The 72089-nt window shown below is 38.0% G+C and overlaps 4 protein-coding genes across 7 annotated transcripts; all 4 read right to left on the bottom strand.

Annotated features, from left to right (window-relative positions):
* Window positions 1–22723: 22723 nt before the first annotated feature.
* On the bottom strand, window positions 22724–26604 carry LOC102779740 (ependymin-like). The gene is made up of 6 exons (XM_087842580.1): window positions 26460–26604; window positions 26122–26156; window positions 24739–24873; window positions 24268–24451; window positions 23759–23846; window positions 22724–23219 (listed from the first exon to the last, which is right to left on the bottom strand). Exons 1-6 carry the CDS (start codon window positions 26602–26604, stop codon window positions 23069–23071), a joined length of 738 nt encoding a protein of 245 aa, XP_087698706.1. The 3' UTR covers window positions 22724–23068.
* A 3117-nt stretch (window positions 26605–29721) lies between these two features.
* On the bottom strand, window positions 29722–61856 carry pnpla6 (patatin-like phospholipase domain containing 6). Of its 4 annotated transcripts, XM_035907775.2 has the most exons (37): window positions 61783–61856; window positions 56821–56909; window positions 54280–54333; window positions 53793–53880; window positions 53600–53682; window positions 53374–53465; window positions 53112–53252; window positions 52569–52728; window positions 52061–52141; window positions 50172–50300; window positions 49911–49991; window positions 49347–49482; window positions 48019–48087; window positions 47442–47542; window positions 46910–47089; window positions 46352–46429; window positions 45965–46170; window positions 44764–44895; window positions 44486–44609; window positions 44137–44250; window positions 43896–43971; window positions 43221–43370; window positions 43000–43063; window positions 42537–42705; window positions 42273–42455; window positions 41441–41559; window positions 41016–41172; window positions 40776–40892; window positions 40598–40667; window positions 37565–37681; window positions 35728–35844; window positions 33852–34000; window positions 33363–33515; window positions 32734–32850; window positions 32502–32589; window positions 32112–32257; window positions 29722–31442 (listed from the first exon to the last, which is right to left on the bottom strand). In XM_035907775.2, exons 2-37 carry the CDS (start codon window positions 56866–56868, stop codon window positions 31368–31370), a joined length of 4164 nt encoding a protein of 1387 aa, XP_035763668.2. In that variant the 5' UTR covers window positions 56869–56909; window positions 61783–61856; the 3' UTR covers window positions 29722–31367. The 4 variants fall into 4 exon arrangements, with proteins under 4 accessions (XP_035763668.2, XP_087698032.1, XP_006790869.2 ...); XM_087841906.1 differs by lacking the exon at window positions 35728–35844; XM_006790806.2 differs by lacking the exon at window positions 37565–37681.
* A 569-nt stretch (window positions 61857–62425) lies between these two features.
* Window positions 62426–67880, bottom strand: LOC102777549 (ATP synthase peripheral stalk subunit d, mitochondrial-like). The gene is made up of 6 exons (XM_006790807.3): window positions 67785–67880; window positions 66404–66534; window positions 64873–64969; window positions 63033–63104; window positions 62699–62761; window positions 62426–62610 (listed from the first exon to the last, which is right to left on the bottom strand). Exons 2-6 carry the CDS (start codon window positions 66523–66525, stop codon window positions 62479–62481), a joined length of 486 nt encoding a protein of 161 aa, XP_006790870.1. The 5' UTR covers window positions 66526–66534; window positions 67785–67880; the 3' UTR covers window positions 62426–62478.
* Window positions 67881–68972: 1092 nt separating this feature from the next.
* On the bottom strand, window positions 68973–71428 carry LOC102777830 (homeobox protein MSH-C-like). Its single transcript, XM_006790808.3, has 2 exons — window positions 70777–71428; window positions 68973–70207 (listed from the first exon to the last, which is right to left on the bottom strand). The coding sequence occupies exons 1-2, from the start codon at window positions 71426–71428 to the stop codon at window positions 69795–69797; spliced, it is 1065 nt and encodes a 354-aa protein (XP_006790871.3). The 3' UTR covers window positions 68973–69794.
* Window positions 71429–72089: the final 661 nt, after the last annotated feature.

Genomic DNA, 72089 nt, shown 5'->3' with positions numbered 1-72089 from the left:
AGCTGCTGCACTTTTGGGAGAAGAAGTGTTGTCAGATATAGGAGTCTAGCTGCTTAATATTCCTGGGCCTTCTTTATTGCATTTTCCATTTAATTATGTGCCAAATGTTTTCAGCTAGTGAAAGATTTGAACTGCAGGCAGACTAGTTCAGTTCCCAGTCTCTTCTACTATGAATCTATTCTGTCTTAATAGACGCAGTATGCATTTATCAGTGTCTTCAGGAAGACACTGATAAACTAAAAGACCTTCCCTGAAAGCTATATGGAGCAAATGTTGCTTTAAAAAATGTTTTCTCAGATGTACCATTGCCATAAAATTCAAAGTGAGCCAATATTTTTCATAGAACAGTAAAATATCTGAATTTAAGCATTTCAACAATTTAAACATTTTAAATATTTAAACCTATTTTCTGTGTTTTATTATGAATAAAGTATTGGTTTATGAGATTTTTTACATCATTGTATTGTGTTTTTTATTTACATTTTACTCAGCATCCCGGCTTTTTTGGGACTGGGGATTGTTTGTTTTTGTTATAGGTATATTGTGCATAGTGTGACATACTTTTTAGGGATATAGTGATGGTTCATGCAAACTAAAGCACACATGAAATGAACAAAAGTAGACAAACAACACCATTGTTGATGTCACAAGCAAAAGGTTAAAGATGACCTTTGAAACCTTTTTAGGGGAAGGTGGAGAAAGGCAGTAAATGCACAACTTCCGCGAATCAGTGTCACTGCTCACCTCCTTCACACACATCACATAATGGCCATAAACAATGTGTCAGATCAGTGCAGAACATCTGAACAAAGCTGGTTGAGAGCAGAAACAATGCATGTAATGGAGGCCAGCCATTCTTAACCTCAGCTACCCATTACACTCACTGAGCTATTTCTGTAGCTGTAGGTATGGGGACAAACACATACACACAAAAACAGAACTTAAAACAGATATGACTGGATTAACGGGGGGATAATGGCAGGTGTTGATGGGCTGGTTCCATTATTTCTTCCATCAACGGCTGCTTGGTGTTTGTATAACAGTCACAGTAATAGCAGGTGTTTTTACTTAAACCAGAGGCCTTTGGGGTACAGTTTAGTCGGCTGAGATAAAATCCTGATGTGTTTGTGATACTCATTAAAATAACAACAAAAAGCAAAAAACAATTGTGGTCATTAGGTGCAGAATATCACTTTACAAGCCTTGAAAAACAAACAGCGTTTGTTAAAAAATTCTACAAATGGCAGATGCTTCATATTTCAGTTTTCCGACACAGTTTTCCTCAAACTTTTGCAAAACATGCTGCAGTGATTGATTCTTGAATAAATTCTAATGAGCATAATTGATGAGATTAAAAAAAATATTACATACATAATATCATGAAAATAGTATTTCCCCCCTCAATGATTTCTTTTCTGGGTTATTTGTCACATTTAATGTTTAAAATCATCAAAAAAAAAAATTATATTATTTGGATAACCTAAATAAATACAAATTGCAGATTTTAAATGATGATTTCATTTATTAAGAAATTAGAAAGGGGGCAAACAATTTCTCTGGCACCGTTCAACACAAAGAATCATTTTTTTACATTATCTACATTTCTCATCTCCACATTATTTCAACTATTGTGTAAGACTGAAAAAAATTACATTAGAGGAGCTGGAAAATATTTTGTTTTCAGATTTATGCCTGAAGATGTTCGAAGCTAATGGCATCAAGTGATGATTAGAGAATCTTAAACTTCACAGAAATACCCCCCCCCCCCCAAACCCCCCCAAAAAACAAAAAACCAGACAAAAAAAACAAAGACTGCAACAACAGCTTTACTTTACTAGGATATTAGTGGTGCAACATTAAAACTGAAACCATAGTCATTCTTTACTTCATTTTCGTCTTATTGATCATACTTTGATGGGAATAACCAAATTATTTCTCAAAGAATTTTGATTCAAAAGATCTTGGTGAGCATTTTGCTTAGAAATACAACCTTTTTTGTGAACCCACATCTATTCAGTGATAGACACACAGTAAAAAGCTCTGATAATGAAGTAAATAATAATGAAATTGTTTGACTTTGATAGAAAATGTTTTGTTCTGTTACGGTAAGAAGCTGATTCCAACTAACGGCTGAAGGCATGTGCAAACGTTTTATTCTTCACAGTTTCTTTTCTCGCCAGACACAAGAAATGTTATTTTCTTCACGTAGGCAGAAAACTGCATTCAGAAAGTCTCTTTGTGAGACATTTAGCAATCTTGTACAATCTTACATGATCAATTCACATGTAAGTATTTGAATTTAAAACATAATCTCACTTCATTCTCCGTGAGGCTAAATTTGGTTTACCAAGGTAATTACACAGAGGTTCAAAGATACCACACATGCATAAAATGCTTGATGTAACTATCTAGCAAAACAGTTGAAATTTTATTAAATCTGAACATGTATCTTAACAATGTCACTTTCAGGCCTGACATAAATGTAATACAGCACTAACGCAGTACTTCTTCTTCATAGCCACATGTTGAGGGCAGACTGGAATATCATCAGAATGATTGACACATGAATCAACATAACTGCCTAATCAAATGAATTCATTAATTAATGGTTGAAAAAATATTCCCAGACTACTTTCAAAATTGAGCCACATAGTGTGAGGGGTGGGCTTAACATTTCTTTAACTGTGCTGGTTATTCCAAACAGGATGTTACCTATAATCTGTGTGATCAAGGCCACCAGGGTTGGCTGGAAGACTGTTTATTTAGCCTGGCAGGGCGAAGGACACTGTCTCAGCTGAACTATGGACACGCACACACATACATATACTGATACTGATAAGTAGGGATGGGTACCGGTATCCGGTGCCATCATGGCACCGGTTCTGATATAAACGGTAGTAACCAGACCGAAAAGCAGCGCACATTTCGGTGCTTTATTTTGGTGCTTTTTTTTCCTGAGCTGTGATACACTTTCTTCTTCCTTACATTTGTATTGGCGGTTGGCAAACAACTGAAAGGTGCATTACCGCCACCAACTGGTATGGAATGATACACTTTAGATTCTAGCCAATCATTTTACGTTTCTGAGGATAGTAGGCGGGCCCAGGTACATACGTTCTTTTAGAGCAGAGCTACAGATTAAAAATGCCCAAGGCAAAGCGGTCAAAAGTCTGGCTGTATTTCACAGCAAAAGATGCAAACTCAGCAGCCTGCAACAACTGCTTTAAGGTGATACTGTGATACTGTCAAAGGAGGTCACACTTTAAATCTGATGAAACACCTGGCGATGCATAGCGTTTTTTTAAAGCCGAGAAATGCGCCGTATTTGATAGCTTGCTGCCAGACCTCAAACTGTGCACATCTGCTGCGGGTGTGGTGCCTGTTATCGGACCCGGAGTTAGCAACATCCCCCAAAAACCTGAAGAGTACAGTCCTGGCCCCTAGCCCTGCCAGTATAGCAGAAATGATGACGGATGGTGATGGCAGCAGCAGCCGTTCTTCTCTGCGTGAGTAGCTTAATGTTGTTCGTGTGTAATTTACATTGAGTAGGCTAACCACGTTATTACATTAATGCACGTAAGGTGAACTAGCAAACACCCTCGTTGTTACATGCAGCTCTCTTCTTGTTTGATGGCAGATGCTCCCTTCACCCTGGCCAAAAAGGCTAAAATAACCAAAGAAAAAGTGGAAAACAGCTAAACATGAGAGGTTTTTGGACAAAGTTTGTGTTTTTTCCATTGTTTAAGCACTGCCTCCAGCCAAGAGTGATACCATATATGCCCTATAGCTGCAGAAAAGGCTAACATTGTTATCTTTTTACAAAAAAAACAGCAGAACATGAGAGGTTTTTGGACCAATTTTGTGTTTTCCATTCTTTAAGCACCGGTTTGGGCACCGTTTAAGCACCGGCACCTTTCAAAAGTACTGGTTTGGCACCGGTATCGGATAAAACCTAAACGATACCCATCCCTACTGATAAGCACTCACCGACGCATCACCCTCCCTACCCCGGATCCAACGCCACCTCCAACGCTTACCTCCCCTCTGATGTGGACATCGGGTCAGTTGGAGGCGCAGTCGAAAGATTGCAGCGGTCCCAGATCAGATGTACACACTGGAACTCTTTTCCCATGTTGCTTGTCTGTGTGTATTGTGCTATGGTGTGTTGATATCTGTGCATTCCTGTATTATCCTTTTGTGTACACATTTCGATGTTTTTTTCCTCGCTACCTAGCCTGACCTGTCTCCCTAATGTGATGTTTGTGTATTGTATGTACGGTCGGCAAGGTCTGTCATCTTGGTTGTGGGCAAAAGACCTGCAACTGACAAATAAAGGCTATCTCTCTCATCATCTGTCTGAGTGGGAAGACTTAAATATTAAATATAGGTCATTCAAATACCTGGCTGATCATTTCTACCTTTCAGTATTTTGGACTTGAAAAAAACCCAATACTTATTACCTGGTATAAAATGTTTTGTGAATCTTTTAGTTATTCACAAACCTGGTAATTTGATCTTGCATGGCATTTAACTAATCTTCTCGCCTGCATGCGAAACTACTGCAGAGACCGTTTTATATTATTATTATTACTATTATTAAAATCTTAAAAATTGCACTTTTAAAGTTACTGTTAATCTTTCACCAGCAGACTAACTTTGTACATGGTGTAACAGGTTTAAACAGATGCTATCATGAGGATGTTTGTATTGTTAAAATATAAACCTCCCACATGAACAAACAAGAACAATCATGCTCAAGTACACTCTTTCAATGCAAATATAAAGAGAAACCCAGTTCTGAACATACATGCACGCTTAATGAAGGTTGTTATGCAGCACTGACGCAGTGATGGAACTTGGATGACGGATGTTGAAGCGGATCTTCCACCTCCAGTTTGCGATACTACTGTTCATAGAGTGAATGTACATAGAGCAACAGAAGCTCCGCACCATGTGAACTGCAGTGACCGCACAGGTTAAAGACAAGCTGCAGAGAAAAGCATGCAGGATCACAATGTCTGCACACTGTTTAACTAACAGGACCATGTGAGGGACAGTGGAAAGTGAGTACCACAACAAATGCTGAGCTGAGCTTCCTTTAAAACTGCTTTGAAATTGAGTTTAAAGTGAGCTCCCTTTATATGATTTTTGGCAGACCAGATTAGAAATTGAAACCCTTCGGGGTTTTGGGAAAAATACTCACTTTCAGCAGGTTGAAGTGAGTGAGTTGACCTTTTAAATAAACCAGGACTAAAGGTACCAAGGTATTAGCTATTTTTGTGGGGGGAAAAATTTGCTTTTGTGATGACTGAAGTTTAAAAATAATAACCCAAAAGAATTAATAATTAATAGCTCAAGTTTATTTCTGTCTATGTGTTATGATAATGCAGTTTGTTTAATTTAAATCAATTATATATATATAGCTATATATACAGTTATATACAGCTCCAAGTTGCAGTAGCGGTTACCTCAATGTGTTTTACATTGTAAGGTAAAGATCCTGCAATAATAGAGTAATCCCCTTTGATTAAACACTTCGGGAGTTTAGGAAGAAACCCCGGCAGAACCAGGCTCAGGCAGGGGCAGCCATCTCCCACGACCAGTTGAGATGATAAAGATGCACAAATTACTTTGCAATTGGTACTAGAATACCTGTTGCTATATTTTGCTAAAAATGTATTTTTGTGAGAACTCACCCAACTAAGCCCTGCTTATCTGTCTGTTACTTTTGTTTTATATGCATAAATTTTGTTAGTCACATTTTGTGGATAAGCCTTCCGATCCCACAATTGTGGGTATCTGTATGAAGTTCTATGGATGAAAAATCCTACAAACACTGGTAAAAACACAACTTAAGCTACTATAGAAGTTTCTCAAATGTAGATTAAATCCATTAATCTCACTAATAAAACTTTACAAGCAGGGCTCTCTTCACTGGTGTAATCGCAGGAGTGGAGGGGTGCAATGTAATTCATCTTATTACTTCAAAGAAGAATTACTATCATCTATTGCTCATAATGGTCTAATGATAAAGTTTTAGTACTGTTTACTCTTAAATATAAATAATTAATCATTGTAATTCTAATGATTGATTATTATTTCAGTGTTTTTGTGCACCTTCTGGCACTTAGTGCCCTGAAGACGGTGCATAATGTGTATGTAGTGCTGGGTATGTTGTTGAATGTGAGTACGCTTTTACAATTAGTGCCAAAAAAGGACTGAAAAAGAAGGTACACCCTATTTGATTTCAAGGTTTTAGATGAGAGCAGCTTCAAACTGGTCTCGTGTATCTTGCCGGCTTCTAAAGTTTTTTCTGGATTCACTAAATCTTGAGTAGTTTTGAAATTGTAATTTCTGCCTGGCACTCTTTTCAACTATAACAGTGTAATCGTTGCTGACCAACACACCCTGAAGCTTCCTTCCTTGGTTGATTTCCTTACAAGGCTAGCCTGGCTAGCCTTGTTTTTTAGCCTGTCTGTTTGCAGCCCTCAGTCCATGGCTGTCTGTGCTCAACCAGCATACTCACAGTTACAAGAGGATATCCAGTGACTAAAGCTCTACCTTAGGAAGAAGAATGACCTTATAATACAGTTTGCATCTCTGACCACCACACAAGTGTAGCACCTGGCTTCTTTACACGTTACCTGCTGTGGCAACATTGGCAGCTGCTCCACCACCCAGTGCTCGGTCCCAGCAGCTTGCTGTGATTCCCCACTCCCCTGGTCTGGTTCAATAACCTCTGGAGGAGAGCTCGTCATCTCAGCCGATCTCCTGGGTCTGGCTGATGAGATGTGGCCCATCCTCATGGTGAAGCCAAAGTCCAAAGTCTGCTCCATGTCCTGTACCTCAGAGCCGTAGACCCTGGAAAGGGCAGCAAGGGTCGTACTAGACACCCACTCCGTCTACACCCAGAGGCTAAACAGCTGATGAACACATTTTTAAAATTGAAAAATGTGAACACACCATGATCTCCTGTGCAGGACCACCTGAGTGGCCACTTTAGTTCTAATGGACTATCTGCTCCAGAGCGGGATGATGCTTCTGCCTCCATGGCTGCTGGAGAGATGCCCCTTGCTTACCCCGGCGACACTGGTGACCATTTAAGCACTGAAGATGGGATTGCTGCCCAATCTGTAGCTTGCCTCCACCAGTGTGTGAATGTGAGAGTGAATGAATAGTGGAATTGCGCTTTGAGGGTCTCGAAAAACGCTATATAAATGCAATCTATTATTATTATTATTATAACAGGGATGCTGCTCCGTTTTCATTCCTCAAACTGACCCTTCTTGTGATACCCCAGTCACTGTACCTATCCAGGGACCTGTGTGAAGGATATTACTATTCAGCTGTTGAAAATCCACCATAAACCCTTGCCAATAGTTATCCATGTTGGCACTAATGACTAATGGTCAGTCAGAGACCCTCAAACAAGACTATTTACCTTGTGGACAGTCTGCTGGACACCGGAAAGCAATACCTCTGGTTCAGCCTTGCAGAACTTCTTAAACAAGACTTTCAGTTTTAAAGTCGACCACCTCATCTTTACCAATTTCAGTGATTATAAGGCATAAGCAGAAAAAATCTTATATTGTCCATATTTGTACACCCAGACTCAGTGATCTAATTACTGTGCGACAAAGCCTCTTCCTCTTGAGCCCGTCTCTCCTTCAATTATTGTGCTTTTTAACAATATAGCTTTATCTAATAAACCATTCATACTTAACAATTTTGTCACAGCTCAAAATTTTGATATTTTCTTTGTCATTCAGACTTGGCTCAAACCAGACGACTGTCGTCCTCGTCATAGAACTTTGCCCAAGTTTTTGAATTCCCCGAGGGGCTCAGGCCATGGTGGGGGAATAGCAGTGATTTATAAGGCTTATCTAAGTTGTGTCGCATTTGATGCTTGTTCTTTTGACTCCTTTGACTTAGTATCTTTCAATTATAGCATCACTGATCATATCCACCACCAAAGAGAAGGCAGAAAAGCTAAATGTAGATGGAAAAAGATTAATTTATCTCCATGTTCACTCCAATATCCATATGAAGGAGTTACTAGTCATACTCAACCAACTCATAAAAGATGTGAGAGCATTTTTTTTTTTAAAGTTTGATTAACAATAACAAACATAGTCCGAAGTTTTTATTTGACACCATCAGCAAACTTCTTAATTCTCCTTAGTCTGCTATCACTCCCATGCCTTCCAATGAGTTTGAAATTTTTTTTAGATTTCTTTACTGGAAAGATCAACAGTATCAGGTCACAGCTCAAGTCTGTACCTCTTCCATCAGTATCAAACAGATATTTCAAAATTCATATTAATCAAACTGTGTCCTCATCTGCACCGTTCATATATGGAGTGCCCTGGGTTAAATCCTTGGACCAGTTATGTTTTCCTTATGTATGTTACCCCTGGGCCAAAGAATTAATATCTTTTAATGGAATCTCCTATCCCTGTTATGCAGATGACAGAGTTCTATTTTCCTGTTAGGTCCAACAACCTGAACAACCTCTCCTGCTTCAATGTTTTTCTGCCATTACAAATTGGATGTATTCTAATTTCCTCCATCTCAATTCCGAGAAAATCGAGGTTCTAGTGTTCAGCCCATTCAGTTTCTCTAAGGAAGTATAGCCATACATGTTGTGGCGTTTGTGTCACATACTAACTAGCCTCAGATGAACAAGCAAAAGTTGTGACATTTGCTTGATGACATATGATGCCACACCAGCTTTTACTCAACAGAAAAATACCTAAAATGCAGATGCAGTGTTTAAGCATACCCTTACTTGCTTCAGTACAAAGGATGAGTCGCAGCTAGGTGTAGTTATTAAAATGCATATGATTATTTTATAAGGAGCAAATGTGGCCATCAATATAACAGGAGATGTTTTGGCAGTTTGTTGGGGTGGAGCATTCAGGTGTGTGCTCACACAATGCCAAGGAGCAAAGTCATCAGCAATGATCTTAGAGAAGCCATTTCAAAACAAAATTGAATGATGTTTATCATTCTACAATGTAAAAGATTATACACGAGTGGAAAAAAATTCAAAAACATTCTGGTGGAAAAGTTGATGTTAAATGTCAAATTTCATGACTCTACAGTTAGAATAAGACTTAAACATGGCTTGTTTGCAATGGTTGCCATGAAAAAGCCGTGTCTTCCTTAAAAGGAATGTAATTGATTACTTCAAACTATTTCTGCTAAAGCTGCTTCTTGATTTTCAGGCTCTTCTTCTTTTTGCTTTAGTTTTGTCAAATAGATAATGACAAAGTGTGATTTGTCATGTTCTGTAGTTCATCCAAGGTGGTATTTACCTAGAACCGGGTAAGGACCAGATTATTTTACTACATTCTGATATGTTTAACTGCAGATTGAAACAGGGTTTATTTTTTTCCCATGTGACTTTATTTGATGGTTAAATATCAGTGCGTGCATCAAACAAATGTCACAAACTTCAAAAATTCTAATGTTTAGGTCAGCAAAGGTAAAAAAAACTTTGAAGCATACATCATGTGTTGTTTTGTGTTCATGTAAGTATTGATTTTTTTTTCATTCCCATGGTTACTACACTTACACAATCACAACTTGTGTGAGTGTCAGTAACTACACATATATATCATTCTTTTTGTACCTATAGATGATGAAAACACTGCTCAAACTTAAAAACCACACAAATCAAGTCTCTATCCTTGCTTGTGACTACTGAAGGTGGAGACATGTCCATCTGAGACAAGGTCGTACCAGCAGCCCATAAACAGGTTTAATCAAATTCCGGTTGTGAAGGAGTGTTTAGCCTCACAAACTCCACATGATCTGTTCTCACACTGTGGCTTTCAAATGGTATGGAATTCTTTATGCGAGGGAAATCTCATTGAATGGTTTTATAGTCAGTGGCAGATTAGACTGAAATGAAATGCTTTAAGTCTCATCTGAAAGGCCCTTAATTAGAGAATTTGTACTAAATATTATGCTTATTCACAAAATAACAAACTTAGCCTTTAAGAAAAGAGCTAGTTTCATGATGTCATAAAAACAGAATAGAGTAGCTGTAAGGCGGTTCAGGTTTTTTTTGTTTATTTGAGTGGAAGAGAGCCAGAGATTAATGATATCTCAGTGTGTAAACATATAGTGAGTGAAAAAGGGGACTGAAGAAAAAACACTCAATGCATCATGGACATGGACAAGAATTAGTAAGAGTTTAGCAACTGTCCTGGATGCGGTTTTCCACTTTACCATTTATCTGGTCCATTTGTGCAATAAAAATAAAAGTCCATATCCATGTTCAAGACTGTGTCACTATTTTCCTCCTCGGACATGCGAACTGAAATCAGCTAAGAGTAGAGAGGGTGTCTGCCTCCCAAAACCTGAACTGGAAGCTGGTTCCACAGAAGAAGGACCTGAAAGCTGAATGCTCTGGCTCCCTTGCTACTTTAAAATATTCTAGCAACCACAATAAAGCCTGCGGTCTGAGACCAAAGTGCTCTAACGGGGGATGCAGTACTATAAGGTCATTAATATAAGATGGAGCCTGAATATTCAAGACCTTGAGTGTGAGAGGCAGGATTTTAAATTCGATTCTTACACTTACACATATTTCTTATTACTTGACTTTCATTGCCAAAGTAAAAAAACAGTTTATAATAAAGAAACCATCATCAACCAACCAGTTTAACTTTTGCTTACCTGACTAAAGACTCCATTCCTCCACATAAAGCCTCTCCATTTCAAGTTTGAATGTACTTATTGGTTTGGGTTCACACCGTTACAGAATTACAGATATTTTTAAGTGGGTGGAAGCAAAAGTACCTAAAGAGAAAATATAAACTCCACACAGAAAGATCCCAGAATGGATTTGAATCCGGGACCATCTTTCTGTGAGCCAACAGTGCTAGCAACCACACCCACTGTAGAGCCCATATAGGCAGACAGGTAGGTGCAGGAACCAGATCAAACTAGTTCAGAAAACAGTGAGAAGATGCAGCACATAAATGAAAGAACAGTTTATTCCCCTTATTTACTGATTTTTTTGTTAGGCAAGATAAATTCATCTTAGCTGTGAGTAATTATAAATGGCTAATTACAAATGAGTTCATTGGATTGTGGCCTTATTGTCCCAATAAACAATAATAGTATACAATGTTTTTGAATGCATCTGAAAGTTTAAAAAAAGGGTTATGTAGGGTCATCAGTTTAAACTCATGCAATAACATCTAATTAATAAAAATGTGCATGATGCTAATTATCATAACATTAATTAATCAAGAATTGTGAATAAAAATAAAACATAAATTAAAAAAGGTAAATACACTATATATTAAAATACCCATAAATCACAAACATGATGGAATTCTATGACCCTTTCAAACAAATAAGTGAGTGCATGCAGTGAACAATCCAATATTTCTACTAATATAATCTGGAAGACAGATACCCATGAAATGGGAATCCCAGTATTGTATTGTGTAGTGTATAAACACAGAACAGAACTCTGTCACCACCCCATAGGAGGAAGTGCCATTGCCAAACTTTGAAGCTCAAGGGAACAGATAATGGCCAATGGACAAATGAACTGGAATAGCCATCACTATTTATATTCCTTTCAGAAAACCTGGCTGGATATGTCAGCAAATAGACAATATTTTTGGTCCCACAAGAAGCTCTTGCTGTAGGCATGACATGCAAAGGAATTCAAAAAGTCTATATATCTTCACAAGTTCATGCCTAATACAAGCATGAAAGGAAAAAAAATGTTTTTAAAATAAAAGAAAGGTTTATCAAAAATAATGTGGCATTTTGTGGTGCATTTTTTTAAAAAAAAAAATCATTTGTTTTAAAATTGAAAGACAGCACCGGAGATGTAAAAGTAGATGTGTTCTGATGACTGCTGATACAAAATCAAGGGGGAGATTGTCATATTTTTTTCACACACACCTTTTGTAATAGGTGAAAGCTATTTATTTAAAGTTAATAAGCAATAAAACAACAGACATATCAACAACATGCCAAACATGCAACCCTTAGACAACCCTTAGAAGAGTAAAGCAATGCTAAGCTGTGCTGCTGCAGTGACATAATTTGTATTACTACAATATAGTTTCTTATTAGTATGCAGAGCTGGCATACTGTAGTTTCTTTAGACCGAATACCTCCTCTCAGTTTACATGTTCACTTTGGAAGAGAGACCTCAAAACAGATATGTACTAAGATTAACACCCTCTCTTAACATTCTTTGCCAGTGGCTGAATTTAATTCTACACTCTGGGAAAAGCTTTTTTAATCCTGTTTAACTTTGTGCTAAAAGTCACCCTCTGTGAGCTCAGATGGGGTACACATGTGGGGAGATTTTCCTGGATAATGGTAAAAAAGGAGAACAATATGTTTACTCCTGGGGACTCTTTGGACAATTCTGTGTCAGCCAGTGAGATCAATTCTATTTACTGCAGCAAATCTCAAACAGATTTACAGCATGGTTTCCTCTATTTGTGCCCTCTTCAGCTATGGCTTTCATCCCTTACATCGAATTACTCGTTCTGCAAATAACTTACACATTAAATATCTGTTTCACAGGAACCTGTCAAAGGCTTTATGTCATGCAAACTGAATAACACGACTTTTTTTTCTTTATGATGCCAGATTATTGTATTTGGAAAGGTTGTAGCATATGCCTGGAATCTTGTTTGTGTATATATATATATATATATATATATATATGTAAGCATATTCATGGCCATATGTTTTGCCTTTATTGTTGAGCCTGTTTAAACAAGCTTGTGTCACAGACCCGCTCAGCAAAGTCATAAAATGCGTTATCACAAATTAACTTCTGCTTTTTCTCTCACTTTGAAAAACAGTTTCATAACATTTAGTGGACTAGCACTCGAGGGCACTTACTCACAATTATAGTGTTTTTTTTTTTTTTAAATATTATAGCGTGTCCTTACCTTCTCATTATATTAAGTTAAGCTGACATAAAGAAAACCCCACTGCATGCATGGATGAGGCAGATAGACTCCTGTTTATGGGCAACCACAAACTCACTGAGGAACACTGGGTTTGTTATTTCAGTGTAAAAGAACAGACTAAACAAGTGAATTTGTTGTTGTTGTTAACACGTCTGCATATTTTACACTGCAAATTTTAAATGGTTTCTCTAATATGAACTTAAAAATTTTTTGGATTGAAAACAACAAATAAAGGAATTTAATAGAACTGTAAAATCCTTATATCATATCTATCCAATTATGATGAAATGAAACCCCGATTTACAATAATTTAAAGTTATAGTTAAACAACTGCGGAGAATGTGTGTATTTGCTTTCTTGGAGAGTGTTAAGTGATTTTTACAATGCAGCCCTGAGCTTGTCTTACTCGTCTCAGCTATGTGAGAATGTTAGCGTCTCACTTAGCTGGGATCAGACATTAAAACGTCTTTACTCAGCCAGGTCCCTATTATCAAGTCAGGGTAATGTGTCATGTGAGAATTGCCATCCCTTGCCTATCCAAATGTAGTATTTCCAATAGTGAGGACACATCTGAAGCAGACATGTCAGAAAAGGCAACTGGAGAATGTCCTGACATGATTGTCCAACACTGTCCTAAGCTTTACTTGTTTCCAACACACAGCAGATGATTTAGCTTAAAAACAGTAGTTTGATTATTCAAAAAAAAAAAAAGAAAGAAAGAAAGAAAGAAAGAAAAAGAAAGATGCTGAAAATTTGACTTTGCTTGACATGGAGGCAGTATTGAGACTTAATTCAAAAAGCAAAATAAAAGACATGTATAAAGAAAAACCCCTTTACTTTTGGTTCGAAACAGTAGGCATCTCCCTCTTCAGTACCTCTGCAATTGCCTTAGACTGTCAAGATCCTGGGTCTCCTGACCCAGTGTGTTTAGTTCTTTGTGATTCTTGTATTTTGTACTCGTGTAATTTATTCTATGGTTTCTAGTTTTGACCCTCTGCCCTCCATGTTTCTCTGTGCCCCCTCTGTTCTGTGTACGTCTGTGTCTTTGCATGTTTGAGCTTCTTGTTTTCTGTCAGTCTGTATTGTGAATCATGTTCTCATGGCCGGTCTTTTGTTACTCCCTCGAGTCTAGTTTCTTGTGTTCCAAGCTTAGTATTTCCCTCTGTGTGTTTTGGTTCTTAGAGTCCTCTGAGAATCAAAATACACAGAGGTTTATGACATCTAAGAAACACAGACATGGTTTATGTCTGTGTTTCTTATTTGCTGTCTCCACCGTGTCAAGTCCACGTCTCTGTGTTATACTTCCTGTTTTACTTTGAAGGTCCGTGTCTTATGTGAATGTGTCCTGCTTTGCTTCCTTGTCTCGTCAGTTCTGATTTCTCCCAGCTGTGCCCTCCTTCTGTGTCTCATTCCCCTCGTTACTTCCCAGTGTATTTAAACCCTGTGTTTCTCTGAGTTAGTGTCGTCGTCCCTCATTCTGTGTGGATCTCCCTGTGTCTCACTGTGAGTTTAGTTTGCTTTTTGTATAACTTTTCCCTGCCAGCAAATAAAGCTGAGTTCTTTGTGTTTAAACCTCGTGCCTAAGTGCCTGCATTTTGGGTCCAACTCCTGCCTGCCGCACAGCAATTCATGACATAGACAACCACCAGATTCAAACCCAGAGCCTTCTTGCTGTGAGGCAACATTGCTAATCACAGCACCACCATGCCTTTCCAGCATCAGGGAACAATACGTTTTGATTGTTCAAGTAAGTAAGCTCAAAATGCAACACACAATGGAGCATAATCATGTGAGAAATGTAATTTGCATGTAGATATATGCAGTATGCAAGGGCGTAGATTTGGTTTTGGCATTGGTGGGGACCGAACCCTGCCCTGTTTCTTTTTCTTTTCCTTTTTGTCTTTGCTTCTTGATAACAAAAGGAGAAATATACTTGCCTACATATGCTATTCTACATGCTTTTAAACCATTTAAAATTACAATTCATAGTTTTATATGTGAATTATGTAATGTTAAATTACTATTAAACAAATGACTAAGTATTTTAGGCTTTAGTTTACTTCAGCCATAATCCATATAAATCAGGTATCATACAAAAATAAAAATAGCTTCAAATACAGTCATGACAATAAAATAATATGACTTTAAGTACTTAACAACATTACTTCAGTTGTACTACACCAACATCTCTTATATGCATATGTCCATATGTCCATAAAACTACTCGTCTAAGATTACCACAAAGTAAAAGATCTCTCAGCAAAATTATGCAACATTTCAGGCACTATTGCCCCGATCAAGTCAGTGAGCTGGGATCTTTTTATTCTAAACATGAACTACTGTTACAGCAACAGACATGGACACAACAACTCAATGTCCACTATGTGAGGGAGACAAACACATGCCTTCTCCTCTCGTTAACTGAGATAAACTGCTGGCATATTTGTTTTACATCTATACTGTCCAGTCTCTCCTGGTGGACCTTAGCCATGTTTTTAGTCTTCTGAGAGCACTGAAGCTTCTTTCAGCCTCAGTACATGTATTTTATCCTCAGATTAAAATTATTATTGTGTGCTTGATGTGCCTCACCTTTGGCCCTGGCTCTTCCCCTCTGACTGCACTAGGACATATTGCCACCTGATAAAATAACACACTGATTCGTGCCATATAAAAAGTGAGACATGTCAATTCAGATTCTTTGTCAAATATACACTAATGAAACAATTTACATCAGCAGCCTAACAATTGTCATGATAATAAATACTTGTTAATCTATAGCACCAAATCATCAGTCAGTCACCTGTGACCTCGCCTCTTCACCTCTGTCTGAGCTACAACATGGCAGAGCTGCCTCTGTCACCTGATAAATAACAGTGAGACATTCCAAATACATGCAGTCACACATGTGCTTCAAATACAGTCATGAACCACCAAGTCATCATCCAATTTCACCTGTGATCTTGTATCACCATTACTCTCTGAACTTTGTGTTGGTTCTTCTGTCACCTGACAAATAGGACATAGATGACAATAATAATAAAATGTGTAGCTGCTTCAGTGTTTCTGTCAATTTGTGCAGATCTTGACTCATCAGTAATGTTTGTAGGGTGAGTGCATTTTTAAAACAATTTGTGCAAACTGCACTACAAGGTGGAATATTTGCAAAATCAGGACTATTCATGACTATGACCTATGAATACGTCAGTACCATTAGGATGTAATTATTGTGTCACCAACATTTTGATGTTAGACATATAATTTTAACAGCCTCTGTAAACTAATATCCTGGCTTGGTCGAGGCTGCCGTTTTCTCTGACAGTTTCAATCAAAATAAGAAATGCTACTGAGATAAGACTGAGATAACTAATAGTGCTGACTGTTGTGCAGTTAGTTTCCAAAACACATTATTCATGGTTACATACAATTTTAGACTGATGTGGGCCAAAGCCTAGCATAGCCTGTAACGTTATTGTGACGGACACATTTTATGAGTTAATTTGGCTTTAAGTGACTTACAGGTTTCTTTGAAAAATACTTTTTTATATCCAGGTTCTTCCTCTTTGCTGCCATCCTCCTCTCCTCCTCGCAGCGCAGGCTTACCGCTGCTAAAACTAAACAGAGCTCCCTGAAAGGCTCAGCCAATCACATTGGCCATATTTGTCACATGAGGTAGGACTCTAGTAGAGAACGTAATTTAACTCTTTCTGCACCGCTGGGTGAATGAGACGTTGACAGATCGTTTTTTTTTTCTTTCTATCGGGTTTGTTTTCCTTTACTCGAAGAGATCAAATTATTAGTGGGGACAATTCAATAATCGCTGGATATTGGTGGGGACACGTCCCTTCCATCCATGCCAAATCTACGCCCTTGACAGTATGGCATAAACATGTTTTTAAATTTGAAGGAATTCCTGTCCAGTAATACTTATCTGGGTACTTGTCTTTGTAGCTGAGATGGACAAGTGTCGCTGTAAAATATCAATGACACTTTGAATTAAAATACAACAACTTATGTTTGTATTTTTGAAAGAGTAGCTAGGTTGACGTAGATATCTACTTTAAACTAAATTTTAGGGTGTATACCATTTTAGTTACAATGCCCATTCAATTTCATAGTAACCTGCAAAGATGGCTTTTCACCTTCCACTTTTCAAATAAATGTAGATGTAAAGATGAGTGGTAATCAGAAATTACCCACAAAGGTTGAATGAATGCCTTGTGCTTTTTGGGAGAAAAAATAAATTGTGTATGTCAGTAAAATCTCCTTCACTATTAAATAAAATGTATATTGCTGCTCGTACAGTTAGCAAATAAACACATGAGGAGGCAGCTAGAAGATTAATGACAAAGAAAGAGAAAGAAAGAGGAGCAGAGCTAGAGAAGTATGTAGAGGAGGAATTGCCTCTCTCATTTGTGTAAAGAGGATAATTGGTGGCTGACCCTCTGATGTCCATCAACCTCTACTGAATAGTGAGGTGAGAATGACTAACAATGTTCTGCTGCATCACAAGCTATAAAGCACACTGCAGTTTACACTCACACACCCACAAATTCTCATAGACACACATTAAAACCTATAACCTCGCACACAGTCTTATTTGTATGTGTAGTACCCACTCACTGGAGTCATCACTCACTAATGCCTGTAATTAGGGCTCTTTGATCAGGCTGGATGAGTATTCAATAAGTACACTGAGTAGTAATAAAAGAGGTTTTGTAGCCATTTGTCGTGTGTGGGGGTGAACAAGGGTTCATACATTTATTTACTGATCTATTTTCTTTCTTTTTGGTACATGCTGTGAAAAAAAAGTTAACCTGTAAGAACTTGTAAATTAATGTGCTTCTCTGCAATCAATTTTAATATGCAGTGACTTGATCATCTGGGAGTGTTTGGTAATGTGAGGTGATTATCTGAAGGCATGGAAAGTTTACTGCCATATAATTAAATACTATGTGTTTGCATATGAGTCAGAGGGAAAACGTGGCACATTTTGAGTTTAAAAACAAAAACAGCCATCATAGTGCAGCATGCTCGTTCTCCCGGATAACTCATCCAACAGGAAGCAATATTATACCAAGGACATGTTTGTATGTGCACTGTGGGTGTTGGCATCAAACAGCAAGAGCTTCTCTGTACACATCATACAGATGACATATAGGCCTGATCAAATATTCTCCAGTGGAAGAAAATGATGCTATAAGGATGCTGTAATTCCAAAGTAAACCAAAAGCTAAACCCAGTGGTTGGCTCTTGGCTACCCTATAAGTCAGCACCAGATCACCAATTTGTATCTGGACATTTGTGATGAAGTATCAGTTGCAGATGGGATAGCCTATAATCACTGGAACTGCTTAACGACACATAACGACATCCTGATTTGAAAGACAAGGTAATAAGACAATTAGTCTAAAAGTCTCGTGTTAGACGTGTTTGAATAAAATGTATGTGTTTTTTTCCACAAATATAATCATTTATCATAATGTTAAAATTTTCCAGTTTTACTTGATATGCTTGAAAAAGATTCCAATCAGCCTCAGCTGTGCTTTGAATTTAGTGCTGATCAGCAATTATTAGCAGGGTAACACAGCTACAATAGTGGCAAAGGTAAACATAACCTTCTGTGCCAAATGTCATTATGCTACCAGTCGGGCTGGGAACCGGTTCACTGATGCTAGACTGGCTACTGCTGGAGGGTAGAAGGTAGAGCGAACAGCATGAAGCACAGGCAGACACAGCTGCAAATGATTGTCAGAAGTATTACATGTGCTCCTATAGTGCCTCAGTGCATTTTCACAGCTTGGTCAGTTCCTGTCGACATCTTTATTTGGTTTGGTCATATTTTTTGACAGCCAGCCCATGTGACTGTCACTGCAGGATGAATAGTAGAGTTAAACACGTTGAACATCAAATATTTACCGTTAATGTATTTGTGATTTCAATGTGTTTAGCTTTTTTATTTTTCCATTTCATTTGGGTGTTTTTATTTGCCACTGCTGAGAGTTTTAAGGCAGCAGGGTTTGAAATTGCCTCTACTTTCCAGTGACTTTGTGACTGATGGTCAATCAGGCACAAAATTAACAAATCTGCATACAGCACCTCCTACGTTAACATTTAGGCTCAAGTGAATCTGGCCAATTAATTAATTAATTAAACAAAATAAATGTAATTTCTTATCACAACAGGTACTTTACAGTGAGCCTCCTGCACATTTCTCAGCCGAGGTCGCAGCATGCTTAGAGAATCATTAGACTGATAATTGGGCAGACTTGCAGGGCATTTTTGCTGCTAATGCTTCCATAGCAGGTTGTCAACTCTTAAATCACAAAGGACAGATGGCTAATTTTTCACACTGGGGTTAGGTAGCTACCTCTGAACAACATAGTGTTGATTATTAGACGATGACTCACAATTCCCTGAGGTGAAATAAGTGTGATGGCCCTATAACAATAAAAATAAATTCTGTTATTATTGATGTTCATTGTGTAGACAGGTATGACTAAGAGAGGACATGGAGGACTTATACTGTAACTCAAGAAAAGTAGAAAAGATATCTTTTAAAAAGATGCACTCCTTTTATGTGCGAGATACAAACTCATCAGCGCTGGATAGTGTGTTTGCGTCACTTTACCTATTTATCTTGAGTACCAGTCATATATTATGCGTCACAGATAACCTTGACAAAAGGACTAAAGAGTTTATTCATGTACTTGTCAACAAATGCAACTTCTCATGTGAAGCACTGGTAGCATATATAAAACTGTATGACTGATAATACACCACAGGTGTCGTATACAATGATACTACACCACACAACTGAAAAAATGTGTGACATGACCCTCTAATGAACTTTTTCACAGCACCTTTAGAAAAACAAATTTCTCAAAAACTGCCAGCATTTCAGGCCACATCTAGAGTTCAATTCAATTCAATTCAATTTTATTTATATAGCGCCAAATCACAACAAATGTCGCCTCAAGGCGCTTCATGATACAGAGAAAAGCCCAACAATCATATGACCCCCTATGAGCAAGCACTTTGGCGACAGTGGGAAGGAAAAACTCCCTTTTAACAGGAAGAAACCTCCGGCAGAACCAAGCTCAGGGAGGGGCGGCCATCTGCTGCTGAGTTGATCTGTAGTTTTTAGATGCATCTCATAAAATACTTGAATGAATAATTCATACTCAGATATGAATGCAGAGTATACTGTAGAAATAAGGCTCTCGATAAACACATGCAACATTAGGCTGTTGTTTCCTGGGAACATTTATTAAAGCCTTATATAATAATTATTAACAAGGTAATTGAGGTTTACGACACAGATTACTCAAGCGCATACACTACAGCACATTCATTTGGAAAAGACATAAATGAAAGCAGTATCATCTGAGATGACGAGGGATGCTGCCTCCATCTGCTGAAGAATGACTAGTACTGCAGTTTTCTACGTGAGACATTAAGCACAACAAGTTATCTGAATAATATCATTTTCTGAAGGTTCTGATCGATTTTAAAATCTGTTCCCCAGATTCCCCCCTGATTTAAACAAGCAAATGAACATGTATCTGACAAATTTGCCCCTCATGATATACACTATCATTTCATTTCTGCTCTTTTGCAATCAGTTTAGATGCATCCTGACTTCTTTAGAAGATGCTTGATGGAGAACAGTGCAAACAGCCTCATTTTAAAATACATTTTCCTACATTACCCCCAAATGACTAATTTTGTGCTAATATACACATTGATTATTGTTTGATTTGCATTGTATATGTAAAAACTATACACTCACTTTCTTGAAGCTATTTTCATTGTTAGAATCTTATGGCATCAGTTGTGGTAATTCATGATTAACTGCATTGAAAATGCATCAGAAAAGGAAATATTACTGAAATAAAATTCCTGTTCATCATAACATAAAATGGTTAAGCTATAACCCAAAAGCTATACTTTAATTTTGTGTAATATTAATTAATGCAAATCACCTGTTGCACATTCTGAATTTGTTCAATGTATTTGTGTAAGTTTTGCATTAACTGTTTAGGAATTACAACAATTTGTATACCGTTTCAGAGGTTCAAAAGCAGTTGGATAATTGACTAATAAAATGTTTTATGACTATGTGAGATTGGTTCCCTCAATGTTTAATAAAACATTTGACAGATAAAAGATCTGGAGTTGATTCCTAATGTCATTCTTTCATTTGGTATCTGTTTACAGGAACGCTCAATATGAAGTTTAAAGAGACGCTGATGCAATTGGACCAGCAGAAGCACATTATCACAGAGCTTCACTGTTGATACAGGAAGGCTCTTTCACTGATCAGTATCAAATTTTATTAGGTCAGATCCTCTGATATGTAGCTTCATATAGATTATCTGTATGTGTGTTTATGAACAGTTTTCAGTCAGAAGATAAATATAGAGCAGTCTGTGATAAACGTTTTATGATCTTTATCGTTATCAGTTTTCAATGGCAGTTACTTAGATTAGAGAAAAAACTCTAACCCTCTGAACATTCAAGTGATGCAGGTTTATCAATCTGACATAACTTTTATTCTTGGGATTCTTCTTGGGAAAGTGAAAGCGCAGCTGTTACAACCAAAGCATGAGAGTCTGGTTTTCTTTTGTTTTTCTCATATTAATATTTAGGGTATTGTAACCACAGAAACTCAGAGTTGCAGGAGAAACAGGCATAGTCATGATTTTCTACCAGCTTGTCAATACACACACACACACACACACACACACACACACACACACACACACACACACATATACATATATATATATATATATATATATATATATATATATATATATATATAATGGAAAGAATTCCGACTTGTATATCACTTGTATATAAAGTCTTATATCACTTTTAATGAAACATAAGGTTACCCATTGCTGTTTTTAAGGAAAAATGATGAGAATCATGAGGATTTAGAAATTAAACCAACATGTAGAGTTGCTGACATACCAACTAAAATGACTGCATATCTGAGAGGGATAAAAAAGTGTTGAATGCGTGCAAAGTTAGCAAAACTAGTGCTCAGCCATCAAAATTTTGAGAACTCTTATTATGCATCACATCCTTGGTTTTACATTAAAGAGCTAAATTGATTTGATTACAGTAACTGCCCTCGTCCTGCTTTTCTCTGGCAGTGTTTTAAATACAAGATACTCAAGATAAGTCAAAACTATCTCCGAAATTATTTTAAAATGATACAAACTTTGACTGTGAGATGATCACTTGAGTTACCTTAAAAGTTAAAAAACAAAACTTAATTAAAAATGTAATAATGCTATTTATATTGTGTATTTATCAGCAATAAAATTGACTATAACTATGATTTTTCCATTCCTAGCAAAACAGTTGCACAGAAAATCCATGTATTTTTGTCAAAATCAGCTGATCACAATGGCAGACACAGTGAATATGTGCACGCTTGTCAAATTTGAATTTCTTTAAAAAGCAAAAATCCTAAAGAGCAAACAATCAAACAGAAAAGAAAACATTTGAAGTCCTTGGCTGGCTTCTTTACCTATATTTTGTGTTTCATACATGGCTTAATTACACATCAATGATTGATTTTGCACAGGTATGATTTAGGTCTCAGTATAAAAAACAGCATTGACAATTTATTTTTAGTTATGTCAAATTAAAGTTGAAACTTTGTCTTTCTATGTTGTTTGGGGTTTTTTTCTTGTTTTTTTTTTTTTTTTACTTTATTTATTATATTAACATTTTCCACACAAGCATTTAATTGCAAATAAGTTTATTGACATAATGACAAAGACAGAAGACAAAGCAAATCTGAAATCTGTTATTTGAAGGTCTCCTTTATGTAGTGTTGACTGCGTATCTGTAGTTCTCACTCTAATAATATAGATTTTTTTATTTACATTTTCTACCTACAATCCAAAGGTAAGGTCTGTGAATTGCAGATGACAACTCTGCTGGATGTCATGTTAATGTAACTTTAAAATGACATGATGATTCAGTCATCATCTCATGATGATGACTGAATCATTCAATATGGATTTCTGCTGAGGGACAGGGTTTGTAATTATCTGTAATTATCTTGCTCAAGATGCTCAAGATGTTTACTCTATTCTCTTGCTCTTCGTGGCCAGAGACTCCATGACAGTGAAGAAATTATGTGGTGTTTCTGTTTCCTCCAGTTCAGAGTTGGCACAGAAATCAGGAGGCAAGTAGTCCATAGGGTTTGAGGTGCCAATTACCCAGTTGAAGGTGCTGAAATTAAAAAAATACAAGTTTACTTGTATGACTAGGTTACCAACATCAAATTCAAAATTTACAGATGAAAAGCAGAGAATAGAACATCGTAACACTTCAGTGTCAGTGTTTCTGTAGGAAGGCTTGTTTTAAATGGATTTGTTAAGAATATTTGAATTATTATTGAATTTTTAATTATTTATTTATAGGGAACCATTTAGCCATGAAAATGAGCTACTGATAAATTACTGAGTGTTATGTGTTTCTCAGATGTTCATGTTGCTTTGTAGTTTTACTGGCTTACCAGCTATTGGTATATCTGGACTAATTGGCTGTGTAGACTTCAGATGGGGAGAGGTGTGCTGTGTATGTTGTGTGCCTGTCATGTTGGTTAGTATATATTAATTTGTGGAGTTTCATTTATGTCTAAGTTTCATATGTCATGTAGAATACTGTAAATCTTATCTAATCTACCCTTTTCTCATAACTCAATTTTTTTTGCTGAGTCTGCCTACATACCTTCCCTTTACATTCGAGACATACTCTCTTACAGTTACCTGACAGTGAGCCACCCAGATTGTGGAGTATAGCTTGTGAAGGACACAGGGATGCAGCCGATCTCAGTAAAGACAGTTGAATAAAGGCCTGAAAACATAAAGTATAGGTTATATGTAAACAGGCTACCTGAGTGGCATAAAATTTTTTTTAAAAAGTGTTATTTTACATTTACTAAATTCACTACTATTCATTTTTATTCTGTCATAAATAGGAATTTACTCTTCTTGTCACTATGCTCGACATGCATGCACAGGCAAAGGTAATTTGGTCATTTAGTAGTACATTGGCTTAACCTAATAACTAGTAGGATCGAAAGGTTTATTGTAGCATACTGCCAATCCTTTACTACAAAGTCTACTTGAAATTACCAATCAGCATGTACATTTACACAAAAATAAATTAAACTTTGTCTTCCAAAATAATGAAAATAGCTCATAGCACTAGTGGTAGTATTCATGGCCTTTCAGCCTTAGAATTAGTATAGAACACATTTATTTTTGCTTCTTACCATTTTCTGAAAGACTGCCATACCAGGTGTTGGTTAGCACACCCATTCCCCAAGAGGAGGAGGAGCCCATGAACACCTGACCCATCAGTTTAGCATCAGGGGGAACTTGCATGGGAATGAAGGAGGAATCCAGATTCATCTTCTTGCAAGAGAGTGTTTTCCAGTTGGACTCGTAATAGACCCCCTGAAAGGATGAACAAAGAGATTGAATGCTCTTATCCTGTTCACATCTTGGCTTTTATGCTGCCACGGTCTTATAATGTGTTTGCATAAATATTTTTGTCATTTTATACTTTCATTTTAGTTTTTTAAATGTCACACTAAGTTTAATGATTGGAATTCTGTTTATGTGTTAGGTAAGACAGAAGAAATTAGTAATTTGAATGATATTTAGATACTTTTTGAAGGGGGAGGGATCATTATGAAAGAAAAAAAACACAAAACATCAGCAATTTAATGAGGCTTTACTACCTCTCTAAAAAGCATCAGCTGGTCCAGAGCAAAGTCCTGATTGTCACCAATTCCGAAGTTTTTAACTCGCATCCTCTGTCCCAAAGCATCATAGGTTATTAATCCCGTTGAGGAGATGAGTCCATCGCCAGTCATCTGAAAAGGAGAGATAAAAGCAAGTTTTAATTTAATTATATGGTCATTTAATTATATTTAATCTGCTATGCCTTTAGTTTAAAAGTTTATATGATGCCTGACTGCACTACTGAGAAAAGCACAGAGAACTGTCTAATTGATTCACAGCAAGCAACTGGATATCATGTGTCCATCCAAGCAACAAAATCTTTGTCTCAATGAAATGAAGTGTTTCTAGTTGTGAGAACTCATCTGAAGCAAATGATATCATCTTGTGAGGCTTATGCTGTGAGCATGTGAGAAAGTGAATGTCCCAAACATATTTTCCTGAACTTGTCTCTAGCTAATGTCTAAAACCCAGGTACTAGCGTTAAAACATATTTCAGTACAAGTTGAAGTACTTCAACTTCAGCTTATTGATCAGCTGACCTGCTGGTCTTTGTGGATCTACACAGCTGAATTCAACAATACATCAGCAGTTATTTCATAAGTTGTCCTGGCTGATTTCCATCCTTTATACTGACAGTAAGCTGTTTATGCTGTCTTCATATTATACTGTATACAGCCACGATCAGCTTAACTTCAAATTCATTTCTAAACTTCTGAGTATTTTCATGAAACCTTTAAATAATGCATTCAGTCTACCTCAGATTGTTTTGCAGCATGTTTCACAATATGTAAAAACATAATGCCACACGTACAGACCCAATATTTGATTTACAAAAGTGAGGACTTACATGTAAATTTTGCATTTATCCAATACCACTGCAATATAGTGGTACCAATATAGCTAGCAACACACTGTGTGACAAACTGCACACACACTCATGTGTTTGTCTGCTGAAGTGCGGGTTAGGCAAACCAAGTATGCGACAAACAAAGGTAACAAGCTTTTTTTATTTTGAAAATGCGTGAACTAGAAAGTACAGATATTTGTTAAAAATGTAGGGAATAAAAATAAAAAGTTGTCAGAAAAAGAAATACTAAAGAAAAGTACAGACACCTGAAAATTCTAGTTAAGTACAGTAATGAAGTATTTAGACTTCATTACGTTCCATCTCTGTTAAAACCTAATCCGTACATATTAAGGCACAAAAAAACTGCTCTGTTGCTGCATAATCATACTATTATGTGAGGAAATATTACATCCAACAGAAAAGGGTTCAGTTGGCATAAAATACAAGAGAAGTTTGCTTAACACTGATCAGAGCAATAGAGATATACAGTAAGTTCCTAAAGATTATCTGTGGGGCACATCAGTGAACTCACCACAGTGAGCCCTCCACTCAGCAGCTCTGGAACGACTGTGGAAGAGAAAGTCAAAGTCATAAGCTCCATTTGTTATAACAATCTAAAATTGAATGCATAAATATACTCATTGGAGAACCTTAGCTTACCATACAAATTAATCTTGGCAGCCTAGTTTGACTATACCTGGTTTTTTAAGATAGATTAAAAAAATATGTCTGTGTCTCTGAGTAAAAATACATTTTCTAACATTATGAATTCAGTTTTTTCATATTTCTGTTTCAGGCACATTTAGCAGGTCTCTTAACACAGATATAGACATCAGTTTGAGTATCTTGTTCATCTAAGTCCATACTCACCACAGGGTTTGGGGTATTGGGCGACACCCACTGCCAGCAAGAGGCTCAGGCAGGACAGCACACTGATGAAGCTCATGTTGAGAAAGTTGCAGAGTCGCCGGACCAGGAAAATCTGTGAGCGCTCTGGTTCAGGAAACACTTCCATATAAATCTGCTAACAGGAGGCAGTGCCCACATCATGTGACGTCAAGTGATGGCCTTGTGCATTTTCTGGACTATCTACTTCACTAAATAATTAACAGTTGTACTTTACAGTTTATAAGACATGGCTGTTTTTAATGTTGAAGCCTAAAGCTCATGACTTAAACTGAAAATAAAATGCAAGTAGGCTATTCTAAAATGCCTTATATTTTATCTTACATTTACATATCTTTTGCAAAAAAAAGGGGTGTATAGAATGTCATTAAAGTATCTGAAAGATAAAAAATAATAATAATAAAAAATAATAATAAATAAAATAAAAATAATAATAATAAAAATGAACATTAATAGTATAGCCCTTTTTGAAGGTTATTGCAAACAATTAATCCTTAACCCTCTCAAGGCAGGTGTTGCAGATTTGCAACAGTTAAAAGCTAACAACCTGATTACCCCACATACATATTTTATGAGTTTCTTTTTACTCAGAAGTACCACTGCTGAGAGGGTTAACCTATAATTATTTTGCGTTGCATGTGGAGACGTCCTCTTCAAAATTCTTCTTACAGTTTGTGCTATTCAAACCTGAAGATTTAGTGCCTTTCTCAAAAACAAATTTACCTGTAAATCATTAGTTAACGGGCTAAATGGCTCCAATCTTTTAACTGCAGATGTAAATATTCCCATGTTATACTAAATAACTCCACCTGCTTATTTCTCAGCCTTGATGACAAAATCATATCTGAATGTCACACTGTGGCGAGTTCTTCAGGATCCTTTGGTTATGCACTTCTACCGAGGGAACTAAAAATTAAACAACTGACTCACTTAAAAGCATCAGGTAGTACAGACCAAAGGTCTCACCGGCGTTAAAAACTAACGTTTTTAACTTGCATACTCTAAAAGCATGATAGGTTATCAATCCTGCTGAGGTGATCTGCCCACTGACATTCTAGGTTTTGAATACCACAAGTGGCAACAATGGTTAATACATCAACATTAACCAAAATACAAAAAGTAATGCTTACTTTGTGTTGTGTCAATGCATACAGATTATCAGAGTATTTGTATAAAAACAAATATGAACGCCACCACTTTTCGGTGGCCCAACTGTAGCTGATTAATAATGTCATTATTTCAGATATTCCTCTTATGTTCAGAAATTCTAACTGTCACCTCCTTATTATTCTTCCCTACATAACAAAATCCACAATGACACTTTAATAAATATAATTTTTGCTTGTTATTATTTATTTATTTTTACCTGTGAGTGAGTGTGATAAATGACCCCTTTAATCAGGGCATTACAGTTCACACAAGGCTAATTTCCAGTGGAAAGAGATTTGGGGGAAAAAAAAGTATATCAGCATATGCATGTTCAACATATATATAAATCTGTCTTTACACAATTGACTCTCAAATTAGCAGAATGCATTTACTGAGTGTACATAAATAAAAAGGGAAACCTTCATACAGATAAACGCCCACTACATGACCATTCAGAATATGGGTCAAATGGAAACAGCTGCCACTGACTACTGATAGTGATTAGAAAAAGTTGGAAGGTGCTCCATCTTTATCTTAGGACTGATAGTCGTTTACAACACATAAAAAGGGGCATAATTTACAGGAGGTCACTGTGGATCAAATGTTTTAAATTGGTTAATATTAAATGCAAACCAAAGTATTTATTTTATCAACACGCTGGCAGTTTGGTTGTTGATTCAGCACTTTGTTCCAATTTTACTCTCTACAGTTACCGGGGTAACAAATACAAATCACTCAAGCACAAGCGAGCAAGTTTGAGGTAGTTTTACTTTACTTGTTTTTCTACTTCTGCTCCACTACAACAGAAGGAAATACTGTACTTGTACTTCCTACATTTATTTCACGACTGCAGTTAAATAAAAGTTAGATAAGAATATAAAATACGCTGAGTGGCTAATTAATTTAATCTCCCCCACAGATTATAGAAGTAAAACAATAACAATTAAGTGGGTAATGAATAATTTAACTTAGGAATACATGGCTATTATTTTAATAGCACTTTCTAGATGCAAACTGGCTGCTTTTTTGTTTTTTGTTTTATTAAGCAAACAATTAAGAAATTATTCAAGAAAATATGCATAAATTTGATCCATGGTTAAAATCATTTAAAAGTTACAGCTAGATACAAGATTTCTCAAAATTGCATCCACCTGAACTACTGGAACAGTAATAAGTTATTGTATAAGTAAATAAATATTTATAAATATTTAATAATAACAGTCTTTAGACTGTTTAGATACATTTTTACAACAATGCACTTTTAAATTTATGAACATTTTCAGAATTTAGTTTTTATTTGTACCATGGCACTTGTACAAAGTGGTGAATACCCTTAGATTGTACTAAGATAAGAAGCTATAACTGGTAGCATTTTAAGTAGATTCAATGAGTTTAGAGCTTCATGGATTTATCAACAGGTTGTTAACTTTCCTTAGTTTTCAACACAGAAAAGCCAAAAAACAACACTGATTGTCATCAGTAGCTTCATGCTGTTATTATCACTTGCTCCCTACTCTTGACTCGTACATATCAAGTTTGTCAAATTTTTAACAAAACAAGCAAACGAACAAAAGTGAACTGCAGGGAAGAAACTTACCAGCATGTGTTCTCGAGCAAGACTGCCTTCAACTTATCTTGACCTGTGACTTTGTTCATGTCACTTAATGTTAAGTGAAAGGAATTCTTTCAGCATATGTTGGAAAAATATGGTTGTTTAAAGTTATTATAAGAAAAAAAGTATTATAATACGAAAGCTCCACATTACAAAATAAATGGACTTTTATTCGTCCTTTTTTGTTTGATTAACTCTATTATTATTATTTAGTCACTTTAAAAAAAAACCTTTTAAAGAAAAAACAAAAAACAATAGGATACTACAGATCTGCCAGTTTTATCATGAAATGCTCCTATACCTGATGAAGCAACCAAACATTTTTGCTGCAAATAAACTTCTGGTGTAGCCCAAAATCAGTATCCTTTTAAAATAAGCTGAAAATCACAGCTAGTAGACAGATGTGAGACAAGTAAATCTCATAAAAACAGTTTGATAGACAAAAACAATACAGGTTACACATAATTGGATGCATATTATATTTATTTTTCAATATGCATATTAAATATTAACCTTTTTTTTATACCTTAGATTCCCTTGGCATCTCAAGTTTCAGGGCAATCATTAAAACAACCATCTTTAAAGAAAAGGAATAAACTCAAACATTTCAGTGCAAAGAGCTCAAGCCAAGTTCATTAAAACAACATACAATCCTGTCTCCGAGTTTAAAAATGAATTAGTTGACATGTATAAATAAAAGAAAACGAAAACAAGTCTGGCAACTGTCCATAATAACTGAACTGATGTTACAAGAACAAACCCCTTTTTTTTCAGTGTAAGTTCCCTTGGTTTGCAGCAAAGCATCAACTTACAAATTCTCACTTCATATACATATATTAATATGAACATTTTGTGTATTTTAATATAATCTTGTTACAGTTTCTACAAGAGGTCCATATGAATTAAATATTATATTAGGTGAACTTCTGTGATTTAGAGGTTTAGGATTACTCGGGATTTCTGCGTATTATCCACATAATCTGTTGATATTTTCAGGGTTTTATTGATAATGTTGGCTCGTTTTGGAGATTATCATTACTCCAAAATTTGCAATGCACTCACACGTACACCTTGTTATCACCAGAGGACACTATTGGCATAAATGTCAAGTCATACGCAGGAACCCTGAGTACTGTGCGTGTGACCTTGCCTAAGCATAGGCAGACGCAAACTTGTTTGTTGTTTAGTGTCAGTCAAATGATCGCTCCACAGTCATGCTCATTCTGAGTGTGTTGAACTTGAAGGCATCGTCTTTATCTGGCATCATCTCAAAAAAAAAACAACTCAAACGGCAAATTTTTAGCACACAGACAAAATGTCGTCCACTCACATTCATCCCTAACTTTCACCGCACACTCCATATTGCTCCCCATCCACCCAGCTTTATCTCAATAATGTATTTTTGAAACCTGTCCACTGCATTAATTCACAAATATTTCTGCTCATTCAACCACTCCCCTTTGGTGATAACAATTTGCCATTCTTCCTGTAGCGTTCCCTAACTGACTTTCTACATGGTATCTAGGATAATCTTAACATAATTACATTATTAGTAATTACAGCTCTGTCTATGCTCCCTACTTTTCTTTTTAGTGCCCAGTTACCATTTTAACAATTCACAGCTTTACACATCAGTACCAGTCACTCCAACACACAGGTAACCCACACACACTCATCTGAACAAGCACACATGAGAACTGAGGACTATGTATGTCAAATCATCAATGACACAGTGCAGAGAAGGTGTGCTGACATTAAAGATGTACATAAAGATTTAGAGAAACAGAAGGAACATGCAGGTGATTTCAGTTGCTGAAATGGAAGTTTAGAGTCTCAGTTTTTGTTATGGTTGGAATTACGGTAAAGTTGACGTGTCTGAAGAGACAGATTCTGGGTGGGGTAAATTTTCAAAGCCTGTTCTTAAACCGCATAAATCAGGAGAAAGTCACTTGATGCAAAGAAGATTCAGCAGTTTAGACAATAAGTGGCTATGCTCCAGAAAGAAAACTTTGAGTTTTTAGTAGATGCAAGGGCTGAGTGTGACGCCCACATCTAACACTGAAAATTTATGGACCCTTAGTCTTATGCTCCTACTCCTTCGTGGCCGACTGTCAGCAGTCTGAGACTTCAGAGGTGTTGGAGTCACTGGCAAGTTTCCGACGTTGCCTCACAGATTTCTCCTCATCCTGTAGAGAAGACAGTGTTTTAACCATTTGGTGCAACTTAAATCTAATGCCAAGAGATCCTCCGTTTCTCGCCTGACAAAATCTCATCTTGGACACAAGGTATCAAACATAAAATGTCTTAGGAAGGTTTACAGAACCTTGGTACTAGCGTGTTTGACATAATAAAGCGTATGGTGACTGTATGTTTCATTGTATTATTTGTAATGTAGAGTGTAATAATAATAATAATGAATTGGATTTATATAGCGCTTTTCAAGGCTTTTCAAGGCTTTACAATGCCACTATTCATTCACTCTCGCATTCACACACTGGTGGAGGCAAGCTACGGTTGTAGCCACAGCTGCCCTGGGGCAGACTGACAGAAGCGAGGCTGCCATATCGCGCCATCGGCCCCTCTGGCCAACACCAGTAGGCGGTAGGGTAAAGTGTCTTGCCCAAGGACACAACGACCAGGACAGAGAGCCCGGGGATCGAACCGGTGACCTTCCGGTTACAGATACGCTTCCCAACCCCCTGAGCCACGGTCGCCCCCAGTGTAATAAACATTAAAGCATTTTAAGGGTCTGAAGATTTGCTGGAGAGCTTTTCATCTAAAGAGGTGAGTTATTATTGTTTCATTGGAGCAAAGAATGGTTGCTGGAGCTCAGAGAATTTAAACTGTAGTGTTACCGTCTGAAAAACTCCATTCTGTCCCCACTCCCCAGGAGAGTGGTCTTCAGGGTACTCTGCTTCATCTTCCTCTTCCTCTCCTTCTTCCTCTCTTACTGTGTCCATTCCATCTTCCTCATATTCTGTCAGACAGTCTGACTCCTCCCCTGATCAGAAAGATTTAGAGGAGATATTATAGAAAGAATTTATTGAGACTGACCCATCCATTTATATTCAAGAAAAGAGACAAGGATACAATTCCTTATTTATCAGACTTATTGAATTGTACGTTGTCACAAAGGAGAATGCTGTAAGCTCTGTCTTTACTATTCTACATCAGAAGGAAAATATAGTCCAACAAAACATCAAGAGCAACTCTTTCTAGACAATAATGAATTAGTAATTATTTACCTTCTGCAGCAAGGTAGCTTTGGACTGGCTCTATCCTCGATACAATCTCTGCAAGATCAGTGAAGTCAGCTCCTGGACACGTGTAGGACTAATGGACAACATGTTATTATTAGTATTACATATGGAACTTGCAGGTTCACCTTTAAAGACACGAGTTACAGCAGCCATGTAAGATAGGATTAATAGTTTAAGTGTGCGTATGTGTTTAAGTGTGCGTATGTGCCCTTCTCACATCTGTTCTCTTGCTGTCATTGTAGTCGGCTGAGCGATGGTCCTTCAGCATGTTCTCGATGATGTCACCCCGAGCCCAGCCAGTGAACACTAACTTGCCGTGCTGAAAGCCCACATCCTGCAATACACAGTAGTTCAAATGAAAGCTATAAGTGTTTAGAAACAGAGCAACTGATTTAAATTCAGACTGAAACACTGATGGATCCTGTGGTGTATTTAGAGTAATAATCAACATTTATATTTGCACTATGGGATGTTAAACCGACAGTTGACTAATTAAAGCTGTGATAGCTTTTCTTATATTGCAATATACGATCTAAAGCTAGTAGCTTTACTTAAAAAAAATTAGCTGTCGATTCCATTTTCAAAGAAGCCCACATTGTTTTCCAGTATAAACAGAAACCAAAGTAGTACTTCTCCCTTTTTTGCCCAAACAATCAGATGATAGACACACGAATTTTAAAGCTGATCCATAATATGAGACTAGGGGTTTACACAACTGTACTTGTTTTTCAGATTCTCACCCTTCAAAGAGATTACACCCATTTTGGAAGTAGCCTGATTTCAGGTTCACACAAATAAAGTGTATTTTTGTGCAATTAAAAACCCAATACTGGGTAAGTAACTCACATAGATCTCATCAAACTTGCCAAAGTCCATGGTCTTGAAGCGGTCAATGGGTGGTCTGATGTACTCACAATAGGCACTCTTCTTAACCACTTCTAACTGTCGCACGCACGACACATAGGCCAACCGTGACTGGATCTCTGCCATGTCCGGCACCTACAGAAGGGAGTATCATAGATCTTATTCAGACAACACACTACCAGATTTCGCAATAAATAAATAAAGATGAATCTGCTGATTCCATAGCAGAATTGGATATGCTACACATTGATCAGATGGACTCAAAAGGTACCACTGCCTCATACTGCCAACCCATAAAAGGCTTTTTCCCAGAAAAAATTTTCATAGAAAAATTTTGACACCCTCTAAGAAAGTTTTAGCTCGAGCCAAATAGAAACATTTGTAACCAGTATTGTTGGACTCCACTTACTCAGTTACAAAAGACATTTATGTTAGCCCAATCTAAGCCAGGAAAACTCCTGCATCCAGTACCTTTACTTTCTCTGCCCAGGGATTGATCCGTTTCCACAGCAACCACCAGCCCGACAGGCAATCGCCATAGTTACACAAGTCAGTCTCATCTTGACTACCCACGTCGATGGCAATGACTGTTCTGGCACCCGTGTTCCTCGCAATGTCCGCTGATAGACGTTTAACACCAGTTTTTTCACACACAAGCACACAATCACGCAGACGAACGACCATAGCGTCACAAAATCCGGCAGCAGAGATGATAAGACAATAAATAAATGTTAATAAATTTGTTTCAGGTTTGCCTCCAGAAACCTTCATTTTTAGAGGCACAGTGTTCTGACAGACGTACACCACAAAAACACAAAACTTTTAAGACATAAAAGTTGTAAGCTCACTTTAGAGAATTTACAGCCAATTAAATAAGATGTATATATGTAAACTATACATATTTCCTGGCGAAATAGCGCAGGGCCTTTTTTTTTTATCCCCTTATTAAAAAGAGCTTTGCAATAGTAGGCATTTGTGTGGTGTTGAGTCTGTGGAAGACAACCCACAAGCCTAAAACACTGATCCAGCACCCCAAGAACAACTTTAAAAGCAGCTACACAGAAGGCAGACTGAAACAAACACAGGATGTTAATTTGACAAAGTTCCCTTCCACTGGATCAATCTTTTGGGCCCAGACAGCACCATATTTCACAAAGCATCAGCTGGGACACAATGAGAAATTATTTAAATGCAGAGCAGAAAACTGCAATAGGCCAGTCTCCTTGTGAAATATGGTTCTGTTTCTTCAGTGCAGAGGATATTTCTTTATTATAAATACATCAACCCAGACTCAGGGGAATTTTCACCGCCACATCAAAATGAAAACTCCAAGTAGAACTACAATCTCAATTGTGTTTTTCATCGCACAAACATTTCAGGATGTATGTATGTATATGTACCTTTGGCTCTGTGCAGTTGCTTTTAAGCAATGATCATCCATTTACTAGTCTGCAGACAAAAAAAAGCTGTTCCCCTGAGTCTGAACACACACCACTGATTTTTCTTCTTGTTGAAAGCACATGACAAAAAAAAACTTACGTCTTATTCTCGCAGCTTAAACAGAAACCTCACCAGGCAGCTTTTTTGGGTTTGTTTTAATGTAAACTTGCCTGAAGTAGTTAATTTTGAAAATGTGTGGAACACTTGTATGATTATAATAACAATTACAATTTTGCTGCAAGCCTGTTAAAATTATTATTGCCAATCATACAACAGTTTCAACATGAGAAGAATCAGAATGTAATCTCAAAGCAGACTGGCGTCTTATGCATGGCGGTTTTGATGTCAGAAGAGGATTTGTTTTCATTTCTTCAAATGTATATTTACTAGAAACTTCTCTCCAACATTATTAATTCTACCCCTATCTGACACCAGGCTGCTTCACATACAAATACATCCCCACTGTTTAATGCAATATTTCCTAGTTGTAGAAAAAGCCTTGTATTTATATAAAATTTAAATAAACTTTAAATGTTGCATTTCTTCCCCCATCTGGCAAACCAGGTTACTTCAGCGATTGATCTAAAGTATAGTTTGTTTTAATCTGGGCTTTTCAGTCCACTGATTTGAATTTTCTCATTATATAAATTTGAACTGGCTTAATATTCAGATGGGGAAAGCTCAGCAATACCACAGGACTTTCCTCCATTAACATTAAGCATTCATCCACTTACTTAAAAACACAACCTCTTAATATTGCTAACCTAAAAACCACCATTCAAAGCATCCCCCCATCACCATCCCACCTTCCCCCTCCTCTGGGAGACAGGAGTTGGATAGAAATTAAGGACTGGATTGGTTCGGGGTGGGGTGAGGTGGGGAGCAGGGGGTTACCACCTATACTTGCCTGGCAGGTTGTTGATGTAGCCACCATCCATTAGCAAGTTGCCATCTTTGGGGTCGCAGAGAGGCGGCAGGTACCCTGAGAGGGTCATGCTCGCCCGTACATAGCGCCACAGTGAGCCTGGCACACCAAGGAGGGAAGGAGGGAGGAGGAAGGGGGGGATAACATCTCAATAATGTTTGCTATACGTTTCAGATTAGTGTCGACACAGACCGCAATCCAAACACCAGAGCGAGGTCGGACAAAAGAAGGTAGTCGATCCCTGCAAAGGCTAGGACTGTCGTTCTGCCTACCTTTAAACTCTGCTGTAAACCACTGCAAACCTCATTACCTTGCACATAGATCCTGTGTGGCTTGTGCAAAAGGTAAAAAAGTAAATGGCAACCATCACAGAGAATCAAGGTTGTTTTATCTCCAAACTATGTCCCAAAAACAGTGCTTCACTGCATATGATCCTCCTTTATAAGTTCCTCAAAATCTACAGACCTATTGCAACATTAGTGAATAAACCAAAGCAGTAGAATCCAATTTTACTCCTATTGCCAACTGTGTGTAGGGACGGAGCAGTAGTAGATGTTGATGTGACAATGTTTGGAGATTTTTCACAGTGAATATTACAGGGAAGCAACCAGCCTACTCTGTCCTGCAGTACAGCTCAGTGTCAGCAGAGGGCAGGAGCAGACAAAGTGCTGCATGGGTTGGAAGGATAAGGAGCACCACAGAGAAAAGTGAGGGGTGCTACTATGCATAGAGAATATGTGAATGCTTGAACAGAATTACATTACTGAAATGTGACTTCAGAAAAAACAAAACTTGCAGATTTTCATCCCTGTTGATTGTTTGTCATTTTAAGGGCTTTGTTGACTGTGTATAGGAGGTGCAATGTGCAACAGCAAGATCCAGAACACATATTTTATAATAATAATAATAATAATAATAATAATAATAATAATAATGATATTTGTCATCAATATATATTTATGAAAGATATATAGATGGGATGGCTTTAACTAACATACTGGCATGCATAAAAAAGCAAGCAAAGCCAGGGGAGAGGACAACAGCTGGATAGGAGGGATTGAACTTGCTCCTGTAGGCAGAGATGACTGAAATAAAATAGAAGCAGGGAATCAAATTGCATTTCAGTCCATTTGACATACACATTTAGGTGAATTGGAACACACAGTGATTTACATGTGATGTCAACATCTCATGTAGATTGCAGCCGTTCACCATCTCGTCAGTTCGACACTGAATACTGTCTGTTCTCTATGCCTGATCTCGAGCTGATAAATCTGCCAACATCTAAATTAATTGAGGTTGACTTCAATTGAAAATGACAAAGAAGAAAGAAAAAAAGCCAAGTACAGTGGTGCATGAAGACATGCCTCAACCTTAATGTCATAGGAGAAGTGTGAGTTTCAGCAAATAGATGTGTTCAGATGAAGCCTGATGATCATGCAGCTCTCTATGACCGACAGATATCCAAACATGCATGGAGAAATCCTGAGATTGAATAAACACAGTGGAGTTCAGTGGGTTTTGTGATTTTTTTTTTAGGTGACACTAAGCTAAATGGATAAAACGTGTTCTCTGTGTGAATAACAAAGTCAATGGGAGAGACGGTATGATGCAATCTGGGCTTTAAGATATATGTAGGATGTAGTCTTTCCTTCCAAACCATGGGCTCCCAATATCCACCAAGTCAAGGTGGGGTTAGTTACATTGAGAACTTGGGAGGGAGACGAAAGAAGAGGAGGGTAGCTGGGTGGTTGATTGTCGATTTGGGGATGGAGGCGGGAGGGGGGAGGTTTTGGTGAGCGGGTGTTTAAAATCTGACCTGGGACATTGTTAACATAGCAACCATCCACAAGCAAGTGGCCATCCTTGGGGTCGCACAGGGGAGGTAAATAGGGGGTGTAGGAGGCGCTGGCTCTAACATAGCGCCAGACACAACCTGTCAGGAAATGGAGATGGAGAAGGAGCAACACATCAAATATGGGCCAGACTCCACATCACAGATGGGGTAAAAGAAATGTGAAGGAGAGTAAAAGAAAGAAAGGAGAAGAATAAAGAGAGAGAGAGCGAGGAACATGGAGAAAGAAATGCCTGCAAGATAGTGAGGAAACTGTAAGTAGCCGCAAGTAGCTAAAAAGAGAAATGGGAGTATAATCTCATCAAAATTACTTTTATATGCCTGTGATTTTAAGAAAATATTGCAAATTCTAATATGATCCAACTTTTATAGAGAGAGCTAAACTACAGGAGTACTCTATAACCTTTTAAATGTAACTATTTGAGGAAAAAGAAGTTACCTCAGAGCTTTCTTTAGAATACTAACAGGATATCAAAAATATTTGTGAAGTAAAATTTAATTCAAGGAACAGAATATGATCTGACATGAACAGTTTATTTTTAGGATAAATATTAAAAGCCAGTGGTGATGTAAATGAAAGAAAATGAAGGAGAAAGAACAAAGTATCAGAGTACAAATTTGAAAAGAAAATAAAGAACAGTGATGCTATCTGATGTGTTCATTAAGCATGTCAGAGAAATAGTATTAGCACTGTTAGATGACTGTTTCATCCAGCAAGGTGCGATAAAGACAAGAAGACAAGGGATAACTGTAAGAGACATGAGCTGAACAGACAGAAACAAGGAAAGAGAGACAGACAGAGAGTCTTAGGCCTCCAACTAAAGCTTCTAAAAAATATAAAAAGGGAAAAAAATCCTAGGTAATTTTTCTGTAAAAGATTTGCAATTTCTATTTAGCTTCATATCATTCTTAAATTTGTTCCTTGGCTGTGTTCCTCACTGGATAAAAAGCAAAGTAAGTAATTCAAACTCTCTGCCTTATAACAACCATCAAAATGACAGTTATTATTTCCTTTCAGTGACTCAGAGTGACATATTCACAATAGCACCAAGCTAGAAATGCTGGACAAAAGCAAACCAAAAAACCCAAAACCAAAGAAAGCACAGAATGGAGATGAAGGAGTGATGGATGCAACATGGGATGGAAACCACTAAAAGGCAATGTGGTAAATGGTAAGGTAAAGTGTTCTGGATCCTACATGTTGACATGGGAGAAGATTCAGTATTCTGAGATGAGTGACTACACAGGTTATTTTGTCTTTGTTGTAAACTATAAATGAGCATATCTGTAATGTCTCTCCTTGCTCAGAAAGACCAGGCATAAAGTTATATATGAAGTGAATTCGGGGAGTTTTAAACATAAATTGGATTGACACTAAACAATGAAAAAGCTACAGGTTTGTTTGTTTTTTATATTAGCACATGGCAATAGTAAGAAAGGAAAATCCAGATATAGAAGAGAGAGGAAGAAAGAAAGAATGAAATTTAAGTAGGCACATGATAAGAGGCAAAAGATGGCAACAATGAAACCAAGTAAGAAAGCGTAGCTCTAGCAGTTAGTTCATCCACATGCCAAGATGCAAACATAAGCATTCAGCGTGCTTAGCTGCAGGACTGAGACCTGAAAGCTTATGAACTCCTCAAATCCAGCAATCAGCCAGTTAATAATTCAAAACACTGATTTTACATCAAAGACTACAATAACTTCATTTAATGTACAAGACTGAATATTAGAAATGAGCATTACACAGAAAATGGTGAACTGGATTTGAGGGTTGTTTTTTCCACAAACAGTCGTTTTAGATCGCAGAGATTCATTTTGGCTATTGTTAGTGATGGTGCATTTTTAAGCAAGTCAAAAAGAACACACATCTCAGCAAATACACAGACAAGCATCAAAACATACATTCTTTCTTTTGTACATACAGCAAAATCTCTTTCTAACACTTTAATGGAGGCATACTCCAAACAAGGTTGAAACTGGCATGTTTTTTGTAGGAACAAATAAATGGGTTTGCAAACGAAAGGCTACATGTACCTTTGATAACTGCACTGTAATCACATATTCAAACATTTTCAATTATCCAATCTAGTATTTCTCCCTGTCTCATATATTTTTGATATGAGGAACTTAAACCTGCTTTCAGAATAACTTTAAGTATCCTCCCACGGGTAGTGGACACAGTAAAAGCAGGCCTCTGTTTTGCCCATTTCCAGATGCACGAGTTGGATGCTATTCTAGTAGTTTTGCATAATTTACAATTCAAAAGAAGAAGTGGTGAAGTACTGACCTCATTACTGGAAATTATGGCCCTATATATGACAGAAGGTACAGAGAAGCATCATAGCCTCCCCCCCTTAATCAAATATACAATTTGCCACCTACACATATATCCACCATATTAGTATTTGTCTATGTGGAGATTGCAAACACACCAGTTCAGTTTAGTTTGGTGTATATCCACCTCCAACCTTACTTCCGAGACTTCTGAGAACATGCAATCCTGCCACTCTCATAATGCATTAGCCAGCTAAATGCTTGTTTGTGGCATCAGCTTAAGCTTAAACGTACAACATTTACAGACTTGGCATCTAGAGAATACGAGACATTATAATCCCTTTAGTACCTCGTGACACTTGACTGAGTAGAACAACATGCCAGTATATTCACTTAGATAAGAGCTTTGATCACTGTACCATATTATTTCTGACTGACTGCTGAAACCATTTAATTACATATGAAACCAACTTCACACATTAGTTTTCTGTCATTCAGGGCAGTAAAAATGGATTAAGTTGGGTTAAATTTAAAAAGAAGCAACTGTTCATTTCCACTTACATGTATGCATGAATGTGAACTATTCTTAAATCTTAGTAAATGTACTCCATGTAAACATAATGTGAAATACAAACGTACTGTAGTAATCTCGACTAAATTTTAAGCTAATAAAATGCTACAGGGGTAACGACCCCTGCGGTTAGAACAGCGCTCACTTACCATCCTGATGAACACGCATAGCTGAGGCCGTGATGTCAGTGGTGACGTTGAAGTACGGCAGCCACAGGTCCTGGGAAAACATTTTATTTCAAAGTTAATGATAGAAAAAAACAAAACCCTCTTGTCTTATGGCAAGGTTGTTGCAATGGGGAAAAAACATTTTGTACCACAGTCCCACCTCTATTTGCTTGTCCTGAAACACTTTATAGATGCTGGTGTTAAAGGCAGAGCCAGAGAACATGGAGGTGATGGGATAGGTAAGATCCAGAACGGTTTTAAACACCGAATTCATTGCCTGTTAAACAAAGAATTGGAGGGAATTAGTAGATGTTTGTCAGATTTTTGTGAAAAACTAAATTGTCATCAGATATGACCAAAAAAATGATTGCGTTGATAGTCCTAGATGTGTGTGCTCTACCTTAGACCACTCTCTTGCTCTTTGTTTTGTCCTAACAGCACTCCTTTCTTCTGCATAAAGGGCACCGATGAAAGAGCCAATTGAGGTCCCACCCACTATGTCAATAGGAATCCCTGCTTCCTCCATAGCTTTAATTACACCCACATGAGAGCAGCCTCTGTAAGAGGGAGACAATTTGTCTGAAAACAAGCAAGTACGCACGATGCCGAGTACATTTACAACATCAGTATTTGAAATGGCTTTTAGACTAAAAGACAGACACATTTTCCTAATGCTGCTTTACTCTGTATACAGGCACAGCATAGTGTTTCCACATTAGAAATCCTTCCATACATTACCACACAGACATTAACTGCACATTAGTTTAGTACTGCTGAACGTTTGTGAACTTTATTGGTGCAGAAAGTCTCATCGACTTTGCTCACCTAGCACCACCACCTCCAAGCACGAGAGCAATGCTGTTTCCGGTGAGGACTCGGGCCAGCCGAGAGAAGTCACTATGTCTGTCTGCCGTTTTCTCAAATACCTTCTCATACACCTCCCTCTGCACAAGCACAGCAAGAAAAACACACAAAAATAAATACAGGGGTTACATTTTATTTTGTGTAACAATATTATCAAAATATTACAATTGCTGTTATGTTGAACAGTAAATAGGGCTGGATGAGGTTGCTTTAAAAAAAACAAAAAAACAACAACGCTCAAGCAACATTTTAATGAATGAAATGATGCAAAAAACAAAACAAAACAAAACAAAAAAACAGTGAAGCCTCCCCAAAGTGACAGGGGAGTGCTTTACCAACTCAACCTTCTATGATGTGTCCAACATGAAGTGCATACTGGCAGCTGTAACCGAGTTACAAAAAAGTTCTAGTGTGAGAGCTATCCTAATGGTGTGTCTTGTGGCTGGAGTGCCAGAAAAAGAAATTACTCTCCAGGAGAGTCAGGGGGTCTGGCTAGTATTTAACAATGCAAAAAGCTGCAGATGTGAAAGGGTAATGTGTGTTCAGGTGCCCTAATTAGCAAAAAGCAGGGAACTGTGTATTGTTTACTGTTAAAATGTGAGGCTCAAATCCACGTGGACTGTAGTTAATATCAATCTAGCATACTCAATATTCAAAACAAGGCTTTTATATTCTCCTAGAATATTGTGCCTTCTAGAAATTATGGTACTGATATCTCTGCCATTCTGTCCACCCCTAAATGTAAATAAACTGAAAGCATCAAAAAAATCCTATAAAAAAATTGACTTTGTACCAGTTTGCTGGGACCTCGTCTGGAGAAGACCCTCCGGGGACACTTGAGGTGAAGATGCCCTGAGCACCAGCTGCGCATGTTGAGCCACTCGACTGTCCTGGAAGGTCCAGGTCCATCTTCTCTGTGCAAAAGGACCAACTGTTTCAAAGCTCGCACTGCTGTGTTTTCCAGCATCTGCTCCAACTGAAGGAAGACGAGACAGTTAAAGTTATCTGTTGCCATTCGATTTCTTCTCTTCCCAGCTCTTTACCCACACACACATACTTCTCCTAGTGTAGGTTCCTGGTCCCCAAGACCAACAATGAGGATGCAGTCAGCCTGTCGGATGCAGCGCTGTGTCCATGGGGTCATGCTGTTGTCTGTCTGGTAGAGGACAATCCGATTGATGTCCTCCTGCTGGGCCAGCCAGCCGGAGAGACGATACTCATGGATACTGATGGATAGAGAAGAAAAGCAGAGACACAGACAACGACTTGGAGGTATGAAAAGTAGCAGAGGTAATTTGTTTACATTTTAATACATTATAGGTATGCAACACGAACCACGCCTACAGCATTTATAGCACTTATTTGCAATGCCTTTCTCTACAAAAATACAAAACTCAGTAACATCTAAACAAGTAAGGAAAAAATAACACACAAGCTAAATGCATAGCTTCAAGTAAAGCCCAAGCAACAAGAAAAAAGGGTTTGTGATACAGACAAGATTCTTTGATTATCAGACTGACCTGTCCAAAGCCGAAGCACCCAGACGTTCTCTAATTATGTCACTGGTTAAAAGTAATGTAGGTCCTACAAGAGTCAAACAAATTGTATATCACAAAAAAGTAAAGAACTTGTGCATTTGTTTGTCAACCTGCTTTAATTTAAAGACACAGCTACACAGAAGTCAAGCAATCCCACTAAAAAAAAGGATTTTTACGAACAAAATTGAAATGCGTGGGTTTACCAATGGCACTAAGTGCATGGCTGAGCTCTAGATTGAATGCATTGATTGGCACTTCATCACAAACAGGCAGCACTGCGACAGTGGAGAGGTTGCTTGCTGGGTTGGTGACATCAGCACTTGTTGTCATACTGGGAAGACTGAGGGCTGAACCTAAAAGATTAAAACAGTGAACAAATGGAGTGAATGAGAAACTGAAGGCTGTAAAAGCACAGCTGGCTGGTGAGGAAGCACGCATGTGTGTGTTACTGCTCTCACTAGTCAATACTTGAATCGACAAAATGAACTAGACTATGTCAAGATAAATTAGCATTCAACTACATGACCAGAGTGACGCATAACGCCATCCTGCACAGGCGTGGGGGCGTTACCCTGAAAAGAATATAACACTGCTAACTTTAGCAACACTAATCAAACTAGTATGACAAACTAAATCTGTATGTACAGCCACATGTCCCAGGGATGACGTGCAATAATAACAGTAGTATATGTGTGTGTGTGTCTCGGCAACATCTGCAATATTTAGAATACCATTTAATTTTTGAATAAAGTGAATAATGGTCTCAAGTGGTTCTGCATAAGTTCTCAACCTTGCTCATTAGCGTATGCTCATTTCATTAAATCTGGTCACCTGATCTTTTTTTGTTTTTTTTCTTCTGCTCAATTTACTGGACTTACCAGAGAATGGCCCACGACCCTGCTGCAGATTTCCCAGAATCTTCTGACCCAACAAGTGGATCAACCTTGTCACCACCTAAACACAACAGTAGAGAAAATTGAAAAGAAACTATGTTATTATAGTAACATAATTTCTATAATATAGTACTATAGTACTATAGCCACTTAATAGTACTATAGTACTATTAAGTGGCTATAGTACATAGCCACTTAATAGTACTTCAAGGATGAAGTCACAGACCTGTGGATATCGTCGCTTGATGTTGTTAAGGGTTCCCTCGGGCAGTTTAACCAGCTCAGTGTCTCTCACAGCATGGACCGTTGTGGCTCTTGGCTGTTTGGTCAGTGCCTCCACCTGATACATAATTAGATTGGATTAGTCCCTCACTTAAAACTTACAAAAAAAAAAAAAAGAAATGAGAAGAAATCTAATTGAAATTTTACAGATGTGGAAAAATGCAGCACACTGCTCTAGTCCCAATCCTAGCTCAGGACCACAGCTGTTTTTAACTTAATAGTTTTGAGCTTATTTTACTAACTAATATCTATTCACACATGGGTAGGATGAGACAAAAATGCCTTGTTCTCACCACTCCAATGAGTTCTCCTCTACCATATTCCCCCACCAGTTCTTTCTTGCCGTTCGCCTTGCGGATGACTGAACGCAGACGTCCATTCAGAACAATGTAGGTGCAGTCTGACTTGTCATCCTGTCTGTTGATGCGTAGATTACAGAAAAAAAAGCATATTTTACATTTACCATTAAAATTATGACTGAATAATGTAACAGGATGACCAAGTATTGTTTTCACATAGATGCAAAGATTGTTTTCATTTCTTTGTCCAAGTAAAGATGAGAGCAGAGTACCTGTAGAGGGCTCTGCCAGCTTCTACAGCCATCCAATCAATGGCAAAGTCCATCTGCCTGACAAAAGGAGACATCCGGATTGCAACCGTGTGGGCTGCACTCAGCACCACGCTGGGCTGCTCCCTCATGATCCTGCAGGGGGAAGCATATAACAGAAAGAGTGAGAACAAATACTGAATAATTCACACTGGAATATGGTCAAAAGTAGAGAGATAACTCAAAACTGGGAGATTACTTTAGAAAAGAATACTAAAAGTTTACTTTTTTATATTTTAAGCTTTCATATTCTCTGGATGTATGTATGAATTTCACAAGCAGGCTTTTTCTTATTTATTCAGGTGATACAAGCTTTGTGTAAATGTGTATGCATGTTTGTTTTTGTTTTTAACTCAATTTAGCTTCAGTTAGCTTCCAGAGTGGGTTTGCTCATTTCAGTCTAGTTTTTACTGTTTGAAAATGTTTAGTTTTAGTTTAGTGTTTATTAGTTTCAGTTGTTTTAGTGTTTTTAATTATTATTGTATGGAGCGCAAATGTTAGAGGCAAAATTTAAGAAAATCAGCACATGTATTATAATAATAATAAAAAAAAGAAAAAGAAGAAGAAAAAACGCAGGCGTTTTTGAAAGCAGGTGAATCGCATTCAAATTCTCAATTAACATGTCCATCAATGCCTCATCGGCAAGTTGTGATAACAAATTTTATAAAATTAACAGATGCTAAAACTAAGGGTATTTCTCCCATATTTTTTATTGTATTTTAATTAGTTTTTATTTGTTTCAGATGGTTTACAAAAATGTAGTTTTTAAATTAACCTCCTGGGACCTGGCATCTGCATATGGGGACATCACATTTTGGGTTGTCTAGACCACAATACTAAATTTTGCTCTTTCAAATGGCTTTCAAACGGGCCGTATTGCTCAAAGAGGCACAATTGTTGTTTCTCATTTTGCTTTTGTGTTTTGCTGCTGTGTTCAGACACCAAATAAAGAGTTTTGCACATTATTACTCAATTGTGACTTAATAGTCTTCTATCGAATACTAAAAAGCCAAATAGCAAAGAGAAATTAAAAATGCATGCCATGAAAGAGTTCAGGTCTTAGGAGGTTAATTTATTTTTTAAAATTTAATTAAATATAAGTGAAAGTGACCTAAAGTTATTTGCATCTCTTGCACTTTATCCACACTAAAGCCGTAAGACTCACTCATAGAATTCAGACTTTGAGATCTTCAAATAAGTACAGTCTCGTACAGCCTTGATGGTAAATATAAGGGGTTCTCCAGTGAGTACAGCAAGCTGGCCCACCATCTCTCCCGGATGGGTGACAAACAGACAGACATCCTCCTGCTTGCCGATCATCCGCTGGTAGACGTGCAGACAACCAGACAGGACAAAGTGCAAACTCACGTCCTTTTGAAGTGAAAATAGGAAGGAGGAAAAAAGAAATACAAAGACAAAAATAACTTTTACTGCTGCAGTAATGTACTTTCTTTCTTTACTACATCTAATCTATTCCTGCTTTATTAATACAATTAAAAGAGTAATTTGTAAGTTTTCAAAAGGTCATAGGGTTTCAGAATGTGTAAAATACCTGGTCTCCCTGTCTTGCTAACACAGCTCCTGCTTTTGCATGGTGCAGAGTCACTCTGCTGTTTAACAGAGATGGGTCCTGCATAACAAAAGGCAGAAAGCAAAGCAAAAGTCAAAAAATTATTAAGCAGTGACAAACGATAAAGCTAAGTGGAAAAAGACAGTGGATGAAATGCTTTTACTCCACTTTGTTGAGCCTTGGAGGAAGATCGTGCTGCAGGCAATGATTTATTTCTTCACTCACACTTTGATCTAGTTACACAAATTTATTTTAAAAGTTTAAATGTGGCAACACCTGCACAGAGGCACAGATTGCATCAAGTGAATTACACAACCCCCTAAAGCACCACTGAACTCTTGCGTTTATTTTTTGTCACCACAGACTCACAAATTTTTTCTTTTTCTAAAGCAACAGTCAATCATAAGGAAACTTATTTGCTTGCATTATTTGTCAAAACAAATTGTTCGTCGTATTATGATCACAGCCTGTAGGAGTTTAAACCGGCATAGAACAACAGCAAAATATTATCCTTGAACAATCAAAAAAAGTAAAACGAACCTCAATCCTCATAAGCTTTAGGACCTCCTTTTGACCTTCCTCAAAGAGAGCGGCACTGGATCGATTTGACACAGGTGTAAAAATGTTGTCCACAACTGGCTCTTCCTCTGGATACAGATAGATTCCTGAAGGAACTTCATCTACTGTCACCTTCCTCTCACGCTGTTCCTGTGATATGGACTGTAATAATGTAATAGAATAATTATAATGTAATATGCATACTTTGCCAATTTATAATGGGTGTTCCTGCTGTTAAATCAGGAATTCTAATTCTAAAAAACATTATCAGAGATACAGCACTACTCTTTTTCCACACTTTCTCAAATATCTTATATTTAGCTTATCCTTAAATATTTTTGGCTTATGAATCATATATTAATTACTTCTTTGTTATTCATTAACTGTGGCCTATACTATTCTCCATTCTTAAATACTTCTGTTTTCTTTAAGTAATTAACCAATGTAATGTATACATATAAGGAGGGTTTATATCTTTTCTCATTTTTGTCCTGAGAGTCTGCAGTGTACTGACCCGAGTATAAGTGGGTGGAGTGTTGCTTTCCTCTGCCGAGACAGAAATCCGTCCTCTTTCATACGCCATGTCAAAGTCTGATCTTAGACTTTTCTGTACACCTGTTTAAAAGGTCAACATTTAAGTGGTTTAATTATTCTTAGGTTGATCTATGTTTAAAAAGAACAAACGAAAATGTGATGGCGCAAGCAAAAGGCAAAATATATTGTCATTTGTTAAAAGGTTTTGCCTGCTTATTTACCTGCACTGTTAAAATACATTTCTTACAAATACAAGCGTTTCTAAAACAGTAACATTAACAACTGGTCATATATGTTAAAGTGGGCAATAGGCAAACTTTTTAATATGAGCAGTATAGATTAGGTGTGCATAGCATATTGTAGATGGATGAGCTGGACGGTTTGCGGTATCAGTGTAACACTTTGGCTACCCATTCTCTGCTGGCTTCTCAGTAATCACTCTACATTAAAACATGTCTAAAATATCACACTGCACTGGAAGAAAGTGTCTGACTTTCAGCAAAACTAAAGAAGAGTAAGACAATATAATCTGTCAGTACAAGAGAAAGATCCCTCACCAGCAATGTCTACAGGCATTGAGATTGTCCTGCTAAGAGTTGGCACTGTTCCATCCTTCCCTTGTTCTCCTGTTGTGAAAAATAAATACAATTTAAAGCATTTCTAAGTCACCCCAAAGCAAAAATAGCACTGGAGAAGACATATGCAGGGTTCATACGCATTTTTCGGGGTCAAATTTAAGCACTTTCAAGGTCCATTTTTCAAGCTTTTCCAACACATAGCCAAAAAAACCCAATTTATGTTTCACTTTGCATCACCTCAGTAAGACCATGTAAAAATGTAAACAAATCATCTTAGATCGACCTAAATGTCCTTTGTTCCCCTTTTGTTAAAACAGAGAAAAATGCACCACACAAAAATACTGAAAAAAGAAATACCACAAACACCACAATAATACACAGGCCACATTAATAAGTATTCTCATCAGATATTGATGCTACTTTCCTATGTGACACAAAAATAAGAGACAGATGTTTGTTTTTTTAAAACACCTACACCCAGAAAAATGGGGCCAAAATCAAGTTTAATTGGTTATAACACGAGAAATATAAGTGCCGACTGAGTAGTGTCACTAAATACTAAATTACTAATTTAGGTGAAGTCTGCATCTGCAGTAATATTTACACCTCTGATGACATCTTACAAGTGTTAGCTTTATTTTGATACCAAGACTGTTTACACAGAGTTTGAAATTGCAGAGAAATACTCCATTTATTTTGGTCATTTCATTTTCGAGCAGGAAGCTCAGAAAACCCCTCGGGGCCTAACAGGTTAAAGTTAATTCCCAGTAAAACTAACTGTGAGATGTTTGACTACATTGCAGTCTGTATTATTGTTAAAGTCATAAGTGTTTGTGCTTATAACATCAGGTACAGTAAGACCAGCATGGAGAACAGCTCTGACTGGGAGTGGCTTTGAACAGATGACATACTCAGTTCAATTCAACGTATAAGACTTCCGACTGTTCGGGGGAGGGGCAGGGTCACACACTTCAACAGACTGACATGCAGAGGTGCGAGGCAGCCCAGGCAGGGAAATTTTGCTTTTACACTTTGCGACTCATTTTATTTTTCTATCTGATAAGAAAATTATTCGGTCAGATAGTTATTTGTGGTGAATGAAATACAGTTTCAAGCACGTTTAAGCACCACATCTGAAATTCAAGCACTTTAGTACCTTGAAAAGAAAATATTAAAATTTAGGAATTTTCAAGGATTTCAGCCATCCATACCCTGCATATGAAGCTTTAAAGCAACTCTGTACACCTCAACTAAGATTCAGCTTCTCTAACACTGGGAGTTACTTAATCTGTATGCTGACACCCTACCTGGAGTTTCACCTTTAACGGCTGCTTCTCGGTGCTCCTCAGGTACCGTCAGGCTGCCAAAGCGTTTGCCATGGCGTACAGGACTGGTGCGAGTAGGGTGGGGTGACTGCGGTGGCAGACGTGAGGGATGCATTTCCTGTAAAAACAAGTATAAGTAATGTATGGATGAGAGTGAGGTAGATGATTAATTTGAGAGTGTGTTCACAAGGTGGAAAGTACAGCATGATATTAGTATTTAGGCACTGAAATCATGATAACAGCAGGATGTGTATGAGGACTATGAGGTCCAGGTCACAAGGGTTACAGCACTTGTGAATCTATGTTACCAGTAACTTTACTGGTTGAGTGATAACTATCATATTACAGGAATTCTGTGGACTATTTAAAAGCATTTGAATGGGCAAACACACATTACTCCTCATCTTAAATATTTATATTGGCTTACATTTGATCTCAGGACTAACACCATTCTGAACTCTTTGATGAATATAATTGGGTTTTCTTAAGGCAATTAATCAGTTTAAGACTTTCTTTCAAACTGGTGCCTTGATAAGATGAACTCACATGACTGAAGAGCTCATTGGTCAGCCCCAGATAGTTGTGCAGGGCTAACACTGTTACTCTTTGGAGACGAACCATGATAATCTGAAATGGCACAACAGAAAGTTAGTCATTTCAAGCACGAAAGGAAAACAATTAGTTTACAGACGTCGAGCCAGAAATACAGTGTGTGGAAAACGAATCCATAAATACGACTCTAATTTTAAGCACATCTACAAAAACCCCCCACAAACACTGAGGAATAATAATCATTATACAACTCACCTGTACTACTCGCACTAGACTCTCGGGATATTTCTCAAATATAGACAGGAAGGCTTCTACAGGCAAACGGAGAACAGTGGAAACCTCTGCAGCCCGTGCTGACACTGTTCTATAAGGCATCTGGTGGCCCTGCACACAAATATCCAAAAGAATACTTTACATTTTCTCAGTCTACCTGTACTTACAGAAGCTCTACAGGTGGGATGTTTCTAATTAGCAGTTTATTAGTTTTTTATATGGAATGACCCCAAAACATTACTTAATTTCAATCAACACAGATTGAATTGGTTAAGGAGTTATTTAGAAAATAGGTCGCAATATGTACATTATCTCGGCAATACCTCTGAAAGATTGAAGATTGTATGTGGTGTTCCTCAAGGTTCTATTTTGGGACCTAAACTTTTTAATTTATATATTAATGATATCTGTGACGTATCAAAAAGGTTACATTTTATTTTATTTGCAGATGACACAATTTTTTATTGCTCAGGAGAGAATTTGAAAGATTTGGTTGAGATGTTAAGATTGAAAAAATGGTTTGATGTAAATAAATTATCTTTGAATCTGACAAAAACGAAATTCATGATATTTGGCAATCGCGTAAAGGAGGAAGAAGTCATTATGTCCATTAATGGAGAATTGATTGAAAGAGTTACTGAATTTCGCTTTTTGGGTGTAATAGTAGATGAAAATTTGACGTGGAAATCACATATTGAGTATATTAGAAAGAAGACGGTTAAAAACATTTATATTTTGGGAAATGTAAGCAATTTATTAGACTACAAAACAATGCGCATTTTATATTTTTCATTGTTTTTCTCATACTTTAGTTACTGTGTGGAAGTTTGGGGGAATACATATGAGAATACTATAAAACCTCTAAACTTATTACAGAAGAAAGTGATACGAATGATTCATAATATTAGAGAACATACAAATAAATTATTTATAAAATCGAAATTATTAAAATTAGGAGATTTAGTGAAACTACGAACACTATTAATTATGTTTAAGGCTAAAAATAATATTTTGCCTTTTAAGTTACAAAGATTATTTTTAATGTGTTCGGGGGGAGAAGACAGCAGAAAGAAATTTTATTTTAAGCATCAGCTAGCTAGAACCACACAAAGATTAATGAGTCCAACAGTTAGGGGTATACGACTGTGGAACTCTCTTCATTATAATTTAAAGAATTGTATAAATTTACATTGTTTTAAAAAGTGTTACATGTCTAAAACGATAACTCAATATGAAGAACGTGAATGAAATTGGAGTTAATTGAAAAAGGATCCATTATTTTTTGCCTCATTTTATTTTATTTACTTATCTTTTCTCCTTGTTACTATGTGGAGTGGTATATTCTGATCTGTTTGGTTTGCGTTAGGACCAGAGATAAATGTTAGTTTGTTCCTTGATTTTTGGTGCCCACTTGCAATATAAGTTGGATTGTAGATAGGGGGCAGGGTTTAATAAGAATATTTTCTTCTTCCTGCTCCTTTTCACACATGGTTGCAGTGCTTTACTGATAGAAAGTGTGGTTGGTTTGTCTGACAGAACTAACTGTGGAAACTGTTGTACCAAGTGTGAAATAAATAAATAAATGAAATTAAATTTAGAAATGGATGAAAAAGAAAAAAGAAAAGAAAAGAAATGAATGCTGGGTTTAAACCAAATAATTACTTTAGAGTGTTGTGTCATCCAGTGAGAAAAGGTTAACTGAGTCAGCAGGTGAATGTGCTGTAGTATGTAGGTGTGGGCCAACACAATGACACAAAGTCATGTTATCTTATTTAGCGCTGTGTAAATGACTGTTATGAGAACTGGCAGGGTTTGTATAAGTAGGTGTGGCACAAAGCCTTTATGTGCGGTAAGAAATAGGTGTGACCTACTGTGATGACATCCAGAATGCTCAGGAGGCTATGCACACTGTCTCCTGGGTAAACCTCTTTCACCACATTTTCTTTGCCATCCTGGAAGACAGGAGTAACGCATTCATATCTATGTAAACAATCAAGTTGTTTTCTAAGAACTTATACTCAAGTTCAACATGAGTGTTTACATAAAGATTCACACAATCAATATACATATAGATGTACACAATCAAGTATCAATATAGATAAAGCCTGCACTAACATCTCCCTCAGGACTTAAAACTTGGTAAATATATCCAAACACTAACACTGGCTAAAGGAGACATGATTAGCTACAAATTTTTTAAAGCCAGTGTTCTTGTGGGTAAGCACCTTGGTAAACCACTTTGCTGCTTGCATAAGTTTGCACAAAGTATTTGTGCAAGCTTACAAAACATACAATAAACTATAGTCATAATTAAACAAAACAGTTTATTGCATAAAATTCAGAGGTAAACATGATTAAAGGGACACGGAGCCTGCATACCGTTCCAGTAAGGCACAATTCTAGTTTTCCATCCTGAACAACATAGATGCTGCTGTCGGGCTGACCTGGCCTGAAGACATACTCCCCTTGTTGGAACTGCAAAAACACCATGTGTTTGCACAACTCCAAGAAGAGTGGCTTCTCAAAGTGACCCAGCACCCTGTATGAAAGGACAAAAGGGAAGCTTGGGGGTTAGGAATTACACTCATTGCAAACAGCTGCAAACACTTGGTTTGTACAAAGGGCAATTAAAATTGTCTTTCTGTTTAGTTGTGGATCTATATATTATAAAAAATATGCAGAGGTGAATTAAATATTATAATACAGTACATGACAAGAGAATTTATCAGTTGATGGTTCAATAACAGCAGGTACAACAACAGTTGCCTCAAGGCACTTTTTATAGTAATGTAAAGATCCTATAGTATTCTGGAGAAAACCCCAACAAATCAAACTAAGCAACCCCCTATGAGCAAAACTGTGCATCCACACAAACTATGTACTCTGGACTACAGAACACAATCACACAGACATTAAACCTACCGGACATTTTTAAGCATGTAGAGCACCTCAGAGGGGAGGTGGGAATTGGCCACATCAAATTCAGTGAGGTCTGCCTCCAGCACTGAGGGAGGGGGCTCCTTAGCCTGAAGGATGGGAACCTCCTTTTTAAAGCGCAGGATCCTACACAAGTCACATGCAGGAAGATAATAAGAAGGAAATAAGAGGAAAGCAACTGCCACATAAAGAATGTTAGTACAGTCAAAATAGCGTATGCTTGGTGAAAGTTAGCATTCAGATGTACTTTTTGGCAATGTTGAGCATCTTCTGCTTCTTCTTTAGGCGTGGCCGTGAAGAAGAGGATGTACCCACAAGGGACGAGGTAGACTGGGAGACCTGATGAAACATAGTTTTGTTTAAATATTACTCTTTCCTTAAAAAAAAAAAAAGTACTATACACTGAAACACTACAAGAATGACGTGTTTCAGTGTGTGAGAGCCAGCTAGAGCTTTTATACAGCCTGACTCACTTTACGCATGATCTTTCGCCCATAGAACATCACTTTGTCTCTCTTGCGGAAGCGGTATTTGGGAGCCTCCTGAGCTTCTAAGTCTGTTAAACATAATAAATGACATTACCACAGGTATACACACTACTGACTTCATGACTATCCTTATGCGTTTTAGATGTACAATGAGAAATGCATTTCAGCAACTACTGACTTCGAAGCTTGATCCTCCGCAAGATGAAGAAGATCAGGATGGCGATGAGGACTATGGCGATACCTGCACCAATTACCATCCCCACCATCTGAATAAAGAGGAACCAAAGAGGGAGAACGTCAGTGGTATACATTATAGTATTTACAACAGTAAAGCATTTATTTACTTGGATATTTTAATATTAAAGATATTACCCAAGTTATATTTTAGTTAAAGTATTTGTGTTTTCTAAAAAGAAAAAAAAACTAAGTTGAGGCCATTAAAAACAAATAATTTTATTTTCAGTTTTTCATTATTTGTTCATTGTTATCAAGGTACATATATTACCAGCAGTATACATGGTTACACCTACTTGAGATGTATTAGGTAGTTTCTGTTAGTTTTCCAAATTATTTCCAAGTGTATAAATCTACAGTTCCCTTACCTGTGTGACAAATTGGCTGTTGAATGAGACTTACTAAGACATGAAATCAAACTGGATGCTCACCATGCTTGTTTGTAGTTCCTCCTCCACAAAAGTCTTGATGTTATCAAACCCGTCCTAATGTAACAAGAGAACACACAAACAGTACAGTCAATCAGAAAATGAAAAAAACAAACAAAATAAAAAATGTTTTAGATATTGGTCCCAACCAACTACTGGCCAATAACCTGCCTCAGTACCACATGGAAGCTCCTTTTAGGCATCATAGTGGCTAATATGAACAGGCATATGGCTAAATATATGAGAGGGGCACAGAAAGGAATTGGCAAGAATACCAGAGGGGCGAAACACCAGCTACTGGTAGAAAGAGCAGATGCTTGCGATTGCAAGACCAGACTGACCAACCTGTGCACCACCTGGATTGACTACAAGAAGGCCTATGACTCAATGCCCCACACCTAGATCCTGGAAACCTAGAGCTGTACAAGATCAACAGGTTCCTAAGAGTCTTCCTCGGGAACTCAAGGGGGATATGGATACCGACTACGGAACAGGGGAATTGTAAGCCACCTCCTCCTCACCTACATTGATGACATCAAACTGCATGCCCACAGGCAAATGGAAGCCATGAGAAGGATAGTAGGAAAACCACAACTAAAAAATACCTGCAGAGAGTAAGGCAGGTCCGGAGGAGTCAGCTGAATGGGAAGAAGATCCAGGCAATCAACACCTACATCCTGCTCGAGATTAGATATCCTGCTGGGATACTAAGCTGGCCAAAAGAGGAGACAGAAGCCATGGACATTAAGATAAGGAAGCTCGTTAGCATGCATGGAGGGTTTCACCCAAAATCCAGCACCCTGAGAGTTTATGCTAAGCAAAAAAAAAAGGTTGGTGACTAGTGAGCTTCAGAACCACTGTCCAAGATGAGACAACAAACATCCATGATGACTGCCTGCTTAGTAAATACCTCAGTCAGCAGAAACACAAGAAAGAAGAGGAGCAAGGACAAGAACCATGATGGAAGCACAGGCCCCTGGACAGTATATGCCACCGGCAGATAGATGAAACAGCACTGGTAGGATTGCATCCAGCAATCCTACCAGTGGCTAGACAGAGCTGGACTGAAAGACAGCATGGAGGCACTAATCATGGCAGCACGAAACAAGCTCTGAGGATAAGATCCATAAAAGCTGGGGTCTATCATACCAGGTAAGACAACAGGTGCAGGCTGTGTAAAGATGCCCCTGACAATCCAGCATATAACAGCAGGGTGCAAAATGCTAGCAGGTAGGGCATATGTGGAACGCCATAACCAAGTGGCGAGATGGGATTTTTTAATTTTTTTTTTTTTTTTTGAAATCATCTTCTAGTATGAAGCCTGCAGGCTTCAGTTCTGAAGTGCACTGGAATGTGAGAATGCAGAATTTGTCCTTGAGGAAGGACTGCCTAATGCACATGAAACAACAGTCAAAGGAGATGAGAACGCAGCAACTCATCTGATCCTCTTCCCACTTTGCCCTTACCATGTTTCACATAGTTACAAACTGATTACCACACAGAGTTTCACAGTTTTGGATACTATTAATAGACTCAGGCAATATATTTTGGCTTTTCTTTCAACTAAGGAAATCTTTATTACTTAAGTAATATCAAACTCAGCACTTACTTTTCAAATAAAGACGGTCAGTTCAAAGAGTTTCAAAAGAGTGCAAAGATCTTGTGGCCAAGACAAGCTTCTTTATGTGTCTTTATGTATGGGTGTCACTAACAATCCATCAGATACCATATTGCAAGAGTAAGAGTAATAGGTGCTGTCTGGCAGCCAGACAGTAAGACTGCATGTCCGTTATCAGTCATTATTGATTACCGTATGTTTAGCTAAGGGTTATTAAGCAGTAAATGTCTTAAGCTGGACACGTCACTTGACACTCACTGATAGTGGAAATTAGAGACGGTAAGTGCATGGACAGCATGTGCACATGGAAAAGCACTACACCTGCAGACTTAGAATAAGAGTTTAAAATATAGTTTAGAAATCAGTGAGTTGAGTGTGGAAAGTGTACATGCATGTGCATTTGTCTCAAAATGACAACTAGGACAAATCTGTCACTGTGCATGGATGAAAAACCATATCCAGCTTAGTCTACATACTCTAAAGCTAACTTTGTTTCAAATGAAAGCTCAAATTGTGCACCGCTAGGGTGGTCAAGAATGACCAAGCTACAGACAGACAAACTGGTGATGGCTAACCAACGAGACATATTAGAGACAAGCAGATGGCTCTAGTGATGTAAATGTAGTCTACACACTCTCAAGCTAACTTTGTTTAAAATGAAAGCTCAAATTCTGCACTAGCTGAGAAGTTTTAAATGGACACTTGTTTCGAGGTCTCTTTCTAAAACCTAAAAGTCAGCTTTTCATATTTTTGTAAGCACAAAGTTATGTGCTAATACAAGTCACCAGCACACCGTTTTCTACTGGCAGGTTGCTGTGGCTTATGTTAATGACCTTGAAGCCTGTTTCCACATTAGGATTGTGAAAGACTTCCCATCCGCTGGAGCAAGGACACGTATACAAATAAATACTGTAGTCAAAACCAACCTCTTGGCTGTGACCTTCACCCTCTTGTTCGGAGGTACTCTGTCCCATTGTAACCCTGTTTCTTCATAGGGATGGTCCATCAACAGCCACTGAGAACAAAGATAGATATGCATACTCAACAAAAAGCTATTTTGACATGGCACGGTATGAAAAACACAGGTACAAACTTTCAAATTATGGAGAGGCAAATTCTATTTAGCTGCTTACTGTGATTTTTCCTGTTAACACAAGTCAAACATATCTTGAGCCAACATGTTTAGCAAAGCAAAGTAACTTGTTGAAAGTCAACATAAAGCGTTCTTTGACATGTTACAGTTTGGTAGTCTATGCTGCCCAGCTGAGTGAGAAAACCACAGTTTGTACTATCAGGAGTATGAGTGTTACTATGGACGTGCATCCACACAAACAAATTAAATAGTTCACAGCTGCAGAAAAAAAAATAGTGGGGCAGAACGAGCAAATGTAGTTCAAAGACAAAGAAGTTGTTAGCACACACAGTTGCATAAGAGAAGAAGATTTCTCAGTCCCTAACTAAAGTTTCTGGATTAGCTGTCTAACTGCATCTATTCTTCAAAAATCGCTTCAACTGCACAGAAGAAAAGGGAATTTGCATCCTACAACAGCATATTGCTGACATCACTGATCCAGGCCTTTGTCTTAGTTACACAGAAACACGGCAGGCTTGCTAGATAACAGATAAACGACTATACAGGTAGTAACTCATTACCCCCTTTTCACCTTTTTATCCTTTCCCATTCATCCAAATAGGAATGATTTTCTTGTTGCTCCACTAAATTTGTGCCATTTTTAACAGGACATTACATGATGATGAAATTTTTTTAAAAAATTAAAAATTAAAAAGGCAGAAATGCTGGTTGACAACAGCTTTGTGTTTGTTGGGTTTGTATCTTAGTTTCCGTGTGTTTACGAGTGACTGCATAAGTGGAGAGGTTTTTTGTTGTTTTCTGTTTTGCACATACAATTTTCCTTTAACCACTGCCATTGTACGCTGTAGTATTTGACCTCCCCAGAGAGATACACACTGAGCAGTAGGAGATGTACAAGTTTATCCAGGCACATACCACCTAACTGCCCATGTCTGCCAGAGTACAGACAGATTCAGCTGACACAGGCATTTATTCTATAGCAAAAACAACAAGCTCACTGTCTACAGACAAATAGATAGCGAAGCTGACTGAGGTCAACCAATTACCCACTAACTCTAAAACCTCGAGCAGAAAGTGATGCTGGAGGTTAAACAAGCAGATTCTATGTTTGCTAAGGGCATACAGATTAGGCTGCTGCACAAAGAGGAAGATACCTATAAAGAAGCAAGCATCTTATGGCTAAAAAAGACATTACAATAACAATGCTGACCCTTTTTTCTGTTTTATAAAATCTTTTGGTATTGGACAGTGGAAGTTATTGGAAGTTTTGATAAACGAAAAAAAAAAAACTTTATATCTTAACAAATTATAAAATATATTGATAATTTTTAATGTGACTGATTCAGGACTATAAAAACAATTTTGAAATACCAAAGCCTTTTATCATTTTCCATAATAATAAAGAGCTGCAACAAATTTTGTTTATATTGAAACATTAGCATTAGTAAATCATCCTAACTGAGAATGACTGTTTTTTTTGTGTGTGTTTGTTTCGGATTCCTACTTGAAAAAATAAATAAATAAATTAGACACTCAACACTAGGGATGGCACCGGTTCTGACATAAACGGTAGTAACCAGACCAAAAAGCAGCGCACATTACGGTGCTTTATTTTGGTGCTTTTTTTTTCCTGAGACGTCATACACTTTGGATTCTAGCCAATCATTTTACCTTTCTGAGGATAGTAGGCGGGCCCAGGTACGTACATTCTTTTGGAGCAGAGCTACAGAATAAAAAGTCTGGCTGTACTTCACAGCAAAAGATGCAAACTCATCAGCCTGCAACAAGTGCTTTAAGGTGATACTGTGCAAAGGAGGTAACTCCTGGAATCTGATGAAACACCTGGCGCCGAATAGCGCTGTTTTAAAAGCCGAGAAATGCACAGTATTTCATAGCTTACTGCGAGACCTCACACCGTGCACATCTACTGCGGGAGTGGTGCCTGTTATAGGACCCGGAGCAACATCCCCCAAGAACCCAAAGAGGAGAGTCCTGGCCCCTAGCCCTGCCAGTGTAGCAGAAATGATGACGGATGATGATGGCAGCATCAGCCGTTCTTCTCTGGGTGAGTCGCTTAATGTTGTTCGTGTGTAATTTACGTTGAGTAGGCTAACCACGTTATTACATTAATGCACGTAAGGTGAACTAGCAAACACCGTCGTAGTTACATGCGGTTGTCTTCTTGTTTGATGGCAGGTACTCCCTTCACCCTGGCCAAAAAGGCTAAAATGACCAAAGAAAAAGTGGGAAACAGCTAAACATGAAAGGTACATGAGAGGTTTTTAGACAAAATTGGTGTATTTTCCATTGATTAAGCACTGCTTCCAGCCAAGAGTGATACCATATATGCTCTATAGCTGCAGAAAAGGCTAACATTGTTATCTTTTTACAAAAAAACAGCTAAACATGAGAGGTTTTTGGACAAAGTGTGTGTTCTCCATTCTTTAAGCACCGGTTCGAGCACCGGTTCGAGCACCGTTTCGAGCACCGTTTAAGCACCGGCACCGTTTCAAAAGTACCGGTTTGGTACTGGTATCGGATAAAACCTAAACGATACCCATCCCTACTCAACACACCTTTAAACTGAGTTTGGATTATATTTTTCTACAAATACTGACTGTTAAAATTTGTGCAACATACAGCATGTCTCGATGTTACCAGCAATTGCCTAAAAGTTTAGACAGGATGTATACAACATAAACTGCAATCAGCAGCAGCTTTCTCCTGTGCGATTGGTGACTGGGAGAGAGAGATAGAGAGGCTGGACTGATGCATGGATGAAATTCAATCTGTGAAAAACAGAGTTGAGTGTTGTGTTACATGAAGTAACCCTGTGCATCATAAACAAAACCACAGAACAGCATGCTGCTGCAAAGGACCCACAGAGCTACAACACCGCATAGGAACATCTTTAGCATTTCCTACCAAAAGGCACAAATCTTGGGTCCTGGCATTTATCTGGATGTTACTTTTACATACACCAGCCACCAAAACCTTGCTGCAGACCAAGCACACCCCCACGTGCCCTCCATACTGAAAACAACTACTCAAGAACTGGAGGAACACAACAAAGGATGCCATGGTAACCTGGCCTAATTTAAGAATGGACAAATAGGCGAGCTAAGAATGGACTGATAAAGTAGTCCCATGTGTTGCAAAATCTTTTTTCTGCCTCTGTTGAAGCAGCCAGTGCATGAAACCTTGCGTAAATCCAGACAAAATAAAAACTGAAACTTAGAGTTACACTTGACACTTCACTCAGCATAATTTTAAAGTGTGGCAATAGCACCTTTAAGAAGAGTACAGGATGATAGACCCAAAGGAGATAGTATCCACCCTCTAGCCTCCAAGCAGTGCCCCTCTCCATGCAGCCCTACTCCCATTGTTCTCTAGGAACAATGAAGCCAGTGTTTAACCCACTATACACGGTCTGACCTGGACTGACTGTTAACAGAGTACCGACTATACCATGAGATTCATGGTAACAATAACAACAGTTTGGGCTTTCAAAGTCTTGTGATGTGTATGGTTGGAAACTCTGATAGATGACAAAAAGATTCCAAAGTTGACTAAACTATCACTCTGTATCTTAACGGTTAAATAGTGTATTTAAGACAGGTAAAGGGAAACAAAACAGTTCTTTTGTTGTTACTTTCAGCCCAAACTGGGATTTTTTAAAAATAAAACACAGGCAGCATAGAGCCCTGACACATGCAAACTGCAGCAAAGCAGTGACCAGCTAGTTATATTGTACCGATCTGTCCAGTGTTTTCCCTGTATTTAAGTATTAAAGCCCTTCTCGCACAAAATATACAGTTTAATATATTTAGGAAGTGTTCTGTTAAATTGTGGATATGCTAACCAGGTGCAGGAAAGCTACACGTGACTGGGAATTTTGTTCAAAAACTGTTCATCAGCTGCACGGATTTATGTTCACATTAGCCTTATTGTGCTCTGTCCAGAGCCTGTAAACATAAATATCATATTAAATTACACTCCTGCTCTTCAGGGGGCGTCTTCTGACTACATCACTGCCCACTGTGTGAGGATGACATTAGCTCGTGTTTCCATCCAGCTAAAACTGCTCTCCATAATTTGCGCCCGAAGCGGCGCTGGTTTGCTGACTCTGGTTATTTGGTTGCGTTGTAAACAGACCATGGTGGTGAGGATTCACCTTCAGTACATTACAAAAAAGTGGAGTTTTTACACTAAGCTTTACGACATTTAGGTAGCTAGTACACACCAGCAGATGGTGTTTTTATTTTTTATTTTGTCGCAGTAGTGTACCGTTAGCTAGCAAACACTCACATGAAACCAATCCCGAAGACGACAGTGGCTACACAGATTAGATTATAGTTGGGCCTCGTTTATTTCTTTCAACTTGGAGAACCGTTTATTATGATATTGCTAAGTATTAGGACACAGCCGATAAGCTGGAAGTAGAAAAATATTTGCTACCTTCAAGGCAGAGGGCACCTGACAGATTATTGTCACGGGATAATGTTAGCTAGCTGTCGTTACCGGTTTTCTCCGGCCATCATTAATGACTTGGGGGTGCAAGAACTTATAACCATCGTAAATACGATAACGGGCTTGGGTTTACAGTTCGTCTTTTTCTGACCTCCAAAAGAGCAACGTGACAGAGCTATAATATTAACATTAGTGACACAGTTGAAGAGCTATCTCCGGTTTTCACTACTATCATTAAGTAAAAGCCTAGTAAAATTATACAGTCGTCTACTAAAACATATACCAAACTCATCTCTTTAAATAATATAGGTATAGAAGGATTTACCTAAGCTGATACACTCCGGTCAATCGTCACGTACAGTCAAGTGAAACACAACGGAAATCATCTTCAATGTAGCCCCTCCTCGTCTAAGTCCGCTAGACCTCCGTCCAATCAACATTGGAGATGTTGTCAAGTCGGCCCAATTAAAATACAAGACTGGGCGCTGGCCCAGATCTCCCGCCCACATTTATGTAAATAAAAATCTGTGTCCAATGAGAATTTAGAATAACTAACCAGGCGACCCGTGATTAGATAATATTTGGAATGATTGACAATAAGACAACCATCACTCGCCTTTGCCGCGGGATACCGCTACACCTTTAAGAATGATAAAAGTGTTAATAAAACAATCAAACCTCAATTAGTTCCCCATATGTCCGTCACTTCCGTTACGTTTACATCTGTCATTAGCTATATGTCATTTTCGGGAAATCGCTCTCTGTCTTGACATTAAAATATAGTACCTCATCGAAACAAGACGGCCGTTATTTTCACCCAATACCTTTTACTGCAAGTAAAACTGAAGCAACGTTGCCCTCTCGTGGGAAGTACCTGCAATTTAACAAAGTGCTACTTTAAGAGAGACAACTAAAATACACATATTTTTTTTCCCCACACACTAATAAAACAATGAAGACAGCAAAGGTTCGCCCTTAGAATACATAATCTTTATTGTGAGGTCAGTGTCAAGTAATGAAGTTACAGCTCTGCAATGGGCTTATGGGGCCAGTACGGGTGCTTGACCTTGTCCAACTTTGTCTCGGGGAAGACGCTGTTGAGGTCCTCGATGGTCATCTGATCGAAGGGGATCATGTTCTTAAATTTAGCCAACTGAAAACACACAAAGCAGAAAAGAAGTTTTTAAACACCATAACACACTCATGGTGCATTTCAGCAAATAAGCCAACTACTGTCTCACCTCTTCTTCATACTGAGCAATGCGGGCCTTGGATCCTTCAATGTAGGCTTGTGCACTTTTGTTCTGTTGGAGAAGAGTGAAATTATGAATTTAAAAGAGCAAAAAGAAGAAGAGATTTGGGATGCAGCTCCCTCTGTTTTAAATGTCAATTTGTGTTTAAACAATTTTGTGACCTTTGGAAAATTCTTTGCACATTTACAATTCTTATTATTAAAATATGTACACATGGTATGGCTGCCAATTCTTCTTTCATCATTACAGTTTCCAGATAAAAATGTTCTTACTTTCAAGCTAAACATGCAAATACATTAATTTGTTTGATCTCGCCACTTACAGCCTCAGCCTCCTGCGCATTGATGGTGCTTGTCTGTGTGTCAGTGGGCTCAGGAATCTGCAGTGCTTTAAACTGTGTGAAGGAAGAATAAAAAAGTAAAAGATAGAATTTAATAACACAGGGAATTTAAGCTCTACTTTTTGTGTCCCACTCAAAGCAAGTCTGAGACTGTCCGACTACACATAAAAATGGATAAAGCATTAATGCTTCCTCCCATGGTAAAAAAACTGGGAGTTGGGAGCCCCATGTTATGGCAAAGCATGTGCTAAATTTCTTTTAAATTATAGGCGACAAAACTTGGAAACTAAAGTATTTCAATTGCAGGCACAAAATTGGATTATTTTGTGCCTGCAACACGCTTGTTTTTGAGACCGGTTTTGAGTGGATTGTGCTGCAAACAAGGAACATGAGCTTTGGAGAAAAAAACAAAGCAAAACACTTTCTAAAAGTAGTGGGTCCTGACTCGTTTTCGTGATCTGTTAACTCAGTGTTATATGTAAAAGAAGGTTTTCAAAATACTCTATGCTGTGAAAAACTAAGTACACTATTGATTGAATAGCCTGTAGAGCCACCTTATTAGTAATAAGGTGAATTAATCATTTTACATTTGTTAATGCACAATTCTCTTAATGTCCCACTGACAGCATTTTGATCATTTTGAGGTCTGTACTTAGACTGGGTCACTCCAAAGCCTTGATTTCTTTTCAGATGGCCTCACGTCTGACTCCAGAATACTTTGGTAAACACTCAGTGCCTGTAAGACATTCCAATCCTGTGGCACCAAAGCAAGTCCATATCATTAGCCCTCCACAGTTGGTATGAGGCGTTTATGTTGATATGCTGTGTTTTGTTTTTGGTAAATGTGAAACTGTAAATTATGGCCAAACATCTCCACTTTGGTTTCCTCTGTATAAAAGGACAGGAGTCATGTGGTTTGTTACGATGCAACTTTCCAAACTGAACTGTTCTTTTTAGAGAGAAGAGTTTTTCTCCTGGCAGCCTTTCCAAATAAACCATAGTTTTTTGGTCTTTTTCTAACTGTACTGTCATGAACTTTAACATGTAAACATGCTACTGAGGCCTGCAGAGTCTGACATGTAGCTGTTGGGTTTTTTGCAGTTTCTCTAAGCACTGCACGCTCTGAACATAGAGTGAATTTGCTGGTCCACTCCTGTGAAGATAGTATGATTGTGTTAATATGACACTGAAGTTTAAAACTGTTAAAACTTCTGCTTTTATTGAGGTTTTGAAGATATGTGGCCAACAACCATGTGACCTAATTTGCGACAATGCAGAGTCAAGTAAATAAGGCTCCAATCACACAGATCTAAAGACTGGTCTGCTAACCATTTGGCAAGCACCAGTGCCCTACCAGGAATAAGTGGTTGCTGGAAGTTGATGGCTGTCACCGGGAAAATGACTGTGCATGATGTATGAGAAATCTCAGTCGAGGTGGTCACACTTGTTATTTGATTGGTTAATCAAGCGCATTTGATTATACTCTATAATCTGTACTGCTAAGTGAAAGCAAATCTTGAATTAGCAGCACCTGACTGCCACTTACCCTCTTAATTTCAATGGAAGATGTAAGGGTGTACTTAATTTTTCACAGGGATTCATGTAGTTGTGTGAAAACTGATTTGATTTTACAGCCACTACAATGGGGCATTACAGGACAATCTTTCATAAAATGAAAACACAATTTTAATTATGTGGAAAATTTTCAGAGCAGCTAGACACAACATTAAAAATGCCACAAACAACTTTTTAAAAATGGCATTCTACACATGCTCTATTTGGTGCTTTAATATTGACTAATAACCTGCTGAGAAAAGCTCACCTTTTTCTCAAACTCATCAACCATTCCGGCTTTGGCCACTGCACTCCTGTAGAAGCTCCAGTCAATAGCCACAGGCTTTTCTGGCAAGGAGGCTAGCCTGGTAGAGAGGAGAAGAGCAAAAGAGAAACCCAAGTAGATGATATTTAAGGTGCAAAGAGCAAATAAAATGAACAACAGAACTGTTCACAAGTTGATACAAATGCAAAATTCAGTGACGATGCTTCTAGGAGACAAATTAATGCAACCGCCCACTTTAATTATGATAACGATGGGATAAATTAAGGTCTGCAAAGAATAATGTGACAGCCGCATAATTTTTTATTAAATCGCTAATATAAATTTATTCATTAACTTGATGTCATGCAGTTACTAAGGTGATGCTTTTTTTTCTCTGATGTTTTTTATAATCACTGGAAACCAAAATAATAACTGAGATTAAAATAAAATTATTCACCCAGGCCTTAGTCTGCAGGTTATACAAGATGACATGTCAACTTCAATCAATCTGTTTTCTACTGGCTGGGTGACCCAGTCACTGTTATTGCTGCTCTCCATGTCATTAAGCCATGTCTTAAAAAGAGTTTCTTGTTCCAACACATTCCAACTCCTTAAGCCTCCCACAAACACGGCTCTCTCTACAACCACAAATAGAATGGAATTATGCAGGAAACATTGCAGTTTAAATAATACATCCCAGTATACTACAGTCAGTTGTTTTGTACTACTGATACTTCCAGCATCAGTAGCGCACAATGTGTACAAGATGAGCCGTTGAAGCAGCAATAATTAAGATAAATCTACCATTTGCACTATTTGCTGTGTTCTTTTGAAAGCAGAAAACATCTTCTTTCTACTAAAGCTGCAGCGATTGATTGATTTGATTATAAAAAATTCTTGACAAACATTCAATGCTTCGTTTAACACTCTGTAGCATGCTACTGTCGCCATGAAAAAGTGATGCATATTTGCCACTAAAAACATATTCAGAAGCTGCATGTGAATAAAAGGTTTGAAAACATTAAGCCCAGGTAGCCTCCAGTTTTAAACAAAAACACTGATAACACAATGGCAGCAGTGATGATGATGCTGGCCCAGTTTAACGTGGAGCCAGAGTGTTTACGCACTGCAAAGAGGCGGAGCCGTTACCATTACGGTGAGCTCAGGTTTAGTGAAAGAAAACATGTTTTCTAACATCCAAAAGATCTGCACAGTTCCTGTGTTCACCCTTAAATCTTTTACTGGGAAAACCTAGCATGAGTACTTCATCAAAGCATGTGATCAACAAACTCTGATGTTAAGAAAAGCCAAGTTTGCGGCTGCTCAATCCACAGACGTTTGTTTTACACTGGGAGAAATCTGCAGTAATCCTCCAGAAGCTGAATTAAAACAAACAGATGACCTGTTAACTTAATCTGATTATTGAGAGTTTACTTGATTGGGTAATTGACAGATTAGTCTATTGATAGCTGGAGCCTAATTTCCACACACTGGAGATGATGATGTGTAACATAGTGAGAGGTGTATATCATACTTGGCAGAGATGCCATCACTGCGAGTCTTCAGTGCATTGAACATGCCACGCTGGTTGGGTGGAACTCGCTCGGCAAATGCGACCCAGTCAATGGCCTTCAGGGCTACACGACGGCCTGCCATCTCGACTGTCTGAAAACAGAAAGGACACATGTTTTTATTATTTTCTTTTTTTTTTTTAAGTATTGAATTAAAATGTCAACAATCATCTAGATAAATCTTGTCAACATGTGTTTTGGTCAATATTTAGTTTGTTTGTTGAGAAACAAACAGAAAACAGTAAAATCGTCTGTTAATGAGGAGGATACGTTCATGAATGGTTTGAGGCACCACAATGAGAAGACTACTTTTATTTTACTACTGGATTTCAAAACGTACGCAAGCATCATACAGAAAAATCATCTGAGAACCTTGTCTTTCACTCCTGCTGCCATCCTTCTGTCAAACATTACCACCAACCCTGCACACTTCTTCGCCTCTCTTGTACACTGTCTGTTGCTTTGGTTGGTTGACCCCAGGTATTTAAGATTCACCAATTCCTTAGACTAAAATCAGAATAAACTTAAATATGTAAGCCTAAAATTTTAATATACATTTCAAATGCATTTGCATCACGTAGGTTAAACATAAGGACAAGTGAAAGGCATATTCCTCACTCAAAAAATAAAGAATGAATGTATATGATTAAGGAACGAACGGGTATAGAATTATTTTCATGTTTCCTTAATTTATGCTTGCATACTGTGCGTGGCATTCAGTGTATAAAACCCGATTGAATGGAATATATAAAATATAAAATTGAGTGTCTAGTGATTGCAGCATTTGGAAAGACATTTGCTTTTACATGAAACTGACAGATGAGGAGTACCCTACGTTGTTAAATGAAATAACTTTCGGACAGTAAATATATATTACATGTTCACTTTCAAGTTTATGTACGCCGAGATATGAATAAAATACTTGAACTCAATGTCCTCATTTCGCTGGACCCAGAGGTCCAGAGTTTCTCCTGGTCCTCTGGGTCACGGTCAGACAATATGAAGCCTGTTGAAGCTAAATAATTGTTGTGTCTTGATGAAATACACCCAAGTTATTCATAGCGCGTTTTATATTTTTTAAAGATAGTTGCAGTGGCACCGTCCGTGACATTTTGCTCAATTTAAACACTCAAACCCGGCCAACGGTAGCTAAGTCTGTTAGCTTGCTAGCCAAGGTCAGAGGACTCCGTCTATGACGCCGGGACTTTGACAAAACACGAATGTGGCCGGTCAGGCTACTTTTCCATCTTCCATCCACCAACACATGCATGACCCCAACTAACCATTATTTAAGAAATTATTATCAGATATTCTTTCAATCAGTCATCCCTTCTCTGTACTCACCTCGCTGCAGTGTTGTCTGTGACAGGACGAACCAACGGAAGAGCCTTCTTCATCAGCGCCTTGAGCCGCAAATCGGCGCCACCGCCCTCTGCTGGACAGGCTGAGTAATCACAGCCTGCCTTCATGCGTTTCCTTTTTTTCATTTGCAAACTTTCGCAATTATCCGATCCAGCTTCTATAAGCCAACTTCTAGAACTGTGGGCTTTAACAGTGAGTAATTATTAAATAAATAAACCCTAAATCTCATTAACTCTAAGCATTTGGTTTCTGTTTCTTTTTTGTAAAAAAGAAAAGAAAAGAAAGAAAGAAGGAGGGTCTAACTAATTTAATTGAAGGCAGATTAACAAGAACAAATTAAAAATTGAAGAAAAACGGGAACTTTTGAGGGTTTGGTTCAATTATGGGGGAAATGTGTCTATTAACTCTATATTCCAGGTAATTATATTGGGCTTAAGAGTTTACCGGTGTCCCACAAGTGTAACCAGGCAATAAATGGAAACAATAAAATGCATCAATTCCAAAACCAAAGCCATCATTAAAAATGTGAGATTTTCCCAGAAACGTGGCGCAATTGGTGCAGCCTGTAGGTTTCTGTCATAGACAAATGAATGTCACTTGGTTACTTGATGTGCGCAGCAAAGATAAAAGGTTTCCTTTATCCTTAAAAATCCGCATCATTTGCGTCGGTCGTGGGAAAAATGTCTTTTTTATATTTAAAAGTAAAATAAAAGTGTACTATCTCCAATAAACTGTATCATCGCGACAAACTGAGATTTAAGTAATCTTTTTAGGATTTACAGACCAAACTGTTTTCGCTTTAAAATGTAAATAAGGAAAACAAAACAATACGCTATGCTCTTTATTTATAAATTACGAAAGGTGCACAATGTGGTAAAAGTAAGTGGATCTGGACTGAAAATCAAACAGCTATGTGGTCATTCCCAAATCAGATAATTAAATGCGTGTGAATGCGATGAGGTTGTCAGGTAAACGTTTTGCACACTTATAAATCACATAATAAAATATCTAAATAAAATTTGAAAAACATTTAACTAACAAAGCTTTTCCACTGCACTGCACAGTAAAAATCCGCAGAACACTCAGAGGCTCCAGAGGTCAATGGCGATATTAACAGAAAAAAAACGTGAGTCAAGCACTTATCAATTCTTGGATAATGTTTATTTGCTAAAATCAGTTTTTACAAGTTACTGCACATTTTGATAGACTCATGTATGTACACAGTACAGATACAAAGATATTCAATAAATACCACTTCTCCTGCCCTTTAAGCGAGACTGCAGGACTTTTAAGAACACTACAAATTGTATTTACATTTACAGCAAAATTCATCAAAGTAAATCTAATATCACTCCCATAAAGGCCACGTTGTGAAGGTTAAAAAAAACTAATACATGTATTTTTTTTCCTAAAATATAATTCTGTTTCCGTTCTTTAAAAAGAATGATAGAAATCGTGACAATAATACAGATATTAACACAGCAAAAATGGACAACGCTACCCGATAACAGAAAAAATATTCATATCTTGAATGAGGAATTCAAGTGATGATAAAGAGAGTACACTTCGGGGTCTTAAGGCACTGACACCAATTAAGTACTTTTCTGTTGCTTTTAATAATGTCCCCCAGCTTTAGAGGATTATTGCCTTTAGATCCGGACATATTTAATTGCCCAGTTGCTACTGGAGAGCACGGAGGACAGGCTGGGATGAAATATTTAAGGCAAGTCATCTACTGTGTGAGTAGATGACATCTGCTTATGGAGTTTTGCTTAAGAAAATTAAGGCCGAGAATCCACGATTCTCAGAAGTGGACACAAAATGAGAGCAAGTGACCGCACTCGGAACGATTACGCACACGTTTATACACCGATATTCGCCACATGTCGTATTTGTCTTCGGTTTTGGAGTTTGGGGGAAAAATAGTCTAAACTCCAAAATTTTTAAGTGTGCTGTGGCCAAGAGCACACACGCACAAACACAGGAACATTATTAAGACAAATAGTACATCCCATAAGTGACGGGTCCACTGAACAGTCCTGGCACAGGCAGACTGGGTCTCGGGAAGGCGTTTGAAGGGCCCCAGGATGGAGAGCTCATGTGCGCTCCGAGGGGGAAAGGCAGCGCGAATGCAGGCAGGACGGGCTTGGAGGCTAACTTAAACTTTTCCAGCTCGGCCTCCTGAAGTCTCTTGGCTTTGGCCCTCCTGTTCTGAAACCAGATTTTGACCTGAGTCTCCGTCAGGTTGAGAGAGTTGGAGAACTCGGCTCGCTCTGCGATGGAGAGGTACTGCTTCTGGCGAAACTTGCGCTCCAGCGCCAGGAGCTGGGAGGTAGTAAAGGGCGTGCGAGGTTTCCTGTTGTTTTTATGCTTCCTTAAAGTACACTGAGTTGGACTTGAACTTCCTGTCACAAAGAAATTGCAAAGAGAAAAAGCTGAGGTTAGATTAAATTGGAGTTTAACTGAAGCGGGATTGTCACAGCAGGTGAACGTAAGAGCCCTCGCCACTGGATACAAACACCAGCATAACGCAGCTTACACACACACACACTGATAAATACACTGCAGTATATTGATGTTGACAAAATAACCTGCATCACACACTGTCACACCTCTGTGGAATCAAAGGCTTGAGCACATACTCAGATTTTCTGCTTTCATTTATGACTTTTTAAATGTTTAAAAGTTGTTTTATTTATTTATTTATTTTATAGATAACAAGACATATATGGCATCAAATGGTAAAGGGTCGGTGCAGCAGAGAAGCGAGTGTTTCTTGATCTCAGATGCAAAACACATTTGCATTGTTATGCATTTATTTACCTAATAAATGACCAAATAAAAAGAGTATTTACGCATCATGTCTAGGAAACAAAAAGGCGTCTCACAGTTAAACTTGTTATGCAGCTCCTATAGAGAGGTGGATAAATGCAGTTTATTTTTGTTTCTGATAACTGCGGAGGGACGGACTTACGGGGAGGTGTAGAAAAGGAGGACGTCTGGAACCAAGTGCTCTGATCTTTCTCACAAAACTGTGGACTGTCTTCGCTGGAGCTACTGGAAACACCCTGTGAGCTCTCAGCTGATATCTTCCTCTCCGCGTAAAAAGTCCTTGGAGAGAGATGTTCGCCTTGCCCAGCCACGGGCTTCGGAAGGACCAGAGCTAAATCTGAGGACGAGTAAGAAGTCCGACAGGTGGTCTTCTTGGAAATCAATGACTCGACGCTAAACGGGAGGCTGCTCCGCTGGAGTTTGTATCCTTTCTCGGTTGTCATGTCTTTGGGTTGCAGTTCCTCGCTCTCCGTATCCGTCTCCTCTTTTTGATGAAGCTGTTTGGCGTCTTGGGACGGCGACCCCTGCACAGGATTCATCATGATACAAGGGGATGGGGCCATGCACCTCCGTGCGGCCCGTTTAGAGGAATTACGTGGCTGAGGGGTACGGTGTCCAATGTGCGTCTTTGCGCTGTCAGCGGTGCCCAGTAGCTTTTTACGCGCTGGTCGGGGTCGTCTATAAAAGGACAGGGGCTGTCCCCCCTCCCTGCTTCCACCAATCATCTCGTCAAGTTGGCCTCGTGACGTCTCAGAGTGTGGTTTTGATTGGCCTGTAGCCTTCCAAGAGAACATCAAGAAGGCTTTGAAAGGAAGGAGACGTTAATCATACAGACCCCATGCGGTGCGGGACTATTGATGGCTCTCACAAAGTAGCTTAGACCAATTTTAGTGCAATTAACCAGTGGGGAGGACTCTCTTGACCATTTACATCCTTTAACAGAGCACTTCCATCGGTAGTATTAGTTTAATTACTCTCTTACTGTAAGGCTGAGCAGGGGCTAATGAGTTACGTGTCGATATCAAAGTCATACTTTTATCAAAGAGATTAAAATATATTTCGTGCCCCAAATTAAATATAATAAAAGCAAATCCATTTGTCAATGAATAACCTGCCCGTAAGTGTATATTATAGAAATAAAAGTAAGTGAAGCAGCTTAACAGAAATTCCAATCAGAAAGAGTGCGGAGCCAGGATAGAAATTGATTAGGTATGAGTGTTGGTCACACAGCATTGCAGCAATTTAAGGCCTGTCAGGAGCTCTTCTCCTTAACAATAGCCTCGGTTGAGAAGCAACAGGCGTTTTCTTTCTCCAGGTCATACTATTTAATAAGCCAGACAAGTTGTGTTTTGCAAGGCGCCAGACTCGGCAGGATCAAAAAGGAAGATACCTCGGGGAGAAAAGGCAACGGTTAACTCCACTTAACCAATTGTCCTCCGAATATTTCATAGTCCA

The sequence above is a fragment of the Neolamprologus brichardi genome, chromosome 6, assembly GCF_056152115.1.
Source record: "Neolamprologus brichardi isolate AB-2024 chromosome 6, ASM5615211v1, whole genome shotgun sequence".
Lineage (NCBI taxonomy): Eukaryota > Metazoa > Chordata > Actinopteri > Cichliformes > Cichlidae > Neolamprologus > Neolamprologus brichardi.
The sequence above is the reverse complement of the archived record's forward strand: the minus strand, read 5'-3'. Positions and strand labels throughout refer to the sequence as shown.

Excerpts from the sequence above, each read along its gene's own strand:
- pnpla6 (XM_035907775.2), bottom strand. The coding sequence starts at position 56,868 with ATGGGACAGAGTACCTCCGAACAAGAGGGTGAAGGTCACAGCCAAGAG. Across the intron at positions 52,142-52,568 it reads AATTGTGCCTTACTGGAACG|GATGGCAAAGAAAATGTGGT; the intron begins GTATGCAGGCTC and ends CCTGTCTTCCAG. Across the intron at positions 35,845-37,564 it reads CTATGTTAACAATGTCCCAG|GCTCACTGTGGCGCTATGTA; the intron begins GTCAGATTTTAA and ends TTGGTGTGCCAG.
- LOC102779740 (XM_087842580.1), bottom strand. The coding sequence starts at position 26,604 with ATGGAAGTGTTTCCTGAACCAGAGCGCTCACAGATTTTCCTGGTCCGG. Across the intron at positions 24,452-24,738 it reads AGCTGATGCTTTTTAGAGAG|GGGGTCTATTACGAGTCCAA; the intron begins GTAGTAAAGCCT and ends TCATCCTTTCAG. Across the intron at positions 23,847-24,267 it reads TGGCAGTCTTTCAGAAAATG|GCCTTTATTCAACTGTCTTT; the intron begins GTAAGAAGCAAA and ends TTATGTTTTCAG.
- LOC102777549 (XM_006790807.3), bottom strand. The coding sequence starts at position 66,525 with ATGGCAGGCCGTCGTGTAGCCCTGAAGGCCATTGACTGGGTCGCATTT. Across the intron at positions 64,970-66,403 it reads AGTGATGGCATCTCTGCCAA|GCTAGCCTCCTTGCCAGAAA; the intron begins GTATGATATACA and ends CCTCTCTACCAG. Across the intron at positions 63,105-64,872 it reads TTGATGAGTTTGAGAAAAAG|TTTAAAGCACTGCAGATTCC; the intron begins GTGAGCTTTTCT and ends TCCTTCACACAG.
- LOC102777830 (XM_006790808.3), bottom strand. The coding sequence starts at position 71,428 with ATGTTCTCTTGGAAGGCTACAGGCCAATCAAAACCACACTCTGAGACG. Across the intron at positions 70,208-70,776 it reads CTCCTTTTCTACACCTCCCC|GAAGTTCAAGTCCAACTCAG; the intron begins GTAAGTCCGTCC and ends TCTTTGTGACAG.